The sequence below is a fragment of the Thalassophryne amazonica genome, chromosome 7 (genome assembly GCF_902500255.1).
Source record: "Thalassophryne amazonica chromosome 7, fThaAma1.1, whole genome shotgun sequence".
Taxonomy (NCBI): domain Eukaryota; kingdom Metazoa; phylum Chordata; class Actinopteri; order Batrachoidiformes; family Batrachoididae; genus Thalassophryne; species Thalassophryne amazonica.
This window is the reverse complement of record NC_047109.1, coordinates 34,461,824-34,533,912: the sequence shown is the minus strand read 5'-3', so window position 1 is coordinate 34,533,912 and position 72,089 is coordinate 34,461,824. Positions and strand designations below refer to the sequence as shown.

Genomic DNA, 72,089 nt, shown 5'->3' with positions numbered 1-72,089 from the left:
TTAGCATTTAGCAATTGCAGCCGTCATCACGTTCGGGTGCATTTGTTTTCAAATTGTAATATTCCTTAAATTTATTTTTGCTTATATTAATAATCTAATGATTATTATATACAATTTTAGAGAAAGAGACAAAAAGAACGTGAATAGAAACACAACAGAAAATATATAATAGCAACTAACAATGAACATAAATAAATACATACAGAAATAAATAAGTGTTTCCTGTGAAACCTAGTGACTCTCACACCTCCATTTCATCCCTGTCTTATTTAAGTTTAATGACAGTTTGTTTCGGTCAAACCATATTTTCAGTTTGTTAATTTCTTCAGTGATTTCCTCCAGAACTATCTGCCAAGCTAGAAAATTGCTGCATCCTAGTAAGAGCAGAATACTACTGGAATGAATTTGAATAAGGAAAGTTGTATTTTTTTTTTCTCACCTAAATGGATACTCCAGTTTATCGTCTGGAATAGTCCCAGATTGCATTTCAGAGATTCTAGAATTGAAACATTTTCGTGCAGGTGGTGTTGGGGGGTAATTTTGGGTTTCAGCTTTTTTTGTTTTTCACCACTTTCATCCCTGAATATGAGTTGTGATTCACTTTTGTGCGGATTAAAGTTACTAACTGGGACTCCTGTCTCGTTGCGAGAAAGAATCATCCTCCGTTCTGTTCACACAGCTCCAAACATTGCGCGGCTCTCTGACAAGTCAAGATAGAACGATAGAATCCAGTCTGAATTAATAACTTCAAAGCAAAACACAGTTTTGTTTATTTTTATTTATGTCCAGAGATCAAAGATGCAGTGACTAATTTCATATTTATTTACTTTAAGACTCAAGGAAATACATAGAAAACCTGTAAAGCCTACTTTTAGTACAAAATTCATGAGGTATCGATAAGGAATCGGATCGATAAGCAGAATCCATAATGGCATCGATATCGATAAAATCTTATCAATACCTATCCCTAGTCTCTCTATTATGTAGCAATGGAAGCTAAATAAATGGCAGGGTCACTTTAGGCCTGGGACACACGATCCTTTCATGGGTATTTGGTGCCACTGAATGTTGCAGATGCATAGAATATGTATAGTATGAGCTGGACATGCCCCAACATGTCCTGTGAGGCTTCATCAAGGCGTTGCTTTGTGCCATGCGGCTCCACGTGGAAATCCTCCGCACATCTGTCTCAATGTGCCGAAAAAGTGCTGATGTCGACGTCTTTTCACAATTCCTGTGCTAGTCAGACGACATATCGGATCAAGACAGTCCAGTTTAGAAATGAACGGCACATTCCACTGTTACAGGAGTTTTTGTCATGGAAAGAGGAGCGGAGTTCTGCGCGTTGCGGTGGAGCCGCATGGCGCAAAGCCACGCCGTGATGAAGCCTCACAGGACATGTTGGGGCATGTCCAGCTCATGCTCAATTTCTCGGATAATCACACGACTGAAAAGCAACCGACAGCCGTCTGAAATCCACCTGAAAGCCGTCCTGTGAGACCAACATGGAAGTGGTTTTGTGCCATGTAATGAACGGCTCCGTGGCGCGTCCCTCCGCTTTTCTTTCCATGAAAAAAACTCCTGTAACAGTGGAATGTGCCGAAAAAGTGCTGATGTCAACGTCTCCTGCCTTTTTGTGAAAGTCAGACGACGTCCCGGATCAACAAAGCCTTCATGTTGGAAATGATTTGGTTGTTTCAGTGGGGTTTGAGCCTGTCGATCGGCACTAGGAGCGCGGCGCGCTCTCAGCAGTTGTGGGCCATCCTTAAAGCGGCAGTAACACTCCTTAATCTGTGTAATCCCCACAAAATCGTCCCTGAAAGCCATAATTTTTTCCGAACGGTGTCCACCTGGAGGTCTCTCACAGTTTCTGGAAAAAAACTGATGCAGCAAAGCTCCAAATCATTCAGACATTTATTCGCAATAAAAAAAAACGACGAGAGGGGTGGACTAGTGCTCACACAAAGCCTGCTCACAGGTGAATGACGCAACCGACAGGTGTGAAAAAACTCACGCATGTGCATGGAGGTTCAAGCTTGGCTGATGCAATCACAGTGATTCAAATCCATATGGTTTTTGAAAAAAAAAAAAAGGTCGGATACTTTTCTAACAGACCTCGTATGAATAAAAAGATTATGCACACATCATGAACCTCTCTTTGTTTCTTCTAGATTGGACTACTGCAAGCAGTCCAGCATTAGGGATCTCCCACTGGTTCAAAATGCTGCTGCCAGACCTTTGACAGGAAGCAGATAGTTTAACCACATTACACCCATTATGGCATCTCTTCACTGTCTTCCTGTCTCTGTAAGATCAGATTTTAAGGTTCTGTTACTAACTGATTCACAGACGAGCCCCTCCCTACGTACAGTTGTATACAAAAGTTTGGGCACCCCTGTTAATTTTCATGATTTTCCTTATAAATCACTGGTTGTCTGGATCAGAAATTTCACTTAAATATATCATATAGCAGATGAACACAGGGATATTTGAGAAGTGAAATGAAGTTTCTAGTATTTACAGAAAAAAGTGTGCACTAATTATTAGAACACAAAATTGGTTTGGTAAGCTCATTGACTCCTGACCTCCTTACATAGGTGAATCCATCATGAGAAAGGGTATTTAAGGTGGCCATTTACAAATGTTTCTCCTCTTTGCATCTCTTCTACTGTAATGAGTGACAACTTGGGAGCCTGTAAACAACTCTCATATGACCTGAAAACAAAGATTGTTCAATATCATGGTTTAGGGAAGGATACAAAAAGCTATCTCAGAGATTTCAGCTGTCAGTTCCCACTGTGAGGAACATAGTGAGGAAATGGAAGACCGCGGGCACAGTATTAGTTAAGGCCTGAAGTGGCAGGCCAAGAAAACTCTCAGATAAGCTGAAGCAAAGGATGGTGAGAACAGTCATAGTCAACCCATAGACCTGCCTTGCTGCAGATAGTGTCTCTGTGCATCATTCAAATATAGAGCGCACTTTGCGCAAATAGATGCAGTATGATGCTGTAATGCAGAGGAAGCCTTTTCTGCATACACACCACAAACAGTCACTTGAGGTATGCTAAAGCACATTTGGACAAGCTAGCTTCATTTTGGAATAACGTGCTGTGGACTGATGAAACTACCCATATGGAAAAGATATACATAAATTTTATAAAGTTTGTACCTGTTCTATCTGGAACTTGTATGTAAAAAAAATGTGACAGCCAAACCAGATATAAGATCCTTAGTAAATTTGTACAATATGTGACTTATATAAATTGGGAACTTACAAGAACAATATATGACAGTAATTCCACCTACAAAATTCTTAGTAGATATGTGTAATATCAAACTGAGACTTATAAGCACAACACATGTCAAATATGAAGTTTATTACTGGAACCAATGTAACTTCTTGTAAGTTTTTTCTATTTCTTTTCCATATGGGTAAAATTGAGTTATTTGGACATAAGGGGTGGTATGCATGGCAGAAAAAGAACACAGCATTCCAAGAAAAACACTTGCTACCTACAGTAAAATTTGGAGGTGGTTCCATCATGCTGTGGGGCTGTGTGGCCAGTGCAGGTACTGAGAATCTTGTTAAAGTTGAGGGCCACATGGATTCCAGTCAATATCAGCAGATTCTTGAGAACAGTGTCCATGAATCAGTGACAACGTTGAAGTTGTGCCAGGGCTAGATCTTTCAACAAGACAACGACCCTAAACACTGCTCAAAATCTACTAAGGCATTCATGCAGAGGAACAAGTACAATGTTCTGGAATGGTCATCTCAGTCCCCAGACCTGAATATTATTGAAACTCTGTGGTATGATTTTAAGCGGGCTGTCCATGCTCGGAAACCAACAAACCTGAGATGTTTTGTAAAGAAGAATGGTCCAAAATGCCTTCAACCAGAATCAAGACTCATTGGAAGCTATAGGAAGCATTTAGAGGCTGTTATTTCTGCAAAAGGAGGATCTACTGAATATGTTTTTTTTCTGTTGGGGTGCCCAAATTTATGCACCTGCCTAATTTTGTTTAAAGAATTATTGCACACTTTCTGTAAATCCTATAAACTTCATTTAACTTCTCAAATATCACTGTGTTTGTCTGCTATATGATATATTTGACTGAAATTGCTGATCCAATCAACCAATGATTTATAAAGGAAAATCATGGAAATCATCAGGGGTGCCCAAACTTTTACATACAACTGTAGCTGACCTACTTAAACACTACATACCGGACCAGGCTCTGCGTTCTCAGGGTGCAGGACTACTTTGTGTCCCTAGGGTGAATAAAAAGTCTGTGGGTCACAGAGCTTTCTCTATCATGCTCCTGTTCTGTGGAGTGATCTCTCTGCGTCAATAAAACAGATTCTGTAGAGACTTTCAAGTCTAGACTTAAGGTGCACTTGTTTTCCCTTTCGTATGGCTAGCATACTGGCGTATTATGTTACTATGCTTTCTACCTTTTTAAATTAATTTTATTAACAAAAAGAGCAGGCCGCGGCCTCAACTTTATCTAAAGTTTGGCTCTTTTAGTGAAGCTCAGGGCTAGTGGCCGGTGATCACCTTAGTATTTCTTCTGTTTTTCTTGTTGCTTAATGCTGACAACTTATACTGTATTGTCTTTCTGCCACCTGGTTCTGTTTTTTTTTCTCTCTGTTTAAGGTGCAGCTCCATCCAGAGATGGTGTTTTGCTTCTGCAGGCCTCTTGTGCACCAGCATGGACTCCCAAAATTTCCTGTATAATTTCCTGTTTTGTTTATTGTGTCGGTAGCATGGCCCAAGCAGAGGGTCACCCCTTTGAGTCTGGTTTGCTTGCGGTTTCTTCCTCAATATCATCAGAGGGACTTTTTCCTTACCACTGTCGTGTGTGCTTCCTCTCGGGGTTGGTAAAGTTAGACCTTACTTGTGTGAAGTGCCTTGAGGCAACTTTGTTGTGATTTGGCGCTATATACAAGAAAATACATTGAAATAAATTGAAATTTAAATCTCCTGCCGCTTATCTGGATCACAGTTGCTTTTGTCTCATAAATTGATGTATTTCTGTTCTGTTCTGTTCCGGTGAATGCTATCATCTTGTAATTCTCAAATAAACAAACAAACAAACAAAAACAATAACAACAACAAATAAGGAAACAGACAAAAACATACTTAGGATAAACTGATTTGGTCATTAATTGGCTGGCAAACCTAAAACATTTCGTTGGTACTGCAAATTAGTGACGACTAACTCGAAACACTGTTCTGGAATGTTGAGAAACTTTTGAAACACCCGTGTTTCAAACATTGTTCCAGAGTCCACATAAAAATGAACACATCATGTGCCACGTCACATCAGCACAGAGGTTATACGTGCACTACCACACACACTACTTATGAATTCAGTCCAATGCAGTTGACTCATGACATCCTCAAGAAAGTGGTATTTTAAATTAGTTGTGAATTTTGCAATTTCACTGAAGTAACTATGATAGTGGAGGGCTGTACGACATGACTTGCTTATCTTCAACAAACATATGAATGCAACACTTTTGTTTTCACTCCCAATTTTTTAAGTCAACGATAAAAGATGTCTTCCATGAACATGAAAAGTTTGCTTCTCTTCACTTTTGTAAGCGCCTTGTAACTTTTAAGCGCCTTGGGGCAACTGTTTGTTGTGATTTGGTGCTATATAAATAAAATTGATTTGATTTTGTGTGCAATTTTGTTAAAAACAGTCCTAGTGAGAACTACATCTTTGAATTCAATTCACTTTATTCAAATCACAACAAAGCAGCTTCACACGGGCTTTGCCAAGTTAATCCATCCACCTGGCCACTGTTAGATATCAAGGTGCTGATTAAGCAGCATGATTATTGCACAGGTGATCATTGGACAGGTTGCAATAAAAGGCCACTCTAAAATGTGCACCTGTGCACCATTCTCCTGTAGAAGGAGTGTGGTGAACAGGTGGCTGCATGCACATAATTATTTCATAAATAAATAAAATTTAAAATACTCACCCAGTAATTCTCTGTGGTTGGTATGACCTGATCCATCACTGTAGTAAACAAGGACACAGCAGAAAACCTGAAATCATTCAAGAGATGAGAGACTAATTTCTGCTCATTAACATCCCTTTTCTATGTATCCTTGTCAAATATGTCCACGTGTCAGAAAGCAGAAGTTAGAATTTCAGGAACTGAATCTTCTTGCATTCAAGACGTACAATCATACGCAGCTGTGATGGAAAATAGTGGCTGTCGCAGGGAAGTTGTGAGAAAATAAAAATGGGTGCAGACACAGAAAAATAAAGGTACTAACTGGAGCAAAAAAAAAAAAGGGTTCTTCAGAGTGATGCCGCAGAGAAAATCTTTTAGATAAGTGCTTAAAAAAAATTCCTGCAAAAGTTCTTCAAAGAACCATAATGGTGCCTCAAAGAACTATTATAAAATTGTTCTTGAATTGATGTTAATGTAATTGTTCTTTAATCTGTTTATGGTTCTGTACCAGACCACATTGGTCCAGAACAGCTCTTTATATAATCATTTTGATTCATCTACCTGTTGCCACATGTACAGAAGGACTGGATTGTCATTCCTACACTCAGATTGTTATATTTAATTAAAATAATAAGCGCACGCAGGAGCTCCTGCTGCCGCTGATGCTGCATTCAAGTACCGTTGGAAATTACCCAACTTTGTTGTTTCAAATTCAACAGTTGCTTGTGGCAAAAATAATTAATTATATCCACACAAAAGATTAATTTTGGCCTATGTAAGGTGCCTGAGCTCATTGAAGCTGCCCCCCCACACAGATAAAAAAAAAAATCCAAGCAAGCAGGCTGAGTTTGCCCTGTAATTTCTGATGTACATGAACGCAGCAGCAGCCTCAGCGCTCACAAACCGGCTTCTGCGCTGTGTGAAAACGTTCAGCTGCTCCAATGAAGTCAAATTAAACAACAACGTTACAAAAACTACACAAACGCTTAAAAAATGTCAAGAACGACAGCAAAACAAGACAGACGAATTGAGGTTTTCGTTGCCCTTCATTCAAAATTTTCAACAGTTTAAAAATCCTGACGAAGCGCCCGCTGCGCGAAGGTTAAACGATGCCAACGACAGTCAACGAAGGTCCAGATTTCTTGTTTCATCAGGTCTTCGTCACCCTTCGTTAAGTGCCGTGTGACTGGGCCTTTAGGCTTATGCAGCTGTGACTGGAGAAATTGTGCACAGTGCAAATTCTGGATTTTGTATCACCAGTTATACAGCTTCATGATGAAGTGATATACACAAGGATTTTCTTAAAAAGAAGACCTAAAAGTTTTGCTACAATTTGCCAGAAGGTACATCCGAGATGCAAGGGTTTGTTCCATTCTGGTGAAAGAATATCCTTCTCCGCTCTACTCCACTGTGAAGCTAAGAGTGGTGATGCAAAATGCAAAATATCAGCGAGTCAGCAGGTGCATTTCTCGAAAACGTCTTACTTGACATTTCTAGCCATTTCTCTACATGTGATGTCCATTTCAGGCAAAGCAGAAACATCCCGATGGCCGACAGACGGAGTGAAACAAATGCTGCTGTGTATGATAAGGGAGCTTCTGAGCTTTCACTCAAAAGTGATGGCTCGGATTTACAGAGAGGAGGTGATACGCTTCACCCCGAAACACTTAATTTTTTGATAGTCTGTCAGATTTTGGATCCTAATGTGTGCTGACTCTGCTGTCTGTGTTGCAGGACGCTATTTTACTGCCACTGCGAATAAACAAATGGAATGTGTCCAGGATGTAATGGGAAAACATCTCATGCAGGCTGCCATGGTCAGACACTGCGCACAGAGGTGGGCTTAATCACAGAAGAACTGTAGAGGACATCTGTCCACAGTTGGATGGCATGGACGCGGACATAGTTTTCCGGCTGGCGATCACATGAAGTCCATGTGTGACGGTGCCAATCAGGACCTCTTTGGTGGAGTGGACCGGGACATTATTCTCTGGATGGCAGTTGCGTGCGATCTGTGCATGACGACTTCTTTGATGGTGTGGACTTATTATATTTAACCTTGGAAATCATTCTACACGTGGGTGAGTACCCTGTGTAGTGTTTTCCTTTTGTATTTTGTTCTCATCAGTGGAGGTGGTAGGCTCTGTTATTTTTATTTTACCTTGAGAGAGTCTCTCAGATTTTGGATCTCAATGTGTGCAGTCTGTTCTCTGTACTGGAGCAGCATGTTGTTTTCACCCCGTTATAGCTACTACTGTGAACGTGCACGTGGGACTCTTCACTGTTTTCAGGCTGTCTGATCACACAGATGTATTTCTTACATTTTGAAGTTACATCGATGACAACACTTATAAGCGTGCACAAAGCTGAGCCTAAACAGAGACTGTTTTTAATAGGCTGTGTTCATGACTAATGGATGTGCATGCAAGTCTTCTCACCATTACTGCATCAAAATTCACAGTTATCACTTACAAATGAGTCATCATAACATAACACCACGCTTATGAAAACTTTGCAATTAATCTGAGGCTCCGTTCTTAATGTTAGCAACAACATTCCATTCAACAGCGTGCTGGGACGTTTCCTCAAGCTAAGGAACAATGCTGCTCGAAAACGAGTACTTTGTTCTCGGCAGTCTGCGTAGCTGATTATATGCTGATCATGGAAGGCACAAGTAATCCTTGCGTGTCATCCAATGGTCACTAACAGCCTAGATTCTAAACTGTTATGATTTGTGTGCAACATGTCCTATAGATAGACAGATCTTTACTGTTATTGTCATTAGACAATGAAAGGCAGTTCAGCAGCTCTTCATTCTCAAATTAGCAGCACCAAGACATAACCAAACAATATATGGCATGTAAAAACAGAATAGAAGTAGAAAAAAATAGTATTGTATAAGTTATATACCTGGTTAAATACACAGTTATTTAGATAGTTCAAAGTCCAGAACTGTGCAAACGGCATATGGTGCAAACATTCTAGAGTGGGTTGTGGCAGGATGTGCGGGTGTAACTCTCCAGTAGAGGCTGGTAGTTAGGAGGGGAGGGGGTGATACAGCTTTGACAGCCTGGGGGAAAGCTGTTTTTCAGTCTGTTTGTGTGAGTTTTTGTTGTCCGGTTTCTCTTTCCCGAGGTGAGGGGGGAGAAAACAGGTAATGTACAGGGTGTCCTTTATGATGCAACTGGCTCTCCTGAGGAGTCAGCCAGCATGAAAGTCTTAGAGGAGAGGAAGTCTGGTCCCAGTAACATGCTCCACTGCCCTCACCACCCATTCTAGGTTCTTTCTGTCCTCCACTGTGCAGCTGTACATCAGGAGGCTCTCTATCGTTGAGCAATAGAAGTTCATCAGCAGGTTTTGAGGGAGGTGGTCATGCTTTAGCTTCTTGAGGAAGTAAAGTCTCTGTTGAGCCTTCCCCACTTGTTGAGAAGTGTGGGTGGACCAAGTGAGGTCAGCCGAGATGTGGACTCTGAGAAAGTTGAAGTTCTCCACCCTCTGAACCGCATCTCCCTGTATGAGAGCAGAGTGCTTGGTGTGTTTCAACCTCCTGAAGTCCATGATCATCTCTTTTGTCTTTGTGATGTTTAAGTTCAGGTTATTGTTAGATCACCATGCTGTCAGGTGCCTGTAAGCTGAGTCGTTGTTGTCTGTTGTCAGACCTACCATGATGGTATCATCGGCGAACTTGACAATGGTGTAGGTAGAGTGTATGGTGGGATGGGGGGGTGGGGAGTGATGTGTGAAGAAGTCGTGTGTTAAGAGCCAATATGTTTAAAGTTTGGGCAGGTTTACATTAGGGTGTGATTCAAGCTGACTCAGATTTCAACGAAACTTGGCTCAGAGGTGGAACCTACCAAGAAACGAACTTTTGCATATTTTTGCCTTGAACTTTGATGACCCCTGGCAAAGGTCACCGTTTCATTTTCGGTCAAAAAGTAAGTCCCTTCGGCTGCTCCCTTGTTTTTGCACTCGGGGTCACCACAGCAAATCCAAGGTGGATCTGCATGTTGAATTGGCACAGGTTTTTACGCCGGATGCCCTTCCTGACGCAACTCCACATTACATGGAGAAATGTGGCAGAGGTGGGATTTGAACTCAGAACCTTCTGCACTGAAACCAAGTGTATTAACCACTTGGCCACCACCCCCTGCTGTTTCATTTTCGGTCATTGCTTGATAGGTTCCGTCTCCGAGCCATTTTTATTCCGAGTCGGCTTGAATCACAGCCCACCTGATCCTTAAAAAACTGGCTCTTAAATTGTGTCTAATCACACCATCCTAATAATACCCCTGATTTAAATTTGAAACACACACACACACACACATATATATATATATATATACACACTCAACAAAAATATAAATGCAACACTTTTGGTTTTGCTCCCATTTTGTATGAGATAAACTCAAAGATCTAAAACTTTTTCCACATACACAATATCACCATTTCCCTCAAATATTGTTCACAAATCAGTCTAAATCTGTGATAGTGAGCACTTTTCCTTTGCTGAGATAATCCATCCCACCTCACAGGTGTGCCATATCAAGATGCTGATTAGACACCATGATTAGTGCACAGGTGTGCCTTAGACTGTCCACAATAAAAGGCCACTCTGAAAAGTGCAGTTTTGTTTTATTGGGGGGGGGATACCAGTCAGTATCTGGTGTGACCACCATTTGCCTCATGCAGTGCAACACATCTCCTTTGCATAGAGTTGATCAGGTTGTCAATTGTGGCCTGTGGAATGTTGGTCCACTCCTCTTCAATGGCTGCGCGAAGTTGCAACGACGAACTGGAGTCAGGTCGAGACCCCGATGAGGACGACGAGCATGCAGATGAGCTTCCCTGAGATGGTTTCTGACAGTTTGTGCAGAAATTCTTTGGTTATGCAAACCGATTGTTTCAGCAGCTGTCCGAGTGGCTGGTCTCAGACGATCTTGGAGGTGAACATGCTGGATGTGGAGGTCCTGGGCTGGTGTGGTTACACGTGGTCTGCGGTTGTGAGGCTGGTTGGATGTACTGCCAAATTCTCTGCAACGCCTTTGGAGACGGCTTATGGTAGAGAAATGAACATTCAATACACGAGCAACAGCTCTGGTTGACATTCCTGCTGTCAGCATGCTAATTGCACGCTCCCTCAAATCTTGCGACATCTGTGGCATTGTGCTGTGTGATAAAACTGCACCTTTCAGAGTGGCCTTTTATTGTTGGCAGTCTAAGGCACACCTGTGCACTAATCAGCATCTTGATATGGCACACCTGTGAGGTGGGATGGATTATCTCAGCAAAGGAGAAGTGCTCACTATCACAGATTTAGACTGGTTTGTGAACAATATTTGAGGGAAATGGTGATATTGTGTATGTGGAAAAAAGTTTTAGATCTTTGAGTTCATCTCATACAAAATGGGAGCAAAACCAAAAGTGTGCGTTTATATTTTTGTTGAGTATACATATTATATATATATATATATATATTATATATATACACACACACACACACACACATACATATATACAGTGGTGGGCACAGATAACCAAAAAATTAACTTCGATAACAGATAATAAGATAACTGAAAAGTTATCTTTGATAAAGATAAACCAATAAACCACCCAAAAATGTATCGGAAGTTACAGACAATTGATAACCGATGAATTCCAGTGTTGTCTATGGGACATTTGCAGTTACTAAAGAGCTGAAATTGATTTTTAACACGATTGCTTTTGAAAGCATCAAAAGCGGTAAAAGACCTAAAGAATAACCAAGAATGTTTGACCATGCTGGCCCTTGCAGGAAACAGCACAGACAAATCCTGAGAGCATCCACAAAAATCAACTCTTTACTAATCATAATCATTTTTCTTTCAACATTCTGTCCCTGCTGAAAGCTCTTGTTTACAACAGCACTCCCACCACAGAGGAACACCAAGAGCAGCCATAAGGCCAGCTCCCTATCAATTTCAACACTCCGGTCAGGCGGAGGTCTTGAAAAATAAAGTCATACTAACTTATGGTTTTTTGAAAATACTGACAGAATAACTCCATTAAAGTCAATTCTGTCATTTGTACAAAGTTAAATATAACATATATCTTTTAATGTTGAATAAGGCACTAATTTTGAGGTTTTGTAACAAACACACACCGCAAAGCATTCTGGGTAACGTGCTAAACAGTGAATTGGTTGCAGTAATCCATTATGTAACCACACGTTAATGTGACGTGTGTCGTGTGTTGGTTTAAGATAAATGTGCTTTTGTAAAACATTACATTTTTATTTGTAAAACAGGCATTTTTACGGAGCCCCGAAGTGTCATCGCAATTGCATGTTTTAAAAACTTTTATGATGTTGTAAAACGTGCACTCATATTAGTAAGTTAAGTAGTAAATTTATTTATATAGTGCCTTTCACAGACATAAGGCCATATACACACGTTGTTGGGTATTTGTAAAACCGAGTATCTTACCTTTCAGTTTGGGGAAAAAACTTCATCCACACCAAGTCGTTTAAAAAAAAAAAAATCCATTCCACATCAGAACTGTATAAATGTGTTGTAATTAGTCTGCCACCTTTGGGTGGCGGTACTGATTAAAATTCTATCCAATCAGGAACCTTATTCTCTTGTCGTCACTTCCACAAAACTAAAAACATGGCGCCAACCTCGTTCGTGTGGACGATAAGGAGTCGGAATTATTTCTAACCGTCGTTTTAGAATACAAAGTTAACGAATATATGCACACAAAAAGCGCCTGGACAATGGACAATACCAACACTTTGAGAGCAGCCAGGTACCCAGACATTTAATACTGCCATGAACACTCCTGGCCAGTAGATGGCAGTAGCGGCCTTAAAAAATGTCAACAAAATTCCAGATAATCCGTGTCTGCAACATTAAGATGCATGGAATTTAAACAAACGCAAATACACTAATGTCTATAAACCCAGAGAATATATTCACGAGAGTTTTAGGCACTAGAGTTTAATGCTGTTATCTATGACCCTGAACAGAGTGTCTGAATGCATTTGTCCTGTCGTGAACATCTGAGATTACCTTATGCTACCCATAATGCATTGCTGCCTGGCACAGCATGTGCTCACAAAACCTTAAAAATTAGCACATTATTTTAAAACGAAAACGTATATCTGATATTTTCACTTTATAAACTTCAGACATGACAATAATTTTAAATAACTTGTCTAAAATGAGTGGTTAAAATTTGAACCATAAGTTAAACATGTATGCCTCTGGATGACTTGGTGACATTGCGATTATATTAGTATGATGTTAAAGGAAATGACTTTTTTTTGGTCACCAGTTCTCCTTTGCTTACAGACGATAGAGTGGTTTCTGTTTGCAGAGGATAGAACAACATGCCTATTAGGAAACTTTTAACAGGTAGGTCTCTACAGCTTTAACAGTTTTGAAAATGTTTTTCACTGTTCAGCTTAGTTTAGTACGTTATCAGTCTAAACGTTATCAGACGGTAATTCATCGGAAGATAATTAGTCCGATGATGGTTTTTTAAATTTATCTAAAAAGATAATCTGATAATGAAAACATTATCTTCGATAATTATCTGTTATCGGAAGTGTGCCCACCACTGCATATTATATATATATATATATATACATACACACACACACACACTCACATACACTCAAAAATATAAACGCAAAACCAAAGTGTTGCGTTGGCTTGTGGACGTTGGTCCACTCCTCTTCAATGGCTGTGCGAAGTAGCTGCATATTGGCAGGAACTGGTACACGCTGTCGTATACGCCGGTCCAGAGCATCCCAAAACATGCTCAATGGGTGACATGTCTGGTGAGTATGCGGCCATGCAAGAACTGGGAATTTTCAGCTTCCAAGAGTGTGTACAGATCCTTGCAACATGGGGCCGTGCATTATCCTGCTGCAACATGAGGTGATGTTCTTGGATGTATGGCACAACAATGGGCCTCAGGATCTCGTCACGCTATCTCTGTGCATTCAGAATGCCATCAATAAAATGCACCTGTGTTCTTCGTCCATAACAGACGCCTGCCCATACCATAACCCCACCGCCACCATGGGCCACTAGATCCACAACATTGACATCAGAAAACCGCTCACCCACACGACGCCACACACGCTGTCTGCCATCTGCCCTGGACAGTGTGAACCGGGATTCAGCCGTGAAGAGAACACCTCTCCAACGTGCCAAACGCCAGCGAATGTGAGCATTTGCCCACTCAAGTCGGTTACGATGATGAACTGGAGTCAGGTCGAGACCCCGATGAGGACGGCAAGCATGCAGATGAGCTTCCCTGAGACGGTTTCTGACAGTTTGTGCAGAAATTCTTTGGTATGCAAACTGATTGTTTCAGCAGCTGGCCGAGTGGCTGGTCTCAGACGATCTTGGAGGTGAACATGCTGGATGTGGAGGTCCTGGGCTGGTGTGGTTACACGTGGTCTGCGGTTGTGAGGCTGGTTGGATGTACTGCCAAATTCTCTGAAACGCCTTTGGAGACGGCTTATGGTAGAGAAATGAACATTCAATACACGAGCAACAGCTCTGGTTGACATTCCTGCTGTCAGCACGCCAATTGCACGCTCCCTCAAATCTTGCGACATCTGTGGCATTGTGCTGTGTGATAAACTGCACCTTTAGAGTGGCCTTTTATTGTGGGCAGTCTAAGGCACCACCTGTGCACTAATCATGGTGTCTAATCAGCATCTTGATATGGCACACCTGTGAGGTGGGATGGATTATCTCAGCAAAGGAGAAGTGCTCACTATCACAGATTTAGACTGGTTTGTGAACAATATTTGAGGGAAATGGTGATATTGTGTATGTGGAAAAAGTTTTAGATCTTTGAGTTCATCTCATACAAAATGGGAGCAAAACCAAAAGTGTTGCATTTATATTTTTGTTGAGCGTATATCTATACACACACACACACACACACATATATATATATATACACACACATATACACACACACATATATGTATACACACATACACACATACACACACACAGGGTGGGCCTTTTGATTGTACACAAGTGTTTGAAATGAGAACTTATTTGAAAATTTTATTTACAGACTTGTAACAGAAGCATCAAATTAACATTTGATACCAAAGGTTTCCCACTTTGTCCCTTGTTTTCCGCACAGTTCAGTAATTGATGACATGTTCAATCCACGCTCCTCTTCTTTGGATTACAGCTGCAACACGCACATTGAAGTTTGTGATGACATTGCCACACATCTCAAGAGGGTTTCTCCGAATTTCGTTTTCATTTGCAGGAATTGATATTCCTGCAAATGAAAAGAAATCTTTGTTATTTTGGAAATTGTACAAATTAAAAAAGTGGTAACATTTTATTGGCCCACCCTGTATATATAAATTTAACCTGTGTCTGTTTAGTGTCAGTGCCGATTATCCCTGCTTTCATGCAATGTTAAAAATGATATTTTTGTTTAACCATGTGAGCACTGATAACAGGAGCAAGGGTAATAAAATTGCATCGTTTTTCTGAGCCATCTTCAAAGACAGAACAGGACAGTCGAAGCGTTTTTTCCGTTTCAGTCACCCTTGAAGATGATGTCCCTACTGTAAAATTAAGGGAGAAAAAAAAGTTACTTCGTTGGTCTCACCTCGACCGTGTGTGTGTTCTTACCCATACTCCACCTCTTTATCCATTTATGGGCTGGCTGAATGCCAGTTACACAATTGATAAGAACAATATTTCTGCATGTAAATATTCTAATAAATGGCCAATAAACACATTTTTAATATGACCATATGGAGCCCAGCAACCCAAACTACACCACAGACTGTGTACACACACACACACACACACACACACACACACACACACACACACACACACACACACGGACAAAGTGAAAGTAAGAAATAAAGTAAAAGGAACTGAAAGGTAAATTTTGATTTGGGTATGTTGTGGAAACCACAGACTGAACTGACTCAGCAGATATGATTAAAAACTCGGAGTTGGTTATTTGCTAAAGCTGTGAACATTTAAAAGCAAAACAGCAGATCTTCACTCACTCCTCAGTTTTTCGGACAGCAACAGAACGACACAAATGTCTCCTCCCCCAAAACTATTTCACAAAAACTGGACGTCCACGACAACGTTGAAACGGCTTCTTCTCATACTATTTTACAAAAACTGGATGTGGAGGTTTGAAGAACTGAAGGTCAGTAACACCTCAGCACAAAGCAAAACAAAACAGCCACAACAAACACGCTCGACAACCGGAACTTTCCCATCAACGTACTGTGCGCACTGACCGTGACAGTTAGATCACGCAAATAAAACCTACCTTACTGTGAAATAACTGGATTTATCAAATGTTTGAAACAGCTTTTTATGGTACTACCAAACATAAACTGTCGCTCGCAATCAACTCTCGTCTGTGAGCCGCCGCGCGGAAAGTCACATAAAAACAACTCTACATGTAGTTTATCAAAATAAAATCCTGTTTAATGCTGAAAATATATGTAGGCGTTGTGAAAGTCCACCTCAAGTTTAAATAAACCTCTACTTACAATAGAAACATAATTAGATATACTCTGGCATAGTTTAGTAGTTCTTCAGTGCAAACAAATGGCTTATTGCAAACCTTTGCTTATTTTAAAGGCTGCCATCATCCATTTCCGGCATCTTTCTTATTTTCGTCTGACTTGACGCAGCCGCGGCAGACACAAAGTAACAAGAAACAAGACTCGCCTGACACCAGATGGCGCTATACTCACAGATTTCCGCCATTCTAATACTACTACTACTACTACTACTACTACTACTACTACTAAGATAAGACAAGATAAAACTTTACTGTATAACCCTAACCCTCTCACAGAGGAGAAATTCACGTTACGTCAGCCCTTAAAAAACACACAAGATGGGTGCAAGTAGAGGTAAATGTTCATCAAACAGCGTGTGCAAGGATAAGCAATAATAATAATTCTTGTAACAGTACAATAAAATAAGAAATTGAGGTAGAAATATAATATATAATATATATACTCAACAAAAATATAAACGCAACACTTTTGGTTTTGCTCCCATTTTGTATGAGATTAACTCAATGATCTAAAACTTTTTCCACATACACAATATCACCATTTCCCTCAAATACTGTGCACAAACCAGTTTAAATCTGTGATAGTGAGCACTTCTCCTTTGCTGAGATAATCCATCCCACCTCACAGGTGTGCCATATCAAGATGCTGATTAGACACCATGATTAGTGCACAGGTGTGCCTTAGACTGCCCACAATAAAAGGCCACTCTGAAAGGTGCAGTTTTGGTTTATTGGGGGGGGATACCAGTCAGTATCTGGTGTGACCACCATTTGCCTCATGCAGTGCAACACATCTCCTTCGCATCATCCGTAAGAGAACACCTCTCCAATGTGCCAAACGGCAGCGAATGCGAGCATTTGCCCACTCAAATTGGTTACGACGACGAACTGGAGTCAGGTCAAGACCCCGATGAGGACGACGAGCATGCAGATGAGCTTCCCTGAGACAGTTTCTGACAGTTTGTGCAGAAATTCTTTGGTTATGCAAACCGATTGTTCCAGCAGCTGTCCGAGTGGCTGGTCTCAGACGATCTTGGAGGTGAACATGCTGGATGTGGAGGTCCTGGGCTGGTGTGGTTACACGTGGTCTGCGGTTGTGAGGCTGGTTGGATGTACTGCCAAATTCTATGAAACGCCTTTGGAGACGGCTTATGGTAGAGAAATGAACATTCAATACACGAGCAACAGTTCTGGTTGACATTCCTGCTGTCAGCATGCCAATTGCACGCTCCTTCAAATCTTGCGACATCTGTGGCATTGTGCTGTGTGATAAAACTGCACCTTTCAGAGTGGCCTTTTATTGTGGGCAGTCTAAGGCACACCTGTGCACTAATCATGGTGTCTAATCAGCATCTTGATATGGCACACCTGTGAGGTGGGATGGATTATCTCAGCAAAGGAGAAGTGCTCACTATCACAGATTTAGACTGGTTTGTGAACAATATTTGAGAGAAATGGTGATATTGTGTATGTGGAAAAAGTTTTAGATCGTTGAGTTCATCTCATACAAAATGGGAGCAAAACCAAAAGTGTTGCGTTTATATTTTTGTTGAGTGTATATATATATATATATATATATATATATATATATATATATATATATATATATATATATATATATATGCCATATGTACTACTACTACTGCTACTACTACTACTACTATCAGGTATTTCAAACACAAGGTTAACAGAAATATGAAAATAAATGAGAGCAAATAATAAAAGGAAATTAAATTTTATTAAATGAATAAATCAACATGAATAAACAAAGTAAATTTAATTTAATTAACTTAATAACTCAATACGACTATATATACCAAGAAATAAAAGATCCATTATATTTATTTCAAATATGTTCAAACATTTGACTTTTCACACTTTCCTTCTTCCTACATGTTCAAAATGGAGTAGGCGGAAGTATAAATTTATACAAGTATATTCCTCCCATTGCATAACTTAATTTATTACATAACTTAATTTAACAACCTCTTTGCTATATTTTCAACTATTTACGCTATGTACAGTTTCAAAAACATGTTCAGTTTTCTTATCAAAAACAACAAACAAAAACAAAAGAACAAAACAATATTTATTTTTATACTGCAATTACTGTCCTAGATTAAACCGCTACACTTCATATTGATATTTATTTAAAATATGCATTGTGTATATTCTTTTAAATGGAAGTTTTTACTTTGCTTAAGTCCATCTATTAGAATATTCCATAATTTTATGAGTGACACAGAAACACACACATATGAGGTCTGTCAATAAAGTATAAGTCCTTTTTATTTTTTTTCAAAAACTAAAGGATTTCATTGATATGTTTTTACGTCAGACATGCTTGAACCCTCGTGCACATGCGTGAGTTTTTCCACGCCTGTCGGTGACGTCATTCGCCTGTGAGTACTCCTTGTGGGAGGAGTCGTCCAGCCCCTCCTCGGAATTCCTTTGTGTTGTGAAAGTGTAGGAACACGGACCCACAACAGGGGGCGGAAAAGAACGGGCAACGGATAAGCTAAACAGTAACAATTTAATGTTGTAAATTGTGCACAACGGAATACAGACAACAACAAGTTTGGAACTACAGTCAATTTACACGTTGGGTGACGTGTGGGCAGGCTTGAGGATAGGAGATGCCCGTCCAGAACCGAGCTGGATCCCACACGGCCCTCAGCGCCAACGGATCTGAAGAACACCGGAGCCGCCAAGTCCTGAGTCCCCAGGTGGTCACCGTCTCCAGCTGTCAGACCTGGCACTGCTGGCAGAGAACAGAAACAGCACAGGTGAGTGTGAGTACGCACACTCAGTAATCCCACAGTCTGTGTTCTTTTGGGAGGGAGCACCTCCACCTCCAGTCACACACTCGTGAAGCTCCTGTCTAACCACTTATCTGGTTGGGGTGTGAAGTGAAGCCGTCGCTGATCACACCAAACGCCAATCCCACAGATAAGGCAACACCAGCGTTCAATACAGCAGAGAAATTACCTCCAAGGTAGCTGATTTCTCGGCGGGGAGGTGGAGTTGCAGTCCGGCCTTTAAGGTGGTGGTGTGGATGAGTGACAGCTGCTGCTGATGACGAGTGACAGCTGTCACTCCCGGTTGCTATGACGCCCTCTCGTGCTTGAAGCCTGCACTTCAAGCAGGGCGCCATCTGGTGGTGGTGGGCCAGCAGTACCTCCTCTTCAGCGGCCCACACAACACTGTCTGAGAAGTTGCTGAGAGACTGGCGCTTTGTTTGATCAAAATTTTTTCTAAACCTGTGAGACACATCGAAGTGGACACGGTTCGAAAAATTAAGCTGGTTTTCGGTGAAAATTTTAACAGCTGATGAGAGATTTTGAGGTGATACTGTCGCTTTAAGGACTTCCCACAGTGCGAGACGTCGCGCAGCGCTCTCAGGCGCCGTCGTCAGCCTGTTTCAAGCTGAAATTCTCCACATTTCAGGCTCTATTGATCCAGGACGTCGTGAGAGAACAGAGAAGTTTCAGAAGAAGTCGGTTTCAGCATTTTATCTGGATATTCCACTGTTAAAGGAGATTTTCATATACTCACTCGACTGAAAGCCATCAAAAGCCGCCTGGATTTTACAAATGGTTATCAACACGGAGGTGTTTTTCCTGTGCCGCCGCACCGCGCTGGCTGCGTCCCGACGCGCGGACCCGTCCGCACGTCTTTCATTAAAAAAATCTCCTTTAACAGTGGAATATCCGGATAAAATGCTGAAACCGACTTCTTCTGAAACTTCTCTGTTCTCTCACGACGTCCTGGATCAATAGAGCCTAAAATGTGGAGGTTTTCAGCTTGAAACAGGCTGACGACGGCGCCTGAGAGCGCTGCGCGACGTCTCGCACTGTGGGAAGTCCTTAAAGCGACAGTATCACCTCAAATCTCTCATCAGCCGTTAAATTTTCACAGAAAACCAGCTTAATTTTTCGAACCGTGTCCACTTCGATGTGTCTCACAGGTTTAGAAAAAATTTTGATCAAACAAAGCGCCAGTTTAGATGAGCTGCGCTGTGATGCGCTGTGTTGTTACAATGACTAGCAGTGACCCACAGTGGTTTTGAATAGATTGCACAATCATCACATGTAGTTCACAAAATGAATGCGTGCCAGAGATTTTGAACATGTCAAAATTTTCTTTGTGCACATGCCGCACACAGTTTACGAGTTTACTCTCTGTTACGCCAGATTGCGTGCCAGTGCAGGGATCAAATTCGTGCAAGTGTCAAGGTGTCAAGATTTACTCTTGTGATGCCATCCCAAACTTGAAACCAAAATAGTTGCCTCTAGGGACTAGTGTCTACACATAAGTATCAATGGACCATATGCTAATTTACTCAATTCTGAAGTTAGAAAAGGAAATCAGAAAAGCTATCTGGGACCTCAGAAGGCCCATCTGCAATTATTGCTTGATCTCCAAAATCAGTCTATGCAAGCGAAATTATGTTCAGTATGAGTGTTGTCATTAGTGCCACTTCGAAAATTAAATTCATGTTAAGTAATTTATCCTAAACTTATGATCTGTTGTTTTTTTAAACTTATGCAAAAACAAATCTTGAGAAAAAAATACAGTATGCGATAGTTAATAATTATTAAGAGCCTGTTCTTTCATATTTATGAATACATTTTACCACATTGCAGTTGTTTTTTAATGAAAACTCAACCTATCATTCTTTTTGAGTTCTACACATGTGGTGATACCTTATTTACACCAGGATGTTAATAAAATCAATGGTGGCTATTCTCAGAATAAAGTACTTATATCCACAGTTTCAAATTGCATAAGTCAAATGGTGTCCACTTTATGGTCTTCTCAAACATTAAAATTACTCTTCTGGATGCTCAGAATGCATCTGAGCTTATCTAGAAATTGTTGGCTTCTGGGGCCTAAAGCGGCCTTGGTGACTGGTGTCTGACGGTGTACAGTTATGGTTATTATCTGATATCGAGGTCTATAAAACAATGATTTTTCAGGCGCTGAACATAAAAAGGGTGGGGGAATGGGACTGTTCATTGGAGATTATTTTCTCAGATGCCAGATAACTTGTCTCTAACACACTTCCGGCTTGAATTCGTCTGCAGGTTTTGAGATTCACTGGGGCGAAATACGCTATGGATTTCCCTCAAATTATGTATGTTCCCACAAATTAAAACTTCCCAAAAATTTTAATGGGTTCTAAATATGATGTAGTTTATATATAATAAACTTCAGACTATATTTTATCTATTGAAGATGGCCGATATTCTAGCTTTAATAAAATATTCCCTTTTACAAGTTCTCATTATATCGGTTAGTTTATTCTTGTACTTTTTATCCATTTATTTATTAAGGTCATAAAGATACACAGTAAATTTAGCAAAAATCACCTGTGTGAAATTAACACATACAGTGTTAAATTCAGACTGACAGTGTGCATATGGTCCTACACTGACCCAGTGTGGAACCATATGGACACTAGATTATGTGCACCTTTGGCCTTGTGAAGTCGAGTGAAAAAAACGTTATACAAATTCAACTCACATAACTTCATATGTTTAAATAACCATTGTAGAATTGAGATCCATAAGATTTCAAACTAAATTTACAAGTCTAATTGTTATTTTTCACATTTTATCTGACCCGGAATAAACAAATGTCATTTCCACCACATTTCATTTAACACATATAAATAAACAGTGCAATAATTTAAACATCCTAGAATTTTCTAGGACCATTAGCTTAACTAGTTGTACCAGTTTCCACTATTTACATCAATATTCATTTCTGAATGACCTAAATTAGCTGTCCTAAGGATCAAATGCTGAACTGTACATTTTTCACAGCGTGAAATGCAATATTACTTTGGGTAGGTCCTTGTAAATAATAAATAATCTGGTTTGTTACATAAAGTAAGGCAAATCATCAATAAATGTAAATATGATTTTAATATGAGCTGACTAATTTTTAGAAATTTTGTGAAAAATATGTGCGGTGGTGGAAATGACAAGCTGTGATGGAAATGACAAGGTGTTGTGGAAATGACAATGACTTCAAGTCTTCTCTCTTCTGTTTCTTTGATTTGTTCTCCATTGTCTCCGCTGTTTGCATTGTTCCCGCTTTGTCATGTCTGTGATTGGCTTTACAACACCTTTTTCCTTAAATATTTCTCTCTGTCTCGTTTAAGTTTCTCCTCATATTTTATGGGGTCAGCTTTTATTTTGTCCCTATAGGCTTGTGATCTTTCTTTTGTTGTCTTTGGTGGCATCTTAAATACAGAAAAAATAAAATTACTAAAGTATATTGTAAAAGTATATAGTATATATAGTATATAGTAAAAGTATAGGGTCTATTAAAGGAATATATTTACTTTCACAATCTATATGAACTTTGGATGCTGTAGCTCCTCTGAAAAAGAGAGCCTTAAATCAGAAGCACCTGACTCCGTGGTATAACTCAAACTTGCAGCTTAAAGCAGATAACCCGTAAACTGGAGAGGAAATGGCGTCTCACTAATTTAGAAGATCTTCACTTAGCCTGGAAAAAGAGTCTGTTGCTCTATAAAAAAGCCCTCCATAAAGCTAGGACATCTTACTACTCATCACTAATTGAAGAAAATAAGAACAACCCCAGGTTTCTTTTCAGCACTGTAGCCAGGCTGACAGAGTCAGAGCTCTATTGAGCCGAGTATTCCTTTAACTACTAATGACTTCATGATTTTCTTTGCTAATAAAATTTTAACTATTAGAGAAAAAATTACTCATAACCATCCCAAAGACATCGTTATCTTTGGTTGCTTTCAGTAATGCTGGTATTTGGTTAGACTCTTTCTCTCCGATTGTTCTGAGTTATTTTCATTAGTTACTTCCTCCAACCCATCAACATGTCTATTAGACCCCATTCCTACCAGGCTGCTCAAGGAAGCCCTACCATTAATTAATGCTTCGATCTTCGAACGAGAACAGAGGGAAGTGTGGTGGAAATGACATTTCTACATTTTTTTGATAAAAATGGATGATGGCTTCATTGATTAGCTTTGAATTGATAGTTAGCATTTCATGTATGCAAAATAATGCTTTTCATGTTAAATTTGTAATCTTTTTCAAAACAACAATGGAACTACAGCATGTTTGGAAATGACATACAATAAATATATTTGCTGATCAAGCAATATTTACCTTGCTTTTTCTTCAACAGTTGTGGGTGGAAATTTAACTGGCCTCCATGTCCAACATGTGCTCTGATGTCACTTTACATTTCCATGGAAACTACCTAAACAATCTTTCACCAGAACTTTTTAAAAGGGAAAGTAGGCGTTGTGGTGGAAATGACGCTAATGCTGTGTGACAGGTATATTTTGTATAAAAAATAATATTGACAGTGGACTCAAATCAAATATTATATTTTATTTATTTTAGTATTCCTTAACTCAACGGCATCAACAATTCTCATATAAGTGATACTTTTAACCTTTTTTTCATTGTTGAAGTTTGAAACTCTGGCGGTGTGACAAGGAGAAAACAGTGATTTTGCAACTTCCAGGTGGATGAAAAGTATTAAAAAATTATATTAAAAAGGTGGTAAATTTTTTATAAGTGTATTTTATCACCATTTTCACACAGAAAGAGGTATTTGTCCAAAATTGCAATTATTTTTAAAAATATGACAAGAGACTCTAAAAGTGCACAAATTCTAAGAATCACCCCACTACTGATTTTGCTCTAGCACTAGTGATCCTGCAATTTAAACCCAAATTATTATTTAGTACTTATTATTATTATTTTTTTTAAATGTTGACAGGTGTCGCTGTTGTTTATGTCTGTTTGCCATGGGCATGGTTTCTTCATGGAACTGTCAGTGGTCCTTCAGGACACAGGATTAGCACTTCAAGTGCCATAAAATACTCCACAAATGTAAAAACCAATTCAATCCCATTCATTTTATTTTCATTTATATAGCGCCAAATCACAACAAAGCTGCCTCAAGGCGCTTCAGACAAGTAAGGTCTAACCTTAACCCCCAGAGAAAGCACACAGGTAACAGTGGTAAGAAAAAAACTCCCTCTGATGATTTGAGGAAGAAACCTCAAGCAGACCAGACTCAAAGGGGTGACTCCATTCTAACAGTTACAAGGTTTTGCAAAGTTTTACAAAGGTGAAGAAACAGAAAACAGGATTTCAAAACAACATGACATAATAACAAAAAAATATGTATGAATATATATATAAACATGTAAACCAAAAAGGTAAGAGGATTGTTTCGGCTCTCTGTTGGAGTAACTCTGCATATGCCTTACATGCTGTTTGGAACCTCATCTCTGGATGTCTGGATTTCGGAGGCAGCGCAGCAGCAGTAGCACTGACTGATATTGTGCAGTTGATCATTTCAATCAACAGAGAGCCTGTGGAAAAGCTCTCAAGCTTCAAGTACCTCAGTATTCATATGATTGATGACCTCACATGGACACACACCCAGCACACACTCCAAATAAATCCACACAGAGGCTCTACTTTTTCTGTCAGCTGCAGAAATTCAAGGTCTTTTCCTCCATCCTGAAGAGTGAGGACCTTCTGCTCCTCAGCTGTAGAGAGTTCCTGACAGGCAGCATCACCTCCTGGTATGGGAACTGCACTGGCCAAGGCAGCGGCACTCTGGCCGAATGCACCATCAGAGCACCACAGGACATCTACAGGAGAGTAAAGGCCCCCTGACACTTGCACGACTTTGATCCGCCTTTGACTTTTGACGCCACGCTTTGTTCCACTGGCTGCCACGTACTGTGCGCTGGATGCTGCGTCTGTAAAATAATTACTTCATAGCAGACTAATCATTTTCTCTGCGAGTTGGCTGTTGAAATCGGCTCTAATCTTTTCCTGAATCGCTTCCTCTGTGTTTTTACTGACAGCACACCAGTCTGATACTTCCCCGTACAGACCTCACAGTTGGTTAATAATACTTTATTATTATTATTAGTGGTAGTAGTAATAGTAGTTGTAGTAGTGTCTTGTCCAAGCACGTCTCCAGGTGCATGTGTTTTTTAACACTCTTCATTCTGTGGTGGTCTGTTGTGTCTGAAACAAGTTGGATGGAACCACTCAAGTGCTCCCCTATTCTTATATTTGGTAGTAATAAGCAACAAAAGACTGGATTCTTCACATTACAATAGTACTGTGTAGGCGTGGCACTTTTTTCAATTCAACCCATTTATTACAAAATCTTTGTATTTCACAAATACGTCATGCTTAATGGCACAAAAAATAAACACAATCAGCATATTGTTAATGTGTTCGTTTTGTAGCATGGAGTGTAGATCTGGTGTATCTAGGCGGCTGTACATGCAGAATTACAAAAAGACAAGTTCAACACATCCACATTTTTATACAACAAAATGATAAAGCAGAAGCTCAAAAATCTAGTGAGCGGAGACACGTGAGTAACCAAAGCCACAGTTTCTAACCGCTGAACAAGCATTTGTGAAGAAATACAGATGTTTCACAATATGAGAACTACAGACACAAACGTCCACAGGCTCCTATGAGAAAAGTTACATCACAGCATTAATATACATAACTCAGTTTGTACAAGTTGAGTCTTTTTTCTGTTTTCTTTTTTGTTACATTTTTTTTGGATGTGTGACAAGCAGAAGCAATGAACTCAAGAATTAAACCAACAAAATTATTAGAAGGCACCACTGGATAATATCCATTTGAGAACATTTTACAGTCTTAAAGGGGTAATTTTGTGCATTTTTTTTTTGGGGGGGGGGGGGGTATTTTTTTAGCTACCTTTAACAGTCACATCTGGATGTTAAACAGCCCCAAAGTGCAACAGATTTGCACACATGGAAAACTTTACTGTAATCAAATTTAAGCATAAAATGGCTCATTTTAGACTTCTGTGACATATGTCACAGAAGCCCTCATCTACACTTCCCGCTTATTTTGCATGACATGCCCACAGGGTCTCTGGGAGAAAGATGGAGATGGTCCCTCACCAAAGGAAGAGGGGGCGTGGCACAGAGCAGCTGTTTTATATTCAAATGGACTGCATTTATATAGCTCTTTTCCATCTGCATCAGATGCTCAAAGCGCTTTACTATAATACCTCACATTTACCCCGATGTCAAGGTGCTTCCATACAAGGCGCTCAGTATACACTGGTAGCAACTAGGGGATTAAGGACCTTGGTGAAGGGCCTTTAGTGATTTTCCGGTAAGTCTGGAATTTGAACCAAGGATCCTGTGGTCTCAAGCCCAATGCTTAACCACTAGACCATCACCTCCCCTATTTAAAACAACAGAAGTTGAAACAGGTTGCTTTTTTAGACCTGGACCTTTTATTTTATTTATTTTTTTTAAGAATGCATCCTCTGAATTTGTATGGAGTGTTCTTGGTTATAAACTTTAATATCTGTTTTGTAGATAGTAACCTATATTAGCTTAGTATAATAGGACCCCTTTAATTAAAGGACAAGTTCACATAAAAAAGTCATTTTGAAACAGTGTTTGCAATCAAGGGTTATCCACTCACCTTTGATCTTTTGCAAAAAATAACTTTTGGAAAACTCACATTATGATGGAGTAAATGAGATTATATTACAAAAATCCACAACATGCCCAAATTAGCAACAAATAACACCCTACTTTGGAATCATCGGCAAGTTACTGGTAAACAACATCTGAAGAAATCTGACCAGTGTATTTTCTGTAATATATATTAGTTTTATATTTATTAACCCTGTGCCTGTTTGTTAATCTGTGTTGTCATGCCATCCCTGCCATCCATGCCAACCTACCATCCCTGGTTCTCAAGACCAGGCACCTAAGTGGCTCTACTCTTCTCTACTCTTTTCTACTCTCCTATTTTACTCTCCCTTTTAGATATTTAGATATACCTTTGTATACTGGCATAGTTCTACCTTAGAATTGGAATATAATATATAAGATATACCTTACTGAATTTTCATGCATGATCTTCTGTTTTGTTTTTTTGTTTTTTTTTTACTTTACTAATAGGGCAGCGCAGTCTCATTTAAACCCTGCATGATATCGCGGGATTTTACCACTGAAGGGGACAGTTGCTCCTGTTGCGCAATATTTACACAGAATAACTTCACATGGAAAAATGGTGTACTGTTTTTAGCTGCAATCACCGAAGCAATTGTGAAAAGTGCAGTTTTTTTCAGTTCTCAATGGAGAAGGGAAGACGAGGTAAATGGAAGACATCGTGTCGGTATGTGTTAGCCTACACAGCTAACCAGAGTAGCTGTGTTCTCTCACCTGCACAACCGCCTCGACATGTTTGAGCTCCGGTTCATAAACAAACCATAACACATGTCCACTTTCCACCGCACCGTCACTTTTTCTTTGCATTTTCACTTTGTTTGCTGTGTAATTTGCCCAAAAACTCCAAGAGGGCTGTCCCTGGATGTAGGATTATTGCATCATGTGCGTCATATTTTAACCCTTTAGCGCCTGCCCTCAAACAAGACTGTGCTGCCCAATAAAACAATGAATATGCAGCACAGCAATCAATATGGTACAAAAAGGGACATAATACAGGGACAACATAAATTAAACTGCAAGCGTCTCCGCTAAGCTCCCCAAGGCAATAGTGATACTTGTTTAGCTAGCATATAGCTGCGCCATCCATACATTACAGGCTATTTGCACAATCATGTCTGTGTTCTACTTATTACTGCTCCATTATTTCCAGTCCAACATTCTACACCTGCTGCCTGCAAGAGTTTCTAAAGCCGTGGTCATATTAGCTACAAGCGACAGAGGCAAAGCAATGACTTGACATTAATTTTCAATCAGAGTGATTGTTTTACAGCAGCAAGAGACAACAGTTGCTCTGCTACTAGCAAGGTGGAACCAAAATAGACCTCAGACGGCTGATGTATACCTTGCACACTCTACACACCACAAATATAAATGTACACGGAAATATATATATGTCTGTAATGGTGTTTTTGACTGTGTGTCATATGACTTGATTAATACAAATTACAAATATTTTGCTGATCAATATATGCTTTATATAATCCATCTAGACTTCATGGTTGTTGAGATATCCATCCAAGCAATATTACCACCAACTTTGAAGGAAATCCACACACACACACACACACACACACACACACACACACACACACACAAGGGAAACAATACCCTGCTATTGGTGCTTTGCCAACACAGGGCAACAAAAGCAAATTTTGAATATTCATTGGAAGTTAACAGTTGACATACCACCAGTGGGGAAATAGTCCTGTTAGGAATTTAATAATATTGTCAGAAATATGTGTTGTAAGCAATCCTAAAAGATCCATTTAAGAGTTAATAAACTACTTTCTGTAGTCTCAAGTCATTTCTCTCGTAGGGCACGATAATCAAAGGTGAGTGGACCTGTCAGAGGTTGACTGATAATGTTTTAATATGACTACGGTTGGGAAAATGTGAGCGTGTATTTATTATCTCCACAGCCCTTATATCTGTCTGTGTTCCTCACACCATCACAGAGTAGGAGGTGTTTTCGCTCCCTAAAGACGTTGACGATGCTGTTGATTTTCTCTGCCTCCTGTGCCTCCATCCTTCCATCCCCAACTGTTGTCCCAGCAGACCCTTACACATTTTTGTCATTTCCCGCCGGAACTTCACACCCACAAATCCATACAGCAGCGGGTTGAGCGCACAGTGCGACAGCCCTATGCCTTCACTAATCACAGTTCCAATGTCGATGACGTGTCCGAACGTGCAGCCGCCACTCACCACGCCCAGCTTGTACAGGCTATCTGCCAGCTGGAAGCAGCTGTAAGGTGCCCAGCAGATGACAAACACAGACACTAAGGAGATGATGAGGCGAAGCGACTTGCGTTTTTGACGGCGCGTGGCGTTGCACAGAGACCTGAAGATCCAGATGTAGCAGTAGAGCATAATCAGCAGGGGGAGCACAAAACCCAGGACCACACTGGTCAGCTGCAACCCCACCTGCCACTGCACTGTATTCTTGGTGAACCACACCCGGCACAGTAGCAGCCCCTGGTGGCTCAACGTGCTGACTGCATCGACTTGTTTGTAGATGAAGTCCACAGCACTCAGGCCAAGGCAAAATACCCAGATGACAGCGCACGCAATCTGGGCGTGGCACGTGTTGCGCTTCCAGCCAGAGCTGACTGCGTGAACAATAGCAAGGTATCGATCAAAGCTGATGCATGCCAGGAAAAGAATGCCGCTGTAGCGGTTCAGGGAAAAGAGGGCACCAGAGAGCTTACAAACAACCAAGCCAAACACCCACTCATGGGCCCACTGCACTGCAAACAGAGGCAACGTGAAGGCCAGCAGCAGGTCAGAAATGGCCAAGTGCAGGAGGAAGGTGTCGGTCAGAGAGAATGCACAGGCTCCACCTCTCTGAGAACTACGGTAGCGTTGGATCACACACAGCACAAGCACGTTGCCCACAAGAGCTAGGATGAACACCAAGCTGTAGACCACAGGGTAGTATCGCTGTGCAAAATCATAGATGTCCTCTTCATTACACGGGGCAGCCTGACTCCAATCGTAGTCAGGGGGGAAACTGTAATTGTCATAATCCTCCTGGCAAGAGAGAAAAGTTCTGTCAAACACTTCAGACATACAAATTATCCAGTAATATGTACCATATTGTTCTGAATATAAGATGACTCTGATTAGAAGTCATCCTTTGTTTTCAATATATTTTTTTAGAATACATTCTCAAGATCCGATCTTTAAGAAATAATTTTTTCTCCTAAATTTGAAAATAATGCAAATATCGTAAAAGGCATATTTTACAGACAGACCCTCAATTGTTTTTTTAACCACATATTGACACACAGCTAGTTTTAGGAACATGGTCAGCTTTTCTGTCTGTTAACATTTTAAAGAAGGTTTTTGGGGAATTGCCGTTTTGTAACAGACTCCTAATGTATTTCTTGGCTGCTTGAGAGTTGTTTTAAGACTCTGCTACATTTATCCCTATGAGCTGAAGGTTTGCACCATAACTTCAACTTAGTTGATTAAGTGACCAGACCTTTGAGCCTCCCTATTTTCAGGAAGAGTACTGTGTCTCTCTTAGGGATGGGTATCGAGAACCGGTTCCTTTCGGGTTCCTTTGTACTTAACAATTCTGTTATCGGTCCTTCAGAGTGGCCGTTGTTTTGGCGGGTGTTTGTCAGGTAAATGATCATTTCTCTACATTGATTACAGACCCTGCAGCGGGTTCTTAATCAACTTTTCTGCAGCGCGGCTTTGCTTTGAACCTTGAACCAATCGAAGCAGTGGTTCGCAGATTGAAGCAATGCTTCGATCGATTGCTTCGTTTATTTCTTTCTTTCGCTTAATTTTCCCCCGCTAAAACCCTAAAGAGCATACGTCTGTGAGTATTATTTACCTTTTCTATGTTAAACCGGCCTGTTGTGGTCTTCTGAAACCTTTGATGTATTTTATAACTTAAAAACGGGAGCGATGCTAACGCGTTAGCATGTCTATGGCATTTTCAATGTTACAAGTTAGCATTTAGCAATTGCAGCCGTCATCACGTTCGGGTGCATTTGTTTTCAAATTGTAATATTCCTTAAATTTATTTTTGCTTATATATTAATAATCTAATGATTATTATATACAATTTTAGAGAAAGAGACAAAAAGAACGTGAATAGAAACACAACAGAAAATATATAATAGCAACTAACAATGAACATAAATAAATACATACAGAAATAAATAAGTGTTTCCTGTGAACACCTAGTGACTCTCACACCTCCATTTCATCCCTGTCTTATTTAAGTTTAATGACAGTTTGTTTCGGTCAAACCATATTTTCAGTTTGTTAATTTCTTCAGTGATTTCCTCCAGAACTATCTGCCAAGCTAGAAAATTGCTGCATCCTAGTAAGAGCAGAATACTACTGGAATGAATTTGAATAAGGAAAGTTGTATTTTTTTTTTCTCACCTAAATGGATACTCCAGTTTATCGTCTGGAATAGTCCCAGATTGCATTTCAGAGATTCTAGAATTGAAACATTTTCGTGCAGGTGGTGTTGGGGGGTAATTTTGGGTTTCAGCTTTTTTTGTTTTTCACCACTTTCATCCCTGAATATGAGTTGTGATTCACTTTTGTGCGGATTAAAGTTACTAACTGGGACTCCTGTCTCGTTGCGAGAAAGAATCATCCTCCGTTCTGTTCACACAGCTCCAAACATTGCGCGGCTCTCTGACAAGTCAAGATAGAACGATAGAATCCAGTCTGAATTAATAACTTCAAAGCAAAACACAGTTTTGTTTATTTTTATGTATGTCCAGAGATCAAAGATGCAGTGACTAATTTCATATTTATTTACTTTAAGACTCAAGGAAATACATAGAAAACCTGTAAAGCCTACTTTTAGTACAAAATTCATGAGGTATCGATAAGGAATCGGATCGATAAGCAGAATCCATAATGGCATCGATATCGATAAAATCTTATCAATACCTATCCCTAGTCTCTCTATTATGTAGCAATGGAAGCTAAATAAATGGCAGGGTCACTTTAGGCCTGGGACACACGATCCTTTCATGGGTATTTGGTGCCACTGAATGTTGCAGATGCATAGAATATGTATAGTATGAGCTGGACATGCCCCAACATGTCCTGTGAGGCTTCATCAAGGCGTTGCTTTGTGCCATGCGGCTCCACGTGGAAATCCTCCGCACATCTGTCTCAATGTGCCGAAAAAGTGCTGATGTCGACGTCTTTTCACAATTCCTGTGCTAGTCAGACGACATATCGGATCAAGACAGCGTCCAGTTTAGAAATGAACGGCACATTCCACTGTTACAGGAGTTTTTGTCATGGAAAGAGGAGCGGAGTTCTGCGCGTTGCGGTGGAGCCGCATGGCGCAAAGCCACGCCGTGATGAAGCCTCACAGGACATGTTGGGGCATGTCCAGCTCATGCTCAATTTCTCGGATAATCACACGACTGAAAAGCAACCGACAGCCGTCTGAAATCCACCTGAAAGCCGTCCTGTGAGACCAACATGGAAGTGGTTTTGTGCCATGTAATGAACGGCTCCGTGGCGCGTCCCTCCGCTTTTCTTTCCATGAAAAAAACTCCTGTAACAGTGGAATGTGCCGAAAAAGTGCTGATGTCAACGTCTCCTGCCTTTTTGTGAAAGTCAGACGACGTCCCGGATCAACAAAGCCTTCATGTTGGAAATGATTTGGTTGTTTCAGTGGGGTTTGAGCCTGTCGATCGGCACTAGGAGCGCGGCGCGCTCTCAGCAGTTGTGGGCCATCCTTAAAGCGGCAGTAACACTCCTTAATCTGTGTAATCCCCACAAAATCGTCCCTGAAAGCCATATTAATTTTCCGAACGGTGTCCACCTGGAGGTCTCTCACAGTTTCTGGAAAAAAACTGATGCAGCAAAGCTCCAAATCATTCAGACATTTATTCGCAATAAAAAAAAACGACGAGAGGGGTGGACTAGTGCTCACACAAAGCCTGCTCACAGGTGAATGACGCAACCGACAGGTGTGAAAAAACTCACGCATGTGCATGGAGGTTCAAGCTTGGCTGATGCAATCACACGTGATTCAAATCCATATGGTTTTTGAAAAAAAAAAAAAAGGTCGGATACTTTTCTAACAGACCTCGTATGAATAAAAAGATTATGCACACATCATGAACCTCTCTTTTGTTTCTTCTAGATTGGACTACTGCAAGCAGTCCAGCATTAGGGATCTCCCACTGGTTCAAAATGCTGCTGCCAGACCTTTGACAGGAAGCAGATAGTTTAACCACATTACACCCATTATGGCATCTCTTCACTGTCTTCCTGTCTCTGTAAGATCAGATTTTAAGGTTCTGTTACTAACTGATTCACAGACGAGCCCCTCCCTACGTACAGTTGTATACAAAAGTTTGGGCACCCCTGTTAATTTTCATGATTTTCCTTATAAATCACTGGTTGTCTGGATCAGAAATTTCACTTAAATATATCATATAGCAGATGAACACAGGGATATTTGAGAAGTGAAATGAAGTTTCTAGTATTTACAGAAAAAAGTGTGCACTAATTATTAGAACACAAAATTGGTTTGGTAAGCTCATTGACTCCTGACCTCCTTACATAGGTGAATCCAATCATGAGAAAGGGTATTTAAGGTGGCCATTTACAAATGTTTCTCCTCTTTGCATCTCTTCTACTGTAATGAGTGACAACTTGGGAGCCTGTAAACAACTCTCATATGACCTGAAAACAAAGATTGTTCAATATCATGGTTTAGGGAAGGATACAAAAAGCTATCTCAGAGATTTCAGCTGTCAGTTCCCACTGTGAGGAACATAGTGAGGAAATGGAAGACCGCGGGCACAGTATTAGTTAAGGCCTGAAGTGGCAGGCCAAGAAAACTCTCAGATAAGCTGAAGCAAAGGATGGTGAGAACAGTCATAGTCAACCCATAGACCTGCCTTGCTGCAGATAGTGTCTCTGTGCATCATTCAAATATAGAGCGCACTTTGCGCAAATAGATGCAGTATGATGCTGTAATGCAGAGGAAGCCTTTTCTGCATACACACCACAAACAGTCACTTGAGGTATGCTAAAGCACATTTGGACAAGCTAGCTTCATTTTGGAATAACGTGCTGTGGACTGATGAAACTACCCATATGGAAAAGATATACATAAATTTTATAAAGTTTGTACCTGTTCTATCTGGAACTTGTATGTAAAAAAAATGTGACAGCCAAACCAGATATAAGATCCTTAGTAAATTTGTACAATATGTGACTTATATAAATTGGGAACTTACAAGAACAATATATGACAGTAATTCCACCTACAAAATTCTTAGTAGATATGTGTAATATCAAACTGAGACTTATAAGCACAACACATGTCAAATATGAAGTTTATTACTGGAACCAATGTAACTTCTTGTAAGTTTTTTTCTATTTCTTTTCCATATGGGTAAAATTGAGTTATTTGGACATAAGGGGTGGTATGCATGGCAGAAAAAGAACACAGCATTCCAAGAAAAACACTTGCTACCTACAGTAAAATTTGGAGGTGGTTCCATCATGCTGTGGGGCTGTGTGGCCAGTGCAGGTACTGAGAATCTTGTTAAAGTTGAGGGCCACATGGATTCCAGTCAATATCAGCAGATTCTTGAGAACAGTGTCCATGAATCAGTGACAACGTTGAAGTTGTGCCAGGGCTAGATCTTTCAACAAGACAACGACCCTAAACACTGCTCAAAATCTACTAAGGCATTCATGCAGAGGAACAAGTACAATGTTCTGGAATGGTCATCTCAGTCCCCAGACCTGAATATTATTGAAACTCTGTGGTATGATTTTAAGCGGGCTGTCCATGCTCGGAAACCAACAAACCTGAGATGTTTTGTAAAGAAGAATGGTCCAAAATGCCTTCAACCAGAATCAAGACTCATTGGAAGCTATAGGAAGCATTTAGAGGCTGTTATTTCTGCAAAAGGAGGATCTACTAAATATGGATGTATTTTTTTCTGTTGGGGTGCCCAAATTTATGCACCTGCCTAATTTTGTTTAAAGAATTATTGCACACTTTCTGTAAATCCTATAAACTTCATTTAACTTCTCAAATATCACTGTGTTTGTCTGCTATATGATATATTTGACTGAAATTGCTGATCCAATCAACCAATGATTTATAAAGGAAAATCATGGAAATCATCAGGGGTGCCCAAACTTTTACATACAACTGTAGCTGACCTACTTAAACACTACATACCGGACCAGGCTCTGCGTTCTCAGGGTGCAGGACTACTTTGTGTCCCTAGGGTGAATAAAAAGTCTGTGGGTCACAGAGCTTTCTCTTATCATGCTCCTGTTCTGTGGAGTGATCTCTCTGCGTCAATAAAACAGATTCTGTAGAGACTTTCAAGTCTAGACTTAAGGTGCACTTGTTTTCCCTTTCGTATGGCTAGCATACTGGCGTATTATGTTACTATGCTTTCTACCTTTTTAAATTAATTTTATTAACAAAAAGAGCAGGCCGCGGCCTCAACTTTATCTAAAGTTTGGCTCTTTTAGTGAAGCTCAGGGCTAGTGGCCGGTGATCACCTTAGTATTTCTTCTGTTTTTCTTGTTGCTTAATGCTGACAACTTATACTGTATTTATTGTCTTTCTGCCACCTGGTTCTGTTTTTTTTTCTCTCTGTTTAAGGTGCAGCTCCATCCAGAGATGGTGTTTTGCTTCTGCAGGCCTCTTGTGCACCAGCATGGACTCCCAAAATCTCCCAAAATTTCCTGTATAATTTCCTGTTTTGTTTATTGTGTCGGTAGCATGGCCCAAGCAGAGGGTCACCCCTTTGAGTCTGGTTTGCTTGCGGTTTCTTCCTCAATATCATCAGAGGGACTTTTTCCTTACCACTGTCGTGTGTGTGCTTCCTCTCGGGGTTGGTAAAGTTAGACCTTACTTGTGTGAAGTGCCTTGAGGCAACTTTGTTGTGATTTGGCGCTATATACAAGAAAATACATTGAAATAAATTGAAATTTAAATCTCCTGCCGCTTATCTGGATCACAGTTGCTTTTGTCTCATAAATTGATGTATTTCTGTTCTGTTCTGTTCCGGTGAATGCTATCATCTTGTAATTCTCAAATAAACAAACAAACAAACAAAAACAATAACAACAACAAATAAGGAAACAGACAAAAACATACTTAGGATAAACTGATTTGGTCATTAATTGGCTGGCAAACCTAAAACATTTCGTTGGTACTGCAAATTAGTGACGACTAACTCGAAACACTGTTCTGGAATGTTGAGAAACTTTTGAAACACCCGTGTTTCAAACATTGTTCCAGAGTCCACATAAAAATGAACACATCATGTGCCACGTCACATCAGCACAGAGGTTATACGTGCACTACCACACACACTACTTATGAATTCAGTCCAATGCAGTTGACTCATGACATCCTCAAGAAAGTGGTATTTTAAATTAGTTGTGAATTTTGCAATTTCACTGAAGTAACTATGATAGTGGAGGGCTGTACGACATGACTTGCTTATCTTCAACAAACATATGAATGCAACACTTTTGTTTTCACTCCCAATTTTTTAAGTCAACGATAAAAGATGTCTTCCATGAACATGAAAAGTTTGCTTCTCTTCACTTTTGTAAGCGCCTTGTAACTTTTAAGCGCCTTGGGGCAACTGTTTGTTGTGATTTGGCGCTATATAAATAAAATTGATTTGATTTTGTGTGCAATTTTGTTAAAAACAGTCCTAGTGAGAACTACATCTTTGAATTCAATTCACTTTATTCAAATCACAACAAAGCAGCTTCACACGGGCTTTGCCAAGTTAATCCATCCACCTGGCCACTGTTAGATATCAAGGTGCTGATTAAGCAGCATGATTATTGCACAGGTGATCATTGGACAGGTTGCAATAAAAGGCCACTCTAAAATGTGCACCTGTGCACCATTCTCCTGTAGAAGGAGTGTGGTGAACAGGTGGCTGCATGCACATAATTATTTCATAAATAAATAAAATTTAAAATACTCACCCAGTAATTCTCTGTGGTTGGTATGACCTGATCCATCACTGTAGTAAACAAGGACACAGCAGAAAACCTGAAATCATTCAAGAGATGAGAGACTAATTTCTGCTCATTAACATCCCTTTTCTATGTATCCTTGTCAAATATGTCCACGTGTCAGAAAGCAGAAGTTAGAATTTCAGGAACTGAATCTTCTTGCATTCAAGACGTACAATCATACGCAGCTGTGATGGAAAATAGTGGCTGTCGCAGGGAAGTTGTGAGAAAATAAAAATGGGTGCAGACACAGAAAAATAAAGGTACTAACTGGAGCAAAAAAAAAAAAAGGGTTCTTCAGAGTGATGCCGCAGAGAAAATCTTTTAGATAAGTGCTTAAAAAAAATTCCTGCAAAAGTTCTTCAAAGAACCCATAATGGTGCCTCAAAGAACTATTATAAAATTGTTCTTGAATGTTGATGTTAATGTAATTGTTCTTTAATCTGTTTATGGTTCTGTACCAGACCCACATTGGGATTTGGCACAAGTTTCACACTGGATGCTCTTCTAGACAAAACACCAGTTCTAAATGGAGAAACGTGCAGCTCCTGATGTTTCTAAGTGGTCTCAGAGCCAAGTACAAATCAGAACCTGCTCTGCGTCACCTCTGAGATCTGATGGGATCAGTGGTGCTCTGAGCAGCCTGGCTGCACTCTGTAAGTACTCAGCATTACATTACTGTGTTCGGTGGTGAAATAAATGTTGTAAGGCAGCAGAGGACTGATGCAGGCTGCACACTGGGATGCATTCATGCCCTCTGTGATAGCAACTAATCACAAATATTTTGCTAATGAATATAAAGTTGAGACCATCCTTCTAAGCCTGTTAGTCGTGGAGCTATAACAAGAAAAGGCTGAGTACAGGAGTGTGGTGGACAGGTTTGTGGAGTGGTGTGGACTCAACCACCTGCAGCTCAACATATCTAAGACAAAGGAGCTGGTGGTGGACTTCAGAAGATGGAAGACTCATCTGAACACAGTTACCATCAATGGAATTGAGGTGGACATTGTGGACTACTAAAAGTACCTGGGTGTCCATATAGACAACAAACTGGACTGGACTGTAAACACAGATGCTGTGTATAAGAAAGGTCAGAGCTGACTGTACTTCCTCAGGAGGCTCAGCTATGTCAGTGTCTGCAGAAACTTGCTGCAGATATTTAATCCCTCGATGGTCTCCAGCATTATCTTCTACGCTGTGTGCTGGGGCAGCAGGATAAAGGCAGCAGACACAAACAGACAACAAGTTCGACAGGAGAGCTGGCTCTGTCCTGGTGGTTGAGCTCAAGTCTGTGGTAGTGTCAGAGAGGAGGATGCTGAGGAAGCTGCTCAACATCCTGGACAACACCTCACACCCCCTGCATGCCACACTGACATCCTGTCAGAGCCCCTTCACTCAGAATGAGACCACCGAGGTGCACCACAGAACATCACAGGAGGTCTTTCCTAACTGTGGCAATCAGACTATATAACTCTTCCCCCTTCTGCAGGATGAATACATAACAAAAATAGTTATTCAACGTATGTGCAATATTATCAACATCTTGTGCAAGATATCTTCTGTCATTTCGCATAAATCTGTTGTACTTATTGTATTTTATTTTTGGACAAAAAGGGTGAAACAGCGCAAAACAGTTTGAAATTAGCTCACAAAACATTGCACCAACGGGCAGGCGTGCACGAACCAGGTGCGAGAGTTCGTGCATGCACCGGTGTCTTTCGAGCAGGAACAGTGCCAGGTGCAGCACATGGCACTGCTTATGAGGTATAAATAAAAAAAATAAAAACCAGCCGGTACCTGTGGAACCACATCGCACCGCTTATGTGGAATAATTTTAAACAAAAAAGAGAAATACACACCACCCAATGGATGCAAACTTGTGCCTTTCAAAAGTTCTGATTGCCAGTCAGAGACTTTACCACTGAGCTATGGAGCTCTTCTTTGAAAGTTGTGGGAAGCTGCCTCATATCAGGAAGGACATGGAAGTATTACAAAAAAAATTAAATCACACACCATATAAAAACACCCCATTTATCAAGTGAGTAATACAAATATGATCCGTTCACTTCCTCTGTAAATGACCCATGGTCACAGACATACAGTCATGAAATGACATGAATGAGAAGCAGTTCACTCGTCTCATTCATGTCCACTTCTACTGGCGTGTCTCCAACTGGCCGTGTGTGCATGTCTTGTGGATGACACGTCGCAGGACACCACATCATGTGGAACAGAGCTCACTTGAGTGATGTGACACGCCTGCTGTGTGTTCTGATCTGACGGGCCGTTTCAACCTGGGAGCAGCCTGTCCATGCACTGCAACATGTTGCCATAGTGATATATGGCTTGGCTTGCCTCTGCTGGTGGTTGGCTCTCATTGCGGTATTGTATCACTTCCTGTTCCGGAGCACAGCGGTGTTTTTCTGTATCTGTTAGCTGTTTAATCTGCGCAGTTAGATTGATCTAGTTATCTAGATTACGATTTGTTTCCCAGTGTAATCTTTACATGCCTTAACTAAAGCACTCCTTCTGCTGAATCACCTCTAAATTATTTACACATTATTCACTTTGCGTGTTTTTAGGAATCCGCTAGCTTAGCGTAGCTACTAGCTCTTAGCCGATTTAGCATGGCGGCTTCTCCTGTCTCTCCCGCACTTTTCTGCTCTGGGTGTGAAATGTTTAGTTATTCCTCGGCCTCCTTTAGCAGTAACGGTACTTGTAATAAGTGTAGCTTATTCGTAGCTTTGGAGGCCAGGCTGGGCGAATTGGAGACTCGGCTCCGCACCGTGGAAAATTCTACAGCTAGCCAGGCCCCTGTAGTCGGTGCGGACCAAGGTAGCTTAGCCGCCGTTAGTTACCCCCTGGCAGATCCCGAGCAGCCGGGAAAGCAGGCTGACTGGGTGACTGTGAGGAGGAAGCGTAGCCCTAAACAGAAGCCCCGTGTACACCGCCAACCCGTTCACATCTCTAACCGTTTTTCCCCACTCGACGACACACCCGCCGAGGATCAAACTCTGGTTATTGGCGACTCTGTTTTGAGAAATGTGAAGTTAGCGACACCAGCAACCATAGTCAATTGTCTTCCGGGGGCCAGAGCAGGCGACACTGAAGGAAATTTGAAACTGCTGGCTAAGGCTAAGCGTAAATTTGGTAAGATTGTAATTCACGTCGGCAGTAATGACACCCGGTTACGCCAATCGGAGGTCACTAAAATTAACATTAAATCGGTGTGTAACTTTGCAAAAACAATGTCGGACTCTGTAGTTTTCTCTGGGCCCCTCCCCAATCGGACCGGGAGTGACATGTTTAGCCGCATGTTCTCCTTGAATTGCTGGCTGGCTGAGTGGTGTCCAAAAAATGAGGTGGGCTTCATAGATAATTGGCAAAGCTTCTGGGGAAAACCTGGTCTTGTTAGGAGAGACGGCATCCATCCCACTTTGGATGGAGCAGCTCTCATTTCTAGAAATCTGGCCAATTTTCTTAAATCCTCCAAACCGTGACTATCCAGGGTTGGGACCAGGAAGCAGAGTTGTAGTCTTACACACCTCTCTGCAGCTTCTCTCCCCCTGCCATCCCCTCATTACCCCATCCCCGTAGAGACGGTGCCTGCTCCCAGACTACCAATAACCAGCAAAAATCTATTTAAGCATAAAAATTCAAAAAGAAAAAATAATATAGCACCTTCAACTGCACCACAGACTAAAACAGTTAAATGTGGTCTATTAAACATTAGGTCTCTCTCTTCTAAGTCCCTGTTGGTAAATGATATAATAATTGATCAACATATTGATTTATTCTGCCTTACAGAAACCTGGTTACAGCAGGATGAATATGTTAGTTTAAATGAGTCAACAACCCTGAGTCACACTAACTGTCAGAATGCTCGTAGCACGGGCCGGGGCGGAGGATTAGCAGCAATCTTCCATTCCAGCTTATTAATTAATCAAAAACCCAGACAGAGCTTTAATTCATTTGAAAGCTTGACTCTTAGTCTTGTCCATCCAAATTGGAAGTCCCAAAAACCAGTTTTATTTGTTATTATCTATCGTCCACCTGGTCGTTACTGTGAGTTTCTCTGTGAATTTTCAGACCTTTTGTCTGACTTAGTGCTTAGCTCAGATAAGATAATTATAGTGGGCGATTTTAACATCCACACAGATGCTGAGAATGACAGCCTCAACACTGCATTTAATCTATTATTAGACTCTATTGGCTTTGCTCAAAAAGTAAATGAGTCCACCCACCACTTTAATCATATCTTAGATCTTGTTCTGATTTATGGTATGGAAATAGAAGACTTAACAGTATTCCCTGAAAACTCCCTTCTGTCTGATCATTTCTTAATAACATTTACATTTACTCTGATGGACTACCCAGCAGTGGGGAATAAGTTTCATTACACTAGAAGTCTTTCAGAAAGCGCTGTAACTAGGTTTAAGGATATGATTCCTTCTTTATGTTCTCTAATGCCATATACCAACACAGTGCAGAGTAGCTACCTAAACTCTGTAAGTGAGATAGAGTATCTCGTCAATAGTTTTACATCCTCATTGAAGACAACTTTGGATGCTGTAGCTCCTCTAAAAAAGAGAGCTTTAAATCAGAAGTGCCTGACTCCGTGGTATAACTCACAAACTCGTAGCTTAAAGCAGATAACCCGTAAGTTGGAGAGGAAATGGCGTCTCACTAATTTAGAAGATCTTCACTTAGCCTGGAAAAAGAGTCTGTTGCTCTATAAAAAAGCCCTCCGTAAAGCTAGGACATCTTTCTACTCATCACTAATTGAAGAAAATAAGAACAACCCCAGGTTTCTTTTCAGCACTGTAGCCAGGCTGACAAAGAGTCAGAGCTCTATTGAGCTGAGTATTCCATTAACTTTAACTAGTAATGACTTCATGACTTTCTTTGCTAACAAAATTTTAACTATTAGAGAAAAAATTACTCATAACCATCCCAAAGACGTATCGTTATCTTTGGCTGCTTTCAGTGATGCCGGTATTTGGTTAGACTCTTTCTCTCCGATTGTTCTGTCTGAGTTATTTTCATTAGTTACTTCATCCAAACCATCAACATGTTTATTAGACCCCATTCCTACCAGGCTGCTCAAGGAAGCCCTACCATTATTTAATGCTTCGATCTTAAATATGATCAATCTATCTTTGTTAGTTGGCTATGTACCACAGGCTTTTAAGGTGGCAGTAATTAAACCATTACTTAAAAAGCCATCACTTGACCCAGCTATCTTAGCTAATTATAGGCCAATCTCCAACCTTCCTTTTCTCTCAAAAATTCTTGAAAGGGTAGTTGTAAAACAGCTAACTGATCATCTGCAGAGGAATGGTCTATTTGAAGAGTTTCAGTCAGGTTTTAGAATTCATCATAGTACAGAAACAGCATTAGTGAAGGTTACAAATGATCTTCTTATGGCCTCGGACAGTGGACTCATCTCTGTGCTTGTTCTGTTAGACCTCAGTGCTGCTTTTGATACTGTTGACCATAAAATTTTATTACAGAGATTAGAGCATGCCATAGGTATTAAAGGCACTGCGCTGCGGTGGTTTGAATCATATTTGTCTAATAGATTACAATTTGTTCATGTAAATGGGGAATCGTCTTCACAGACTAAAGTTAATTATGGAGTTCCACAAGGTTCTGTGCTAGGACCAATTTTATTCACTTTATACATGCTTCCCTTAGGCAGTATTATTAGACGGTATTGCTTAAATTTTCATTGTTATGCAGATGATACCCAGCTTTATCTATCCATGAAGCCAGAGGACACACACCAATTAGCTAAACTGCAGGATTGTCTTACAGACATAAAGACATGGATGACCTCTAATTTCCTGCTTTTAAACTCAGATAAAACTGAAGTTATTGTATTTGGCCCCACAAATCTTAGAAACATGGTGTCTAACCAGATCCTTACTCTGGATGGCATTACCCTGAACTCTAGTAATACTGTGAGAAATCTTGGAGTCATTTTTGATCAGGATATGTCATTCAAAGCGCATATTAAACAAATATGTAGGACTGCTTTTTTGCATTTACGCAATATCTCTAAAATCAGAAAGGTCTTGTCTCAGAGTGATGCTGAAAAACTAATTCATGCATTTATTTCCTCTAGGCTGGACTATTGTAATTCATTATTATCAGGTTGTCCTAAAAGTTCCCTAAAAAGCCTTCAGTTAATTCAAAATGCTGCAGCTAGAGTACTGACGGGGACTAGAAGGAGAGAGCATATCTCACCCATATTGGCCTCTCTTCATTGGCTTCCTGTTAATTCTAGAATAGAATTTAAAATTCTTCTTCTTACTTATAAGGTTTTGAATAATCAGGTCCCATCTTATCTTAGGGACCTCATAGTACCATATCACCCCAATAGAGCGCTTCGCTCTCAGACTGCAGGCTTACTTGTAGTTCCTAGGGTTTGTAAGAGTAGAATGGGAGGCAGAGCCTTCAGCTTTCAGGCTCCTCTCCTGTGGAACCAGCTCCCAATTCAGATCAGGGAGACAGACACCCTCTCTACTTTTAAGATTAGGCTTAAAACTTTCCTTTTTGCTAAAGCTTATAGTTAGGGCTGGATCAGGTGACCCTGAACCATCCCTTAGTTATCCTGCTATAGACGTAGACTGCTGGGGGGTTCCCATGATGCACTGTTTCTTTCTCTTTTTGCTCTGTATGCACCACTCTGCATTTAATCATTAGTGAACGATCTCTGCTCCCCTCCACAGCATGTCTTTTTCCTGGTTCTCTCCCTTAGCCCCAACCAGTCCCAGCAGAAGACTGCCCCTCCCTGAGCCTGGTTCTGCTGGAGGTTTCTTCCTGTTAAAAGGGAGTTTTTCCTTCCCACTGTAGCCAAGTGCTTGCTCACAGGGGGTCGTTTTGACCGTTGGGGTTTTACATAATTATTGTATGGCCTTGCCTTACAATATAAAGCGCCTTGGGGCAACTGTTTGTTGTGATTTGGCGCTATATAAAAAAACTGATTGATTGATTGATTGATTGATTGATATGTTTTATTTTATGTCCACTTGATAACAGCAGACAGATACACGCGTCACAGTGGGCAGTTGTTTGTCCATGTCTGTTTAAACACAGTATGTCGTGTCCAGCTGGACTGTCCAGATCCAGAGATTTCCATAGGTGCTTCAGTGGGAGGACACACCTCCTGTCATCTCAGCGCACAGACCAAAGCCACACTCGTGTGGGACTTAGAAAAATTTCTCTGTGAGTACAAAGGTGATTGCCTGCAGTCTGTTATCATGTCAAGAGTGCGATTGGCCACACATTTTCTATGTGTCATGCAAGTGGTGTTAGATGTTTGTGCGTGTTATCTGGAATTTCATGGGCACCTGCCGCGAGAGGTTGCGATGGGTTCGCACAGCGCACACTTTGTTTTTCAGGCACTTGTGTGCGCAAATAGTTGTAGCAACAGGTGTACGAGGTGTTGGAGGCAGGGATGACATTACACGGTTTGCACGCGATTCCTGCCTCATGCGCACTAAGTGTGCACTTTGTCCAAACTTCACACTATGTGTGAAGGGGCCCTAAATGAGTGGCTGAACATTCAGCATGTTCAGAAATTCCCTTTTTTTCCATGGCGATGTAATGTAATATACCTTGCATTTGTGTGGAGCTTGTATCATTGTTGTATATGCCATAACATCAGGGGGAGGGGTCCTGGAAGGGCCACAGTTGTGCTAAAGTTACACTATAGGCAGGCTACATATCTGCAATCAAGTTACGGTTGTTCTTGCACACATTCCACGGTACAAGCCATGACGCATTACGTCATCACACCTTCCCAACATTCTAAACATTGGAAGGAACTCAAGACAGCCATAACAACAACCTGCCATTTAACACTCGGACACCAGAAGAGGAAGCACCATCCCATCCAGGAGTCAGTTAAGAGACAATTTTTCTCATTGCCATGACAGGATATTCCACCCACCACTGCGTGAAAGTGAGAATTGGCTTTATGAACGCAGTCTGTGTCTCTGTCAGGGCGGGCGGCTGCCCGGCAACCATAACGGCTGGACCCGCAATGCAAACTCCCAGATTAGGCTTAGGTGTAGGACAAAACATGGTCTTTATTCCAGGCTCTGGTTCGGTACACATGTGATCAAGCAGTGGACCAGAGGTACAATCAGGATCAGGCAAAAACGCAGTCATAGTTGAGCAGGGGTCAGAGGCATGAACAAACATTGTTTTGTAAGATGACCTCTGGAAATGCGTTAATTAATTTGAGTTTTTAAAGATGTCCCTCAGTGTCTGTCTGCTCTGGGTGAGTTTCTCAGACTGAGCTGGAGGACGCCAGCACTTGTCCCACCACCAAGAAAAAAAAAATATTTTTCCATAATTAGACTGTTAAATTACACTGTGAACAACATGTTACAGAGGCAGGGCGATGACATCATCCTTTCAGTTTTCCACAGTAAGACACTTCTGGCATTTCCAGATTTATGTGATTAGATAAATACAGTGGTGTCAAAAGTACACACATTTGTTACTTAAGTAGTATAGATACTGCAGTTTAAAAGCACTCTGGTAAAAGTTGAAGTATCAACTTGACCTCTTTACTCAAGTAAAAGTGAAAAAGTATGTGCTCCAAAAGCTACGTAAAGTATAAAAGTATAAAGTAACCTTTAAAAAAAAAAAAAAGGTAGATGCCACTATATGAATTGAAAACTTAATTTAAAAACTGATTCGTTCTACATGTGGCCCAAGACCCCAAACCCAAAATTACCCCCCAACACCACCTGCACGAAAATGTTTCAATTCTAGAAGCTCTGAAATGCAATCTGGGACTATTCCAGACTGTTTATTTCGAACATTTGATACAACAACAATTACAAGATAGATCAGTAAAGACAACAACAAAAAAAGTTCCTACTGTGTACCCAACATGTCCGAAAAGGGGTAGGGTGAAGCATCAGCTTATTTATCCCTACCCCTTCTTCCCCACAACCAGTAATACCCTTTGCCACATATACACATAGATTCCTACACACCTAAACCGATATCAATATATATATCAATATATATATATCAATATATATATATATATATATATATATATCTATATATATATCAATATATATATATATATATCTATATATATATCAATATATATATATATATATATATATATATATATATATATATATATATCAACATATACTCAATAAAAATATAAACGCAACACTTTTGGTTTTGCTCCCATTTTGTATGAGATGAACTCAAAGATCTAAAACTTTTTCCATATACACAATATCACCATTTCCCTCAAATATTGTTCACAAACCAGTCTAAATCTGTGATAGTGAGCACTTCTCCTTTGCTGAGATAATCCATCCCACCTCACAGGTGTGCCATATCAAGATGCTGATTAGACACCATGATTAGTGCACAGGTGTGCCTTAGACTGCCCACAATAAAAGGCCACTCTGAAAGGTGCAGTTTTGTATTATTGGGGGGGGATACCAGTCAGTATCTAGTGTGACCACCATTTGCCTCATGCAGTGCAACACATCTCCTTCGCATCATCCGTGAAGAGAACACCTCTCCAACGTGCCAAACGCCAGCGAATGTGAGCATTTGCCCGCTCAAGTCGGTTACGACAACGAACTGGAGTCAGGTCGAGACCCCGAGGAGGACGACGAGCATGCAGATGAGCTTCTCTGAGACGGTTTCTGACAGTTTGTGCAGAAATTCTTTGGTTATGCAAACCAATTGTTTCAGCAGCTGTCCGAGTGGCTGGTCTCAGACGATCTTGGAGGTGAACATGCTGGATGTGGAGGTCCTGGGCTGGTGTGGTTACACGTGCTCTGCGGTTGTGAGGCTGGTTGGATGTACTGCCAAATTCTCTGAAACGCTTTTGGAGACGACTTATGGTAGAGAAATGAACATTCAATACACGAGCAGCAGCTCTGGTTGACATTCCTGCTGTCAGCATGCCAATTGCACGCTCCCTCAAATCTTGCGACATCTGTGGCATTGTGCTGTGTGATAAAACTGCACCTTTCAGAGTGGCCTTTTATTGTGGACAGTCTAAGGCACACCTGTGCACTAATCATGGTGTCTAATCAGCATCTTGATATGGCACACCTGTGAGGTGGGATGGATTATCTCAGCAAAGGAGAAGTGCTCACTATCACAGATTTAGACTGGTTTGTGAACAATATGTGAGGGAAATGGTGACATTGTGTATGTGGAAAACGTTTTAGATCTTTGAGTTCATCTCATACAAAATGGGAGCAAAACCAAAAGTGTTGCGTTTATATTTTTGTTGAGTATACATATATATATACATATATACACCTACACATACCTACTTACATACAAAATACTATATATTTACAAGCCGAAGCAAAAAACAAAAACACCCTAACCCTCATTACCCTTCCTCCTCCCTATACCTAGAAAAAAACATATTTTTGTACCGCTGTTTGAACTGGTTCATGCTTGGACATTGCTTGAGCCCCACTCCCAATCTGTTCTAAACTGCAGTGAGTGCAGCATCCATATAGTGAAGGAAAAAAACAACACAACTTTCCTTATTCAAATTCATTCCAGTAGTATTCTGCTCTTACTAGGATGCAGCAGTTTTCTAGTTTGGCAGATAGTTCTGGATGAAATCACTGAAGAAATTAACACATTGAAAATATGGTTTGACCGAAACAAACTGTCAAACTTAAATAAGACAGGGATGAAATGGAGGTGTAAGAGTCACTCGGTGTTCACAGGAAACACTTATTTATTTCTGTATGTATGTATGTATGTATTTATTTATGTTCATTGTTAGTTGCTTTTATATTTTCTGTTGTGTTTCTATTCAGGTTCTTTTTGCTTCTTTCTCTAAAATTGTATATAATAATCATTAGATTATTAATATATAAACAAAAATAAATTTAAGAAATATTACAATTTGAAAACAAATGCACCCGAACGTGATGCGAGCTGCAATTGCTTAATGCTAAGTTTTAACATTGAAAATGCCATAGACATGCTAACGTGTTAGCGTCGCTCCCGTTTTTAAGTTATAAAATACATCTCTCAACTGTTTCAGAAGACCATAACAGGTCGGTTTAACATAGAAAAGGTAAATAATACTCACAGAAGTATGCTCTTTAGGGTTTTAGCGGGGGAAAATTAAGCGAAAGAAAGAAAGAATAAACGAAGCAATAGGTCGACGCATTGCTTCAATCTGCGAACCACTGCTTCGATTGGTTCACGGTTCAAAGCAAAGCCGTGCTGCAGAAAAGTTGATTACAGGCGCACATGACGTGAAATATATATATATATATATATATATATATAAACATTAAACTGAAGCCAAGAGCAACGAGGCTGTTTGTTTTAAAAATGTAAGGAATAGAAAGTACAGATTCTTGTGTGAAAATGTAATGAGTAGAAGTCAGAAGTAGGCAGAAAAATAAGTAATGGAGTAAAGTATAGATACCTAAAAAGTGTACTTAAGTACAGTAACGACGTATTTGTACTTTGTTGCTTGACACCTCTGGATAAATATTCCACTCATAAAAGAAAATAAACATTCATCAACAGAACTGATTGTTTTACACAAAATGAGTGTAACGTGACGTTCAATGACATCACTGTCAACAATGTAATGATAATAATAAGGCACCTTTCACAGTCTGCCTCAGTCTGCAGTTCATCTCCACCTTAAAGACACTAACCACACGTTTGAGGACAAGGAAGTTAAAATCTTAGCCAGAGAGAAGAAATGGTTTGAGAGAGGGGTGAAGGAGGATTCGTATGTGAAACAGTTGAAACCCAGCCTTAACCGGGGAGGGGTCTGAGACACACTTTGTCCCCTGTTTACAATGGGGTACTCAGGTCAAACCAGTTTCACTCTTTTGTTCATGGTAATGAGTCATTCACGTCATCAGGAGAGCCATTAGGAGAGGTGTCAGTCCCATCGTTAGGAGGGACAGCTACCCTGTCATTAGGAGGGTGCTAACTAGAGCACAATAGGTGCTAATTAAAGGAATTGTTTAGTCACTAGCCAATAGCAGTCTGCCTCTCGGTAGGAGGGGTCTGGTTAGGTTTAAAACTCCAGCTTTTGTGGCTTCTGTTTGTCCTTCTCTACAAGAGTCAAGACAGAAGTCAGACTACCAGAGCAAATATTTTAGCTGAGGAAGCTTCTGCGATTTGAAGTGAAACGTCCTCGCGTCAAGCAACCCAGTCCAGTCGAAGATTCAAGCTTCTCTATTATGATGACAATAATGATAAACAAAATAAACAAGTGATAACCTAATGAAAGCTACATGAGCATAAATAGAAATAAATACTAAAACTAAACAGAAGCTAAGAACACAAGGTGGTAAAACAAACCATAAGAAAAGCAGTGACAAAACAGTAATAGAAAACAAAACCTGACGTTTAAGCACAACAAATGTTAGAAATGAGAGAAACTAAATAACCAAGTGATAAATTAATGAACAATAAATGAAAAACACAACTAACTGAAGAAAACAAGAACAGAACTGAATGAAAGGCCAAAATAAAAAGTAACAGAAAAGTGGCAACATAACAGAGAATAACACAGGATGAAAATAAACAACTAATAACTCAAAGCTGGGATAAATAGAGAAAAACAGAAAGGGGGAAAAATGGGCTCAACGCCCTGATCAGGCCAAAACCATGACAGTCTCTGGGTTTCTGCTCTGCATCTTGTTCAGTATTCAATCATGACAAAAATGAATGTTTAGTTGCAACATTTTTTGCTGTTGGTTGCTCTGTCAGACATGTGTTGCGTCTTACTTGCGTCATACTTCTTGTTAGTATGGAAAACCAGATGTCACCCCACTAAGTCCGGTCGGCTTGAGGTTCCTTCCGGTTTCCAACATGCTTGTTCACCGGGTGCATAAAATCTAGTCTTTATTCGCACATAGAACTTAGAGGCAGTTTGTATTATAATTTGTTGTTGCATTAATAATTTGAATTGAAATTTCATTAAGGAATTCAGTCAGAGGGTGGGTGTGCCTGCTCGGCATCACTGTCTCCTTCTGTATCGGGAGACAATCGACTGCGCCAGAGATGTCATGCTGCTATTGAACAGCATCAGCTGTGGCTGAACAGTCTGATTTCTGAGTGGCAGTCTCTGTTGTAGTGCCTGCACAGGAAGCCATTTGGTAACGCAGAGGCAGAAGCTGTTCTCATCCTCTGTCGTTCCTTCCTGTTTTGCCACTGTTGTTCTCTCTTCTCCTCAGCTCTCTGTGCACCTTTCTTGATGGTGTGCCGACAGTTGCTGCGAGTGTCTGCAGTGCTACATGTACTTCAGCTGATCTCAGCAGCTTACATGTCCCTCTTGCAAACATCCTTGTATTGCAGCATTGGACGGCCAACTGGTCTGGAGCCTGATGTGAGTTTGCCGTACAGGACGTCTTTTGGAAGGCATCTGTCCTCCATGCAGTGAACATAGCCAAGCCATCTTAGGCATCGCTGGGACACGAGTGCAAACATGCTTGGAATGTTTGCCCATCAATGTTCCTCTGTGTTCGGTACTTGATCCTGCCCAGATATGCTTAGAATGTGCCACAGGCTCTGTAGGTGGAAGCTGTTGAGAGAACCTTGTTGAGGGAGTTTTGCGTACACTGTCTAGGTTTTGCTGCCATAGAGTAGGGTGCTCAACACGCAAGCGCTGTACACAGAGATCCTGGTGTTTGTAGTGAGCTTGTTGTTCTCCCATATTCTCTTGGACAGTCTTGCCATGGTGGACGTGGCTTTGTCGATGCGTTTGCCAATCTCAGCCTTGAGAGACAGGTTGTTGGAGATTGTCGAGCCGAGGTACATGAATCCCTCAAACAACTTCCAGGGTGTAGTCGCCACTGGCGAAGTTGGGTGTCTCAATAATATCTTGCCCCATCACGTTAGTCTTCTTTAGGCTGATGGTGAGACAGAATTCCCTACAGGCATGTGCCAGGCAGTTGTTTAGCCTCTGGAGTCCTGCCTGTGTGTGGGAAGTCACTGCAGCGTCATCGGCCAACAGCATCTCTGTCAATGTCAGTTTATGGATCTTGGTCTTTGCCCTCAGTCGTGAGAGATTAAATAGCTTGCTGTCTGATTGCATGTAGAGACTCCATCATCTCATGCACTGAAGGCATAGGACAGCGACAGCGAGAGGAAGATGCCAAAGAGTGTGGGCGCTAGGACACACCCTTGTGTCACTCCGCTCGTGATGGAGAAGGGGACGGAGGATGAGCTGTTGAACAGTACCGTGCCTTTTATGTCCAAAAAGTTGGGAGGGGGCAACAAAATACTGGGAAAGTTGATGAATGCCCAAAGAACACCAAATTGGAAACAGGTGAGTATCATGAGGGGGTATAAAAGGAGCATCCCCAAAAGGCTCAGCCGTTCACAAGCAAAAATGGAGCAAAGATCACCACTTTGTGAACAGCTGTGTGAAAAAATAATCCAACAGTTTAAGAACAGTGTTTCTCAATGTTGAACTGCAAGGAATTTAGGGATTTCATCATCTACAGTCCACAATGTAATCAGAAGATTCAGAGAATCTGGAGAACTTTCTACATGTAAGCAGCAAGGCTGAAAACCAAAACTGAATGACCGTGACTATTGGTAGACATATAAATGCAGCATTTATAATCCAATCCAATCCGCTTTATTTATATAGAACATTTAACAACAAAAATGTTCCAAAGTGCTGCACATACAATAGAATCACAATAGATAAAACCCCAATAGTCAAGAAATAAATTAAAAATAAGAAAATTAACATTAAAAATAACTAAAATGTGCAAGATAAATAAATAAATACATACAGCATACAAAAGATAAAACCAATAAAATCTACCAAAATAAAAACAAAATCAATAAAACAGAGGACCACACAACTCACGCAGTGTTAAAAACCAGAGAATAAAAGTGGGTCTTCAGACGAGACTTAAAACACTCCACTGTGGGAGCTGTTCGGACATGGAGGGGCAGAGCGTTCCAAAATCTGGGGCCAGCCACAGAAAAAGCCCTGTCCCCCCTGGTTTTAAGTCTCGTCTTGGGTACCACAAGCTGGAAATGGCCCTCTGACCTCAGAGCACACGCCGGAGAGTAAATTTGTAGGAGGTCAGTGATATATTGAGGGGCCATTCCATTCAAAGCTTTAAAGACAAACAATAAAATCTTAAAATCAATTCTAAAATTAATAGGAAGCCAGTGCAAAGATGCAAGAATTGGGGTTATGTGCTCACTCTTCCAGGCTCCTGTTAAAAGTCGCGCTGCAGCGTTCTGGACTAACTGCAACCGGGAAAGAGCCTGTTGCTAATGCTGAAATAAAGTGCGTTACAGTAGTCCAGACGACTTGAAATAAAAGCGTGCACAACTTGTTCAAAAAGGTTGAAAGATAAAAATGGTTTTACCTTAGATAAAAGACGAAGATGATAAAAGCACGATTTCAAAACACCATTGATTTGTTTATCAAATTTAAAATCGCTGTCTATCGTGACGCCAAGGCTGGTGACCTTGGGACGTACAAAATCCTTAAGAGGTCCCAAGTCAATGAGCGCACTTCCAAACAACCGCTGTCTTGCCCTCATTAAGTTTCAAAAAATTCTGTGACAACCAAGCCCTGACGTCACACAGACAGTCGAGTAGGGGTGTCAGGGGGCAAAGGCTGTTTTTAGCGATAAGCATGTAGATTTGACAATCATCAGCATAAAAATGGTAGGCCACATCATGTTTTTTAAAAATCTCTCTGAGTGGGAGGAGATAAAGAGCAAAAAGGATGGGTCCCAGGATAGAACCCTGGTGGACTCCACAATGAAGAGGGGCTGAAGACGAGGTGGAGTCCCCCAACCTGACGGAGAAAGACCTCTCCGACAGGTACGACCTAAACCACTCCAGAACAGTCCCCCTGACACCCACACAGTCTCTCAGGCGGTCTAAAAGAATTGCGTGGTCAACTGTGTCAAAAGCTGCAGTGTGGTCTAAAAGCACTAAAATGGCTGAACTGCCAGAATCAGTTGTTAAAAGGAGATCATTAAAAACCTTTAAAAGTGCAGACTCAGTGCTGTGAAATGCTTTGTACCCTGATTGAAATGGATCCAATGTGCCGTTTGTATCTAAAAAAGGCTGCAACTGTGCAAAGACACATTTCTCTAAAATTTTCGACACAAGTGGTAACTTAGAGATAAGTCGATAATTTGAAAAAGCCGTGGGATCCAAACCCGGTTTTTTGATCAGTGGCTCCACAATAGCTTTTTTACAAAAGGAAGGCACAATTCCACAAGATAGACTACTATTAATAATTTATCTGACAAAAGAGCCAATGGTGTCCCAAACCTCCTTAAAAAAGCGAGGGGGGACTGGGTCAGTGGGACAGGAAAAGGGTTTTAAATTCCTAACTATTCCTGTCAGCACAGTCATTGACACAGGCTGAAAGTTACTAAAAACACACGAGCACTGATTTGCTACACAATGACAGACCGGGGACGGTGATATAGTGGCCCTAATGACATCAGCCTTATCAATAAAAAAGTGGAGAAATTTTTCACATGTTTCACTTGTGATTTCCAGTAAAGTGGACAGACTGGGATTAAGAACAGAATCAATTGTTTTAAAAAGAATATGAGGCTTGCCAAGATCATTTAAAATCAATTCTGAAAATACTTATTTTTTTCAGCTTTAACCACCCTCTGATAATTATTCCAGCTGTCTTTAAGAATCTGTTTTGAAACCTCCAAATGGTCTTGTTTCCACCTAAACAGTGTTCATAGTTTCTCGGCTTGTGGTCCCAACATCCAATTGTTTCTATGTGTTAAAAACAAGAAGCCAAAGTTTGAAAAGCATATATTTCATAAGGTCTAAATGAAACTAAATTGTAAAGTTCAAGAACAAGAAATGTGTTTTACAAACATTCTTTTTCAGAGTAGAAAGGAGGAGAAGTGAAAGTGCCGACTTGGCAGCATTTTTGAGTAACCGTTGTGTTGAATTTGGGTTCAGTTATTGACCTTTATCGTCATGTACTGTTGATGAGTTTTACTGAGCGTTGTGCATTTTAAACAGATTAGCTTTTAAATGCACATTTATTTACCATCCAGCTGTTTTACAAAATATTTAAAGCTAATTTGCGTTTGATTTTGTATTCACTTTTACAAAACCTTATACCAAAAGAAACAAATCAGACTTATTAATTATTACATGCACAAAAATATATGACAAGCCATACCTTCTGTTATCTTGTAATGTTGAGAGGATCTAAAAACTAACGGGCAGCTACAGGACACACGTGTGATTAAGTACATATCTGAAGAAAAGTATAGGAAATGAAACTATCTTCATCAGTGTTTTATGGTTACTTGTCTTTGATATACGTGTTTACTGTCATATATGAAGACTATCTGACTGGAATATCAAGTACTTTCAGATTATTAAGCAATATCTGGGTGTAGTATTTCTAAGAACATTTTCAAACAGAGATAACCAAGTCCATCAGATGCAGTGCAAAGCAACATGTACATGACACAGTTGTTGAAATCCTCCTTCCTGTAGGTGTGTGATACAAACAGCACTCGTGTCTTCTCATGGCTTATTTTGAATTTAAACCATAACAATGAACGCTAAGAACTATGATGCCAGTTGGAGATGGTGAAGCATTGCTACTGTATACATCAAACTCAAATTCCTAGAAAAAATGTTGACGTTATCAAGTGTATTCAAATTGGACAAATGTTCACAGATCAACTTGTTCTGCTTGGAATCATTTATAGAGTGAGCGATTATTTTTTTAGTGCCACATTTTGCATATGATACTTAGAATTTCTTTTTTTTTTAACATTGTTTTACATTTTCATCAGTGGGTGATTGAACTTTTGGGCCTGTTCTATAAGTCAGTGTTAGAATATTATCCCTTTGATCAAGAATTCTAAAATAATGTGGATTTTTAAAAATCATTTGCAAAATGGTTTCCTGATATTTTTGTTAGTCATTAATTCAATTCTAAACGACATACAGACATTACAGTGTTTATTGTGTGCGTGTATTTAATGTGTGTATGCTTAATGAGCCAAAGTGTGCAAGTGCAGAACAGCCAGTAAAACTCCATGAGGTGAAGCAGTGAAGTGGTTAGATGTTTTATTTTTTCCATTAGTGTTTGCTTTTGTTTCGTTAAATTATTTTCAATTCAGTATAGTCGTATACACAAGTACAGTGTGTGTGTGTGTGTGTGTGCATAACGAACCTGCCTATGTAATATGGCTATTCCACAGGGCACCGTGGCCCACCATCCATCATCCCATTTTTGCACCAAGTGCAAAAACAGGATGAAACAGCTTAGGGCCCTGTCCCACTGGGGAGAGGATTAATTGCGCATGAATTGAGTATACAAATTGTGGGCATTCGTTGTCGTCCACAACAAAAATGGCCAAAAATGACAAATGTCCCAGTATGAATTATGGATATATTAATAATATATAGCGAATATATGATGAACAATCACAGTTATATAATGCATGTAGTGAGGAAACTGATCCAACACATTGAGATTATCACGGCAGTATTACGGGTGTATTATGAATGCATCGCGGACGTGTTGCGCGTGCATGGCATCTGCATTGCGGTCATAAAATAAGCGCACTCGCTCTTTTTGGCATCACTATTCACACCAACAATACAGCCTCTGGAGCATTTGCTGGACTTGGACAAGTTGATCACAGAGTTTGTGCATGCAAGGGTTAACTGTTCATGAGTTTGGGGAGTGGGAGGGGGGAAGCTGCTCCGGGTGTGAGACGGTTTTTTTGGGGGGTTTTTTTGAGAGTGTCACAGAAAACAGACTTCAGTGTGAGTTGTGGTAAACAGCAACTCTTCCTTTTGTTGGTGTTAAATAAAAGTCCTGGATTGCAGCAGCTACATCTTTGTGGATTTACACAGCCGGACCGGCACTGACTGGCAGGTATGTCGCTTTCTGCCACATATAATACTTTGGGTTTACGTGACATGTTTGTTATGCATTCACAGATTGTCCGCAAATCAGGTGCAAAGCAGATGTAATAAAAAGTTTTTACTCGTGGCCAATCTGTATGCATTCGCTACAACATATTTTAGTTTGTGATGTGGACATGATGGGCATGCAATATATCTGTTTTATACACTGTCCCGGTCTGCTGCCAAGCTGCAAATCCCTGTCAGTTGCAGATATCAGCGGTTAACGGCAGATATACAGCGCACAGAGTGAGTATGTATTGTGTATGACTTGAGTATGTATGGAGTATGTAAGGCGGATGTTATCCGCATCCAGATTTTTGAGCTACTCAAAAATCCTGGCTGCGGACATGCGTGCCTCTGCGGATGATCACGGATGTGTTCGGATGGCGGCCGACTCATACAGGTATGTTACACGGATATTGCGGATGTTTGGCGAATATGGGCCAATACTGTGCGCAATCCATACACAAATCCTCCTAAACGCCAGTGGGACAGGGCCCTTAATCCGGTTTGCCTCCGAATTGACTAGCTTATAAAGTGCAGACCTGGCAACCTGCCCAAAAATGAAAGAAAGAAGCTGCGCCCTCAGCCAGACATCAACAAAAACTGCAACAAATGCTGCTTTGGCTTAAATTTGTTACCCGGATGGAGCGCGATGAAACAGGTTTCCAGCTGTAGTCACTACAAATACCCCATTTAAAGAAGTTGGAGCATGATTAAAACTGTTAAGACTTTGAATACCCGGAATTTACCATGTACTATCCATGATTTTGAGACTCGAAATTTTTTGGACACTTCAAAAATTGGATCCCGATTTCAAATCTGGCGCCGATGATGGCTGTAACTACTATGTATACCAAGTTTGTTCAAGATTGATCAAGATGGATCAAGAAGGTACTACGATCTTCAAAATGTGCCTGGATGTGCTATTCGGGATTAAACAGGAAGGAACGGTGCTCTGTGGATAGCCCTGTAAGGTATATGTGAATATTGAGCTGTATGAAGTAAGTTCCTTCAGCTTCCTTGCTTTCAATTGGGGTTGCCACAGCAGATCTGAGGTGGATCTGCATGTTGATTTGGCACAAGGTTTATGCCAGATGCCTTTCCTGAGGCAACTCCACATTATATGGAGAATGGGCAGGGGTGGCCTTGACATGGGAACCTTTCCACGGTGGAAATGAATGCACTAACTGCTTGGTCACCAACTCTGCCTATGTACTGTTAATATTGTGCTGCATAAGTAGCAGAAACCTGATGTGTTGGACTTCAGATCAGAGACGGTGTGAATAAAAGTTCTCACAAATGCATTTAAGAATGGTTCTTACAGTCTCAATACCCAATCTTTTGTCTGGGAGAGAGAGAAACTGGTTACTGACTCAAGCATGCTACATTAGGGTGGAGCTTATTTTTTAACTTGTTAAGAAAATTGGTCTCACCCTCTTAAATTATTCCTCTATTACATAAAACCATATTGTGAAAATATTAGGGCTTTTGATTAATATTTACTGGTAGCTCAATTGGACTAAAGTTTCATAGTTTTAGTTCAATTCTACATCAAATGGCATGGTATAACTGAAAGTTGGAAACCTCCTGTCTCTCTTCCAGTAACATATTCCAATCTCAGACATGGTAATTATGATGTTTTGGACACTATTTGTTGATTCTTAATAACTTAGCCAATGACAAACTAGTTTAATAATGAATTAAATTGTCTGATGTTTTCACTGACTTTCCAAAAGTTGGCAATTTCATAGTAGAAGATTTTGTTTCTCCAGAATCCAAAATTATCTTTAACATGCTGAAATTGCCAGAAACATTTCTTGAAGTAGACCCAGCAGAATGGAATGAAAGGGAAGACTACAAACTGTGTGTTGTGTGTTGGGGGGTTTGGCTGGATGTTTTTGTGTTGTTTTCTTTTCTTTGCTCTCCAGGTGGTATGCAAACTGGTTTTTGTCTGTGGAGAAGGTGCTGGCAGAAGAGTCCTTCACCCTCATCAGTATGATTTGCAGCACCTGTGGATGATGCTCACGTGCAAACTTAAAGACTTTCAGCTGAAGCAGATAATGAGATGTCGTTCTGCATTTAAGCCATGAGTGATTCAAGCAGAATTGCCGGGAACTCGACCTTGTGACGTTCGTTTGTGAGACGCTGAGGGCCGCGCCTGGGTTTGACACATCGTGCCTGTGAAGGAGGACGGGTGAGGGACACATGCTGTCAGCACACATCAGAGGTGATTGATTGTCTGAATAAGTGTTAACAGTAATTTGGTATTTTGTTACACAGTATATGTGAATATTGATGAAAGTTGTGCAGCTCGCTTCTCACGGCCGTGGCGTGCGGACAGATGATCCTCCACCTGTTGTGAGAAGCTGCTCATTTACATAAAGCTTAAATTCAGACCTGAATGTGTTGCTGATAGTGTGTGCCTTTGAAGGATATTAGTTGTAGCTGTTGACTTACCTCACCTCTTCTATCTTTCACAGAGTCAGTTTGTCGTGTCCACCTGGGGGGTGTTTGGTGGTGAATGTGAGTCCAGAAGCGCCGGGCTTCGATCCCTTTGGGCGCTGGAGAGCGCGCCGTCCTTCACTCCGCCAGACAAACGCACTTTATGTTGTACACCGAGTTTTGCACAAGAGGGGGATAATAAAATTGTTTTGTATTTTGGAACCGCTTTCTGGTTATTTAGCGCTGGGTTCAGTCAGACGCAGGTCCGCTCCTCAACCCGCGTCGGCACATAACACTGTGGTGGCCATCAAAGTTGTGAATGATCATGCAGAGCAAGGTGTAGCTCTTGTTCAGGATGTATCTCAGCTGCAGTACCTGCTAAAAATTGAAAAACACCGCAAAGATTACCCAGACTGCCGCAAGAAGACATTAACTGCAACAGCCACTACTTCCTCAGTTACAGACTCTGCAGTCTAGTCAGTCTACACGCTACATTATATATATAAATCCATAAATTTGATTGCAATTTCATTGCAGTACTTACTGTTGTTTAATGTTTATATTATTAAAGCTTGTATTAAACTATGTGTTATGCTTTGGTAATTTTTCAAAAGTTTCACTTATTTCTACAACAGCGTTTAATATTTCGCATTCAGTTCAATATAATTGTTATGATCAAACTTTGAGTTCTTTGAGCTACCTCTAAATATTATCATAGGCCTCTCAAATTTTACCTATATATTTTTTTAACTAATAAAGAAACTTTTTGAGGGGTGAGACCTTAGAAAATCTAAATAAAAAAATGTTAATTTTAAGATCCACCCTAATGCTACATGGGGCCAGAGACTAGGAAATATGTGCTGACCTGAGCCAATGATTTGTATTCCCACCTGAAATTGGAGTTACCAACTTACAATTGGATTTGGTCCTCTGGTCAAAGTCCTTGCAGTTTCATCACAAAGATGACTGTCCCTTGGAAGGACAACATGGAGGAGCCTTTGAATGTAAGAACCTGTGCTGCACTGACCTGGTAGCTGAGGGTGCAGCAAGGGGCTGGAAAGATGAAGTGCAGTCAAGGTAGGTTGCAAAGGGTTCATTGCCAGTTCCACCATAAGGCTCTGGAGGGAAATTCAAATCACAGGCAGGCTCTGTCCAACACAGCAGAAAGGAGCCATCATTAGCTGTGGCTGAAGAGGAAAAGTCCCGTCTGGGCCCCAAGGTGATCACGGAAGAGTGATCTTTCAGCCTGATCAGCCTGCAGTGGGTTTGTGTCCATGGATGGTGTCTGGTGATAAAAGGCCAAACACCTGATGATGCTGAGGCACACAAATGACGATGTGTCAAATTGTTGGCTCCAATCTGGTAGTCAAAGCAAAGAATAGCTACACTCTGCCAAGTAGAGTGTTGAAATGGTCGGGATAATAAGACTAAGTCCTATCTAATGAATCTGACAAAAAGTAATACCTAAGAGCTTTGTATAAAGATGCTAAAAGCAATTTTCAGCAAAGTCAATGAACAATTCTTACAGTTGAATGTCATGGTAATTTTTGGTTTTAATGATACCAGTCTGTTCTGTTGCCAAGGTGGAAAGATTGTGCAGGATACACATTTAATGACTTCGAAAAACAAGAACTGGGCGACGCGCGGAATTCCTCCGCTCCTCTTTCCATGACAAAAACTCCTGTAACAGTGGAATGTGCCGTTCATTTCCAAACTGGATGCTGTGTTTTATCCGGGACGTCCTCTGACTAGCACAGGAATTGCGGAAGACGTGGGCATCAGCACTTTTTCGGCACATTGAGACAGACGTGCGGAGGAATTCCGCGCGTCGCGGTGGAGCCGCATGGCACAAAGCAACGCCGTGATGAAGCCTCACAGGACATGTTCTGGCATGTCCAGGCTCATCCACAATTTCTCGGTTAGTCACACGACTGAAAACCCACTGACAGCCGTCTGAAAGCCATCTCAAAGCCGTCCTGTGAGACCAACACAGAGGTGGTTTTGTGCCGCGCCATGAACGGCACGGTGGCGCATCCGTCCGCTTTAATTTCCATGAAAAAAACTCCTGTAACAGTGGAATGTGCCGAAAAAGTACTGATGTCTATGTCTCCTGCCATTTTTGTGTAAGTCAGACAACGTTTCGGATAAACAAAGCCTTCACGTTGGAAATGATCTGGTTGATTCAGCCTGTCGTTCGGAGCGCGGCGTGCTCTCAGCAGCTGTGGGCGGTCTTTAAACCAGCTGGAGCACTCCTTAATCTGTGTAATAAAATCGTCCCTGAAAGCCAACAGAATTTTCCGAATGGTGTCCACCTGGATGTCTCTCACAGTTTCTGGAAAAAATTGATGCAGCAAAGCTCCAAATCGTTCAGACATTTATTCGCAATAAAAATCTGACGAGAGGGGTGGACCACTGCTCACACAAAGCCTGCTCATGGGCGAATGACACAACCGACAGGCGTGAAAAAACTCACGCATGCGCACGAAGGTTCAAGCTTGGCTGATGCAATCACACGTGATTCAAATCCATATCGTTTTTGAAAAAAATAAAGAGGTCCGATACTTTTCTAACAGACCTCGTACATACAGTATAGACTCAAATATCACATCATAACTGCACTATTTGCACAAACAATGAAAACATACAGCAGCACGGTAGCTTAACCCTCAAGCAACCAAGCTATTTTAGGAACTAATATGGTTGTATAATTATAGAATCAAATATAGAAGAACTGGTAACTAGGAGATATGTCAGTACTTTAACATAAATCTCAGTGAACCCATCAGTCATGCTTTGTGACAATCATGAGTTATTTTCATCCTTACTCTGGGCATCAAGAATCAGTCTCAGTGCTTGTGCAGCTGTAAATCTTGCTATTCTACGTCTGTTGGCCGTGCTTTCCTGCAAAACAGCAAAATATAATGATTAGAGTTGGCAAATTACGATACCATCTGAAGCCATAATGTTGAAAATCTCATAGATCTTCCTAGGGACGCATAACCGACCCTGCACAAGTTTGGATTATACTTGCCACACGGATCGACCAATCCTTGCAAAATTCTATGAAAAATGGTGCATAAAAATATATGCCATAAATGACCCCACTCGGTCGCTTGAGGGTTAATGGTTCACACGGTTGCTTCACAGCATAACTGTCCCAGGTTCATTTCCCACCTGGTCCATTCTGTGTGGAATTTGTATATTCTCCCTTTTTCATGTGGGTTCCATCCGGGTACTCCGGCTTCCTCCCACTTCCAAAGACATACAGGTTAGGTGAATTGGAAACTTTAAATTGACTATAGGTGTTTATGTGTCAAGCCTGTGATAGACTGGCAGCCTGTCTGGGGTGTCACCTAATTACCACTGGGCTCCAGCCCCACATCACCCTTAACTGGAGCAAGTGGGTTTAGAAAAATCTGGATGGATGTTGATGTATTATTTTTTTAAAACCCCTCTTGTACCCATATTCAAACTGTCGTGTGGTTTTGAAGAGAACAGCCACTGACATCACAGTGCAGCTCTACTCTGATTGGCTGTCATCCCCCGCCACTCAAAAACAAAGCAGAACAGATTCAAACAGAATGTGACTTTGCAACCTCTTCAAGTACCTCTTAAAATGTCAAGGTTAGCCATCTTTGAACTTGTCCAAGATCTGTGTCCAAAGAATGTTCCCTGTGAATTTGAAGACTGTGACAGTAATAGAAGTGGACTTATGCTGAAAACAGACAGATGGACGGACACACAGATGGACGGACGCCAGGTCTTCGCAATACCCGATGGCCATATGTTGGCCTCGGATACAAAATGATACATAGTCAGTTACAGGTATTGACAGGAGTCTTGTTGTTGCCTTAAAATAACATAATTTTCATCAGCATAATGAAATGTGAGAACTGGAATATTAAATACAATAAATCAGTACATCTACTGCAGGGGACAGTAGAAAATAAAAAAAATTTACCCATCAATTTCTAGCCATGTAGGCCTACATATCATGTTAATGATAATAATGTAGCATGACCTAGGCTAACATGTGCTATATATAGCATGGTTGCATGGCTAGAAATTGCAGGTAAAAGCAATTGCTTTATACAAACACATGCACAGTACCAAGCTCATTCAATATTACTTACTTCTGATTTGCATTTGTGTAATGGAAACTGCGTATATGCCAATCCACATGCGTATAAACTTGACCAGTTCAAACTCAATAGCAGAATGAAAATAAGTTCCAGAAAACTTTGTCAAGCTTTATAGGAGAATGTTTTCTGCAGTTTTTTTTTTTTGTTTTTTTTTTGGAAAATGTTTGGACAAACATTCCATGAATGTTCTTAGAATGCTGTCATACAACATAACCAATAGAGAACCATGGACGAAAGTTACCAAAACATTTGGTGTTACTTGGGCAGACACTTCAAAAGACATTTTTGTCTATCCAGTGGTGCCAATAAGTGACTCACTTTGAAGCTTTTGGATTGCCCCATAGGCTTACATTACATAGCTGCTGTGGTATGTTAACTCAATACTGGACAGATTATCATCAGGTTACTGTCTAGTAAAAAAGCTGAACCTATAAACATCTAAACATAGGGCCTACACTGAATAATTCAGAGTTCCCCTTTACACACAACAGTCTGGTATGTATGTTGTGTTTGTAATTCCAATATGTGTTTTTAGTCTTTTCAAAGGTGAAAATAATATAAAACAATGAAAATTTCAGGATCATGGTTGGCCTGTTGTGGTTAGAGGTCCAGATAGGACCGAACCGGTACAGGCTATGGACCCAAACGCTGGGAGCAAGGAAGAGAACTGGTTGTGAACAAAAAGAGATTTATTTACAATAATAAATAAACAAAATGTGCTGCGCTGGGGATACCTGCAGAGTGGAGAGTCAGCCTGCATGAAGCGGTGGAAATTAGGGAGCCATGCTTTAAAGGTGGAGAATGGGCTGGGATCCTGGAGTATATGAAACTGGTACTGGACCCAGGTGGAACGCACAGAACCGAGGAGAACAGAGGTGAGCGATAACACTTGTAACTCAGGCTGCCTTTAACAATTCACAGTTCACTGCAGGTACGTTCACAGCTCAGGAAATAAAGTTCACAATTTAGGAAATAATGTTCACTGTTCAGGAACTGTTCACAGTTCATGAATCATCTTCACACATCACAGGTCAGATGCTGCGCATCTAATGATGCAGTTCCAATTAAGCATGACTTGGCTTCAGAAACGACTTGGAAAGTTCTGAGCAGTTCTGTATATGAGTTCATACAGTTCTTGGTAATAGTTCTTGAACACAGTTCTTGGAAACAGTTCTTGGTCATGCACAGTCACAAACAGCAGCAGTGTGAGAACGGGATCTCAGAGACATGCAGGAACTTAGCTGAACATGGCAGAGCTGTGCACTCTGAGGCAGAGAGCACATGAGTTCCAAAGTGACGTCGTGCAAAGAGTGGCGTGAGAGCCAGGAGTAGTGCAGTGTGGAAGCCGCGCATGAAGGCCTCTGGAAACACCAAAAGATCAATGAGCTCTAATACGGAAATAAGAAGAGGCCAGGTTACTTGGAGATTAGCTGTGGAAAGCTCAGACGTCAAATCGCTTGGAAGCGGCTGGAATGGCGGCATGGCGACCATGGAATCACATGCAGGAATCTGATGGAAGAATCTTGCAGTGAATGGGTTTACTTAATTAATTAACCCCCTCCTGATGAGCCGCTAATGAGCGTCAGGTGTGAGTAGATGATGAGCAGCAGGTGTTCCTCGGCTCTGCAGTGCGCCACCTGGAGGGAAAACACAAACAACACATAAGAGGAGACAGAAGGGGAGGAGACAGAAGGGAAGGAGACAGAAGGGAAGGAGACAGAAGGGAAGGAGAGAGGCAGACAAAAGCTGGCCACAGCACGGCCTATGTTCATATTTATTCATTTCCTGTTACTAGACAAGAATTCAGATTTTTTCCACCGTAGGGAGTGTTGTCTGCTATGAGTACAAACGTGCAGATTCATTTTTTAATTCATTTGTTCTTTGTCTCAATTGAAGAACGTGCCGTTGAAGGGCTGAGATGAGTCACAACCCTGTTTTTGCTAAACAAGCTGGAAATGATCCCATTTTCCCTCCTTGAAAACATCGAGTACGTTGACAGTGTGAGGAAGTCCATACTCTTGTGGTCACTTGCTGTCTGGACATAGGGGCTTCTGGGAAAATACTGACTTGTGCAACTTCATGTTTCTTTAACCCTGTTTTTATGAGAACAGTGTGACATACAGATGTACAGCAGAACTAAAGAAAGGTGTGAAGAGTTCATTTGCAAAAATTTGATAAAATGTGCTCCGTGAACCAAATTTTGCGTGTTTCTGCTCCACATTCCTGCTTTGTTCACAGGTGATCCATTTCTGTGACACTACAGATGTTGGACTCACAAAATACTGACATGGCTTTTTGAATATGATTATCTGTGTTATGTGTCGGACGCAGCTCGGAGAACCGACCAGCGTTTGAAGGACCCAGTATGAAATAAGCAGAGCACGGTACAAAGGCTAACTGAATTTAATACATAACAGTGATAATATAATAACAAAAAGGTGCGGTCTGGTGTGGTGCGCTCCCAGCAGCGCTAACGGTCCGGAGCCAGAAGCTGTTTCGGACCCAAGGACCCCGCCGACACCCCCCAGGTGGCCGCAACAACCGAGTCTGTGAAAGAAGGAACCATTATGTGAGTCCACACTCTACACACAGAACACTTAAAGGTGTACAAACAGCAAACACTTCCTGGCTTGATTACTGATCAGCTTCCCAACCTGCAGGCATGGAACATCCAGTTCACAAAACTCCACTGCAGTGGAAGCTGATACATGACTAACAAACAGCTCAATACAATAAGGTGTGAGGGACACCACATTTACTGACTGTATAACTGTTAGTCACAAAATCTAACGTACCTCAGGAAGTGTGCTGACGAGCGTGAAACCTCACCCCCTCCTCTTTCACAGACTGTGCATCAAACCTGGACGTTCTCAGCATCCGCTGCTGATGAGATGGCTCCCGAGACGACGATCTCACCCGTCTGGTCACAAGGTTGAGCCTCCGGCAAACACACACTGCGCACTCCAGTCTTAAATGCCAACATGTTCCAATCCATCCAGATGCACCACAGCTGTGAGTCCTGACGAGTCGCAGGTGATCAGGGTGAGGTCCTGACAGCCTCAGCAACACAGCCACTCAGTCCCAAATGCACGCCACCTGGGAGGAAAACCAAAAGACATAAACAAACCGGCAGCCAGCCCCCCCCAGCCATATAACAATCTGCACACTGTGCATCACAATAATGGCACAGAATGGACAATTAGACCCATAAATATGTGGACATCAACTCCTTGTTAGTTTATCTATCACAGCATACAAACGTTTAGGGCAAATAATGAATATAAGCCCATACTGCAGACTGTCAGCATTAAGTAGACTGCAGTAAAATAAATATAATATAATAAACAGTGTGACAGATCTGTGTGGAGATGGTCATTCAGAAAAACTGGCCATGTGCAAAGAAGACAAGTGAAGGAAAAGCGACTGTGCATGCAAGTACTTTTGTCTGCAGCTTGACCGGTCACAACTTCATGGTGAAGTGAAACAGAAAAGGACACGGTTAAAAACAACATAAATAAAATGTAAACTAAAGATTAATGTAAACACCTAAAAGTCAGAATCCAATAACTATTATTCTTCTTCTTATTATTATTATTATTATAATAAAATATTATATTCTTATATTATACAGTGTTTTTGAAAAAAAAGTGTTTTATCCAGAACATAAGAGCAAATTCTCTATTTCATATTATTATTATAATTATGATTTTAAATCACAGAATATTACATTCTGCTCTGCAGTTTTGTAAATTTCAATCTTGCTGCATTTTAAACTGTGAGTTTTTTCAAATAAAGATATTTAACATATTTAAATATGAGTGTTGCTAGGTTTGCCTTGGGCTTTTTTTTTAATAGTGGTTTACATGTCCCCACCAACAGTTAACTGCAGATTACATTGTCTTTATTAGAACATTATTTGTTAAGGTTATAAATCCTGACAAAATATTTCCTCTTTATTATTATACTGTAATATACTTATATTTATATATTTAGATTAATTATTATTACTCATACTTAATATTGTTATTGTTATTATGCATGGTTGTAGTATTTTTTCTCCATTTAAATATGTGCATTGTGAGGAACAGGAGCGACACATACAGTACAAAATACATCTATCACCTCTGACGCACATCAAAGTCAAAGTTTGCTGCTTACACTGCATGTAATCTGAGCACAAAGGAAGGTCCAGGATGCAAAGGGATTGGATTTAGTCTATTAATGACGGAATTATGGGTGGTCAAAGGTCAATGCCAAGGAAAACTTAGTCTTTAAAAAATTATTTAATTAATTTGCTATACCCCCTTACTCCAATCAATGGCCACGTGACCTGTAAATATGATGGAATATTATATTTTATTAATTTATTTTATGGTACCTTAAGTACACCTTAACAACAATACAAGCTCTTTGTAAAGGCAGTTATCAGGTTTGGTGGACAGAGATGTCTGGACACAAATGCTGGACTCAACAATACAGCTCTCGTTTTTAAGATAATTTACTGAATTAATCAGCGGGGTCCGGTTCACAAAAAGGCAGTCCAAAAATCAGCAAACGAATCAGAATCATCAGGTAATAAGGCATGGTTGAAAAACAGGCAGGTGGTCAAAACACTACATGGGGGCAGGATTAGAAAACACAGGTACAGTTTGGGAAACGAAGGCACAAGGCGCAACAATCTGGCGGAGAACTAGTGCAACCTGTGAAATTTATAGACACACTGGTGATGAGCTACAGATTAAAAACAGGTGTGTGGAAATCTCCAGAACAGGGTGTGGCCCAGACAGTGTGCACCGCCCACCACCAAGCACCAAGAGAGACAGACAAGAGAGATGGCTAAAGACAAAGCCTAAACAGAAAAAACCCAACAAGAGAAAAAGCACACAGACAAAACCAATACAATCTAACCAAAACAGAATCAAACAGAAAACATGACACAAAAGTCCAGATCATGACAGCAGTGATCTGACGTACTTCCTGAAAATGTTTACTGATACTTCCTTTTACAATTGCACATTGTAGAAGAGCTTTCTATGAGTTCAAAACCCTCTTTTGGCGAGATACATTGAACACTCAATATTGGCATGTTAAATGCACTTGGTGGGGGGTGGGGGGGTGAGTCTTATCCCACCAGCCATAGGGTGTGACGCAGGGTACACCCTTGGCAAGGACACCAGTCTATTACAGTACTACATCTAGACAGGCAAATGCAGTCACACTGTCATGTACACATACGGTTAATACCTTTGGAAGTGGGAGGAACCCTGAGCACCCAGACATAACACACGCAAACACAGGGAGGACAACTCACAACCCACAACCTTCTTTTTTTTATGACTTAACCTTTATTGTTTTCAAATATTAATAATAAACAGACAACAATCCACATAATATCATATTCGGCCCTTGACAAGTAACTTCAAGTGAATTGTAACAACATTTAACAAACAAACAAAAATTAGATAATGAAAATAATACAAAACAGAAATGGTCTATAGATACAATAAACAAATATGCATATGTTTATGTATCTGTATAAATAAAGTAGTAAACAAGGGGAAAAAAAGGGGGGGGGGGTGCCAAACAAATCTGGACATACAGTTTCAGCTGTGTAAACCTATTCAGATGCCTAAAGTATTTGAGCTGGAAGATGTCGTTAATTGAATATAAGCCAGATAGGGGCCCCATTTGCGATTATAATCATCTAGTCTGTTCAATAGTCTAAAAGATAACCTCTCTAGAGAGGCTAGTTGGCCGAGAGAAGTCTGCCAGTGAGTAAAAGATGGGGCTGAAGAAGACTTCCACTCCATTACTAATAATTTCCTTCCTAGCATAATCGCTGTTTGGGCCCACTGTGAAAGAAATGAAGGCAGAGCACTTATAATTGAGGGGTCCCCAAGAATGTAAAGTCTATTACAAAAGGGAATATCTTTGCCCAGGATCTTCCCCACTACCCTATGAACTGATGTCCAGAAGACCTGAACTTCTGGGCACTCCCACAGCATATGTAGCAATGTACCGTTATCCCCCTGGCACTTCCAACATTTATGGTTATCTGCTAAACCCACTTTGTATAGCCTAAGAGGAGTCCAGTACATCCTATGTAATATTTTGAATTGGACTAATCGAGTCCTCAACTCTCTTGATATTTTCTTCCCATTTCTAAGTATCCCCTCCCATTCAGCCTTTAAAAAAGGTACAATTTAAGTCCTTCTCCCATGACTGCTTAGTGGATGTCAAAGAGGTATCAGATTCCATTAGTAACATCTTATAAAAGTGGAGGCTGCATGACTTTGCCTGAGTGCTTTCCTGAGGTCTTCTAAGAGGTTACAAGTTGAAAGGGTTGACGCAGCAGACCCAAAAGTTTTAACTAATAAATGTCGCATCTGCAAATATTTCCTGAAATCCTGTCTAGGCAGATTGAATTCCCCAGCCAGAATTTCAAATGACTTTAATGTGCCATTGTCATATAGATCTCCCAACATTGACACACCTTTCAAAAGCCAAGATTTCCAAAAAAAGTTCCAAAGTTTTGGATTGTGTGCGTTAAATTTAAAAATCTGAGATATTCTTTTCCACACTCTTTGAAGGTGCGACATGACAGGGTGCAGCCTATTTTGAGGGGCAAGGTTAGTGGACAAGCAGTAGAATGGAGTGAATGGAGCAGAGACCTCCCTCTCAAGAACAAGCCAAGCGGGTGCTCTCTCTGGAGGCATAAACCAGTGAGATAAATGCCTGAGAGAGAAGGCATAATAATAATAATACAGCAAGTTAGGGATTCCCAGTTCTCCACTATCCACCGGTCTCTGTAGTTTTTTCAAATTGAGCCTGGGTTTTTTATAATTCCATATAAATTCTTTACACAACCTGTCAAACTTTTTAAAATATGATGGTTGAATATACACCGGTAAAGCCTGTAACAGATAGTTGAATTTGGGAGTACAAACCATTTTAATAATGTTCACTTTACCCCACACTGAAAGATACAGTTGATTCCAGCGTTCTATGTCCACCTTCATACTCTCAAGTAGAGGATCAAAATTAATTTTTCTAAGGTTAGATAATTGTGGGGGAAATGTAATATCTAGATATTTTAAACCTTTTATGGGCCAGGACAACATACCAGAGGAAAAAAATGTTTTGGGGCAGTAAACAGTGAGTGGAAGGGCCTCTGACTTTGTCCAATTGACCTTATAACCTGAGATATCTGAAAATGTATTGATTAGAGAGAACAATGCAGGAAGGGAATTTTGAGGATCAGACACAAACAAAAGAATATCGTCTGCATATAGCATTAGATTATGACAGCTTTGGCCGATAGAAATACCCGGGATTTTAGCTTCTCCTCGAATAGCTACCACCAGCGGTTCAAGGGCTATTGCAAAAAGAAGGGGGGACAGGGGGTCCCCTTGTCTTGTGCCCCTTCCTAATTTGAACGATGGACCAATTATGCCATTTGTGAGGACCGAAGCTTTTGGGCATATGTATATAAGCCGTATCCAATTAATAAAATTGCTACTAAAACCGAAATATTTGAGCGTTAAAAACAAGTACTGCCATTCAACTCTATCGAATGCTTTTTCAGCATCCAATGAAATGGCTGCAATAGGGTCCTGACAATCTTGAACTGCCCACATAATGTCCAGCAACCTTCTAACATTATCAGCTGAGCATCGGGAGCGTATAAAACCCACCTGATCAGGATGGATCAGGTGAGTCATAATATGATCTAATCGATTGGCCAAGATTTTAGATAATATTTTGCTGTCGTAGGAGGTCAAACTAATAGGCCAATAATTGCGGCAATCTGAGGGGTCTTTTACTTTCTTTAGAATAAGTGTTATAATGGCTTCAGATAGCGATGGTGGGAGCATTTGTTTTTGAAATGATTCATTATAAACCTCTAGGAGCACTGGGGCCAATTCTTCAGGGAAAGATTTATAAAATTCGGCCGTAAACCCATCTCGGCCCGGCGCTTTACTGGAAGGAAGGTGTTTAATTACTGCAATTATTTCTGCTACAGTGATTGGTGCGTCTAGACTCTCGATTTGGTCCTGGGTTACTTGGGGAAGGTTTAAGCTCTGCAAAAACTTGCTGATATCTTCCTCTGAAGCCTGTGACTCCGAACTATAGAGCTGAGTATAAAAATCTGTAAAAGTAGCATTAATTTTTTGGGGTTCTGTATGGAGTTGTCCGTTTGTGTCCTTAATAGCAGAGATAGCACTCATAGCCTCTCTTTGTTTAATATATCTCGCCAGTAGCCTTCCTGCCTTGTCTCCCTCCTCAAAGTACTTTTGTCTTGCCCGAAAAAGACTAAATTCAGTCTTCTGTGACATTATTGTATTATATTCATATTTTAATTTAGTTAATTTGACCAGGTTGATTGACGAGGAATCATTTTTAAAAGTTTGCTCAGTGATCTCAATTTTTTTTCTCCAAATTGGCGAGCTGTTTAATATTTTCTTTCTTTCTGAAAGAGGCCTGTTGAATAATATTGCCCCTCAAAAAGGCCTTCAGTGCCTCCCAAGCCACTCCAGCTGAAGGGGCAGAAGGAATATTTGTCTCCTTGTACAAATTAATTTGTGATTTAAGAGAATTTATGAAAGCATCCTCCATTAACAGACTGGAATTTAATCTCCACCTAGGAGTTCTAGTGATAGCATTAAACGCGATCAAGGAGAGATAAACTTGACTATGGTCTGATAATATTATATTACCAATGCTGCTATTAACAACAGCTGGCATTAAAGATTGGGATATTAAAAAGAAATCTATTCGCGAAAAGGAAGCATGAGGGGCGGAATAAAAAGTATAGTCCCTGCCCATTGGATTTTGTAACCGCCAAACATCTACTAGGGCGCAGGCATCAGACATTACTCTAAGTGATTGATTTCCTCTTGTTGTGCGAGTGAGACTTTTGCTTCGGTCTAATGTCCCATCCATCACCTCATTATAATCACCTGCCAACAAAACAAGATAGTCCCCCAGATCTGAAATCTTTTTTTCTATTCATGGGAGCATAAATATTAGCTAAAATAATATTTGTGCCTTGAATTTCACATAGCATAATCAACATCCTGCCCGCCTCATCTGCACTCTGTTTCAGGCATTTAAATTGTAAATTCCTGTTAATTAACGTTGCTACGCCTCTACTTTTGCTGGTTCCACTACTTGAGCCAACAAAACCCACCCAGCCAAAACAGAGCCTCTGAGAGTCTTGTCGAGATAGATGTGTCTCTTGGACAAAGACAATATCACACTTTTTAGATTTAATGAAAGATAAAATTTTCCTTTTCTTTATGGCATTATTGAGACTCTTAACGTTCCAGCTCATCAAACTTAAATTATTAGGTGTCATTGATCAAATGGACAAGAAGCAAGTGGTGCTGTGAATAAAACTGTATTGGCATCA

General features: G+C 40.6%; 2 protein-coding genes across 2 annotated transcripts in view; both read right to left on the bottom strand.

Annotated features, from left to right (window-relative positions):
* LOC117513416 (C-X-C chemokine receptor type 3-2-like) overlaps positions 1–9,532 on the bottom strand; it is a 12,031-nt gene extending 2,499 nt beyond the window's left edge. The window contains 1 exon segment of the mRNA XM_034173600.1: positions 9,242–9,532. Within this exon segment, the coding sequence (XP_034029491.1) occupies positions 9,242–9,532 (291 nt within the window).
* A 19,011-nt stretch (positions 9,533–28,543) lies between these two features.
* Positions 28,544–37,234, bottom strand: cxcr3.2 (chemokine (C-X-C motif) receptor 3, tandem duplicate 2). The gene is made up of 2 exons (XM_034173994.1): positions 37,098–37,234; positions 28,544–30,137 (listed from the first exon to the last, which is right to left on the bottom strand). The coding sequence occupies exons 1-2, from the start codon at positions 37,131–37,133 to the stop codon at positions 29,049–29,051; spliced, it is 1,125 nt and encodes a 374-aa protein (XP_034029885.1). The 5' UTR covers positions 37,134–37,234; the 3' UTR covers positions 28,544–29,048.
* Between the last annotated feature and the right edge of the window lie 34,855 nt (positions 37,235–72,089).

What these genes read in the sequence shown, in the direction of transcription:
- cxcr3.2 (XM_034173994.1), bottom strand. Translation starts at nt 37,133, where the DNA reads ATGGATCAGGTCATACCAACCACAGAGAATTACTGG. An exon ending in CAACCACAGAGAATTACTGG is followed by an intron (nt 30,138 to 37,097) that starts GTGAGTATTTTA and finishes CTCTCTTGCCAG; the next exon opens with GAGGATTATGACAATTACAG.